This window comes from Dipodomys merriami, unplaced genomic scaffold, assembly GCF_024711535.1.
Source record: "Dipodomys merriami isolate MVZ:Mamm:240054 unplaced genomic scaffold, mDipMer1.0.p SCAF_4, whole genome shotgun sequence".
NCBI classification, from domain to species: Eukaryota; Metazoa; Chordata; class Mammalia; order Rodentia; family Heteromyidae; genus Dipodomys; species Dipodomys merriami.
The window spans coordinates 66,663,737-66,735,825 of NW_027205603.1; the positions used below are offsets into that span (position 1 = coordinate 66,663,737).

A 72,089-nucleotide genomic window follows, 5' to 3' on the forward strand; every position below is an offset into this window, starting at 1 on the left:
AAACTGGGGATGGGGGGGGGGTAAAGGAGGATGTGGAGCAGCTCTCATTAGCCAGAACAATAACTGAACTCTGGGAACTGATCAAGGATATCTTAAAGAAACTCATTTTGGGCTGGGAAGGTGGCTCAGTGGTAGTATTCACCTAGCATGCATGAAGCACTGGGTTTGATTCCTCAGCACCACATAAGCAGAAAAAGCTGGAAGTCGTCTGTGGCTCAAGTGGTAAAATGCTAGCCTTGAGCTGAAGAGCTGAGGGGCAGTACCCAGGCCCAGAGTTCAAACCCCATGACAAAAAAAAAAAAAAAAAGCCCCCAAAAAACTCATCCTGAGGTGGTAGAGGGTTGGAAAATCCTTGAAAAAAATGCAAAGGATGGACACTCACCTTGAAGGGAGCATCTGGCAGAACCCATCCTTGTTTAGAGAGATGTTCAGACGTTTATGTCATAATGACCCAAATGTAATGAATGGACCAGCCTTGACATGGGCTCAGTAGAACAGCACACATGATGAAATATATGAGCTGTGATTATAGGGAGCACTTATCCTAAGGCAAATTTTAACCAAACCCAAATTTACTTTTTCACCATAAATATCCAAGATGTTAGAGCACTCACTATACTTGTTATTGTTAGTTAAATTGGCAGCAGAGGAAAGATCGCAGCACGTGCTATTCAGGCAAGGGAAAAGGTTTATTTGCAGGCTGCCTCTGGTTAAGTTGGAGCCCACTCAACAGGAATAAAAAAGGGTCCAACCGCAGCCTGGCCACGACTTATCAAGGCTAGGGGGTGGAGGTGTGCCACACCACATGAGGATGTGATCTGGAGGCGGGGAGGAGATAGCTGCCTCCAAGTGTGCAAGTTACCTAGGTGACGCAGGTACTGGGCGGAGACTTAAGAGGAGGGAAGAGTCCGCCACCAGGTGGACCTTACAGTTATCAGATGTGCCTAGCCCCATGTCTGCATCACGTACTATCTATAAACTTTCGTGATATGATAAGCTTGATACCCCCAGGACCAGGCAAAGGTCTTCCCTCTTTAGAACCTCAATGGTTCCAGTAAATTTAAATCAGAGAAAAGGAAGGACTGCCTCACCTAGATTCACAAAATAGAGACCTAGGGGGTTGGGGGTATAGCTCAGTGGTAGAGCACTTGACTAGCAAGAGCAAGGCTCATGGGCCAATCCTGGCACCACAAAACACATAAAGCAGAGCATGGTGGTGCAAGGTTCTAGTCCCAGCTATTCACTAAGGTAAGAGGATTGATCACTTGAGCCTAGGAATTGGAGGTCAGCCAGCCTGGGTACTGTACAGCCCTCACTGTCAAAACAAAACCAATCAATGGAGGACTGCAAAGGATTAAACCTAATAAGAACATTCAATTGGAAATGTGGAGGGTGAATGGGGGGGGGGGGAGAGAGAGAGAGAGAGAGAGAGAGAGCAATCACACATGCATATGCCAAGGCATTCTGGGAGGTGGAGGACAAGGGGTAATGCTCACTCTGGTAAATCTATTTTAGGTATAAATCAGGATGCTGTTTGGAAGGAAAAGCACACATTATTTAAGACATATTCTTTGACTCTGATAGAACTATAAAAAAAAAAAAGAGCTTGGGACTGGGAATGTGGCTTAGTGGTACAGTACTTCCTGGCATGCATGAAGCCTGGGTTCAATTCCTCAGTACCACATAATGGTAGAGTGCTAGCTTTGAGTAAAAGCTCAGGGACAGTGCCCAGGCCCTAAGTTCAAGCTCCAGGACTGGCAAAAGAAAAAAAAATGTTTGGTACTTACACAAAAATGAGCCCTAAGATCAATGGAAGACTAGAAGACCCAGAAATAAAGCCATATACCTCATTGGACATTTGACAAGGGAGCCGAATAAAAGATAGCTTTTTTAATCATTGGTGTTGGGGAAACTGGATATCCATATGTAGAAAACTAAAATCAGATCCCCATTTGTCACCATGTACCACTATCAACTCACTAGCACACCTGAAACTTTGAAATACTGCAAGATGGAGTAGGAGAAGCATTAGCAATTATAGGCATAGGCAGGAATTTTCTGAAGAGACCCAGGGGGGCACAGCAAATGAGACTTGACAAATTGGGATTACATCAAAATAAGAAGTTCTGTACAGCAAAGGTATAGTTCCTAAACTAGAAAGACAGACAATAGACTGGGAGTGCTTTACCAGCAATACATCATACAAAGGCCTAATATCTAAAATACACAAGGAGCTCAAGAAATGACCTACCCTCAAAATTAATAAACCTGTCAAATAAATGGGCAAAGGAACTAAATAGAGACATCTTAGAAGAAGAATGCAAATAAAGACATGAGAAAATGCTCAACATCTCTGGCCATAAGGAAATGCAAATCAATACTGAGATTCCATCTCACCCTAATTAAATTGGCTAACACTAAGAATTCAAATAACAACAAATGCAGGCAGGGACTTGGGGAAAAAGGAACCATATATTGGACTGTTGGTGGGAATGTAAACTAGTACAATCACTCTGGATGGTGGTTTAGATATTTCTCAAAAAACTAAACATAAGCCAGGTGTTAATGGCTCACGCTTGTAACCCTAGTTACTCAGGAGGCTGCCAGCCTGGGCAGGAAAATTATTGAGACTCTTATCTCCAATTAATCACAGAAAAAGCTGGAATTGGCGCTGTGGCTCAAAGTGTGCTAGCCTTGAGCAAAAGGAGCTCAGGGAAAGTATCCATGGCTAGATTTCAAGGCCCAAAACTCGCAAAAAAATAGAAAAAAGAAAAAAAAAAGACATGGTAGATATGATGACAGCTATCTTCAAGATCTTAAGTTTTGAACCACAAAAAGTCCCACTGATACCAGAAAACTGCTATACCTGGATTGAATCCTGTCTATATGGTCTCAAAAAATTAGTCCATAGATACGGAAGATGCCAAGATCTACTGATAAAAAAGCAGAGCTCTCACTAGGTGGTTAGGAGTCCCAGGGAAGGGCACTGACTGGGAGTTGCAGAAGGGTCAATAAGGTGTCTTAAGATCATTGGACAGCCCAAGGGTCGTATCAATTCCCAGACCCAAACAGAGGCTCCACACTGCCTGCACAAACTCTCCATGGATCATTTAGCTCCTCTGAGCTGAGTTCCTTCTGGGTTAAATGATCCAATGATCTGGATCTAATGTTGGTTGTTCACAGGCAAGTCTTCCAGGATGAACAAGGGCCTTGCTTGTTGCATGTACAACTACTCAAAAGGCCACGGTAAGAGATGCAGGAACTCTATGGGAGATATCCTTTGCCTTGATTGCTTGGTCAGGGTAACTTTCTCTGCTCTCAGAATTACTTCTAACAACCATACAAGATCAAGTGGTCCCTGCTTTAAGCCTGAAATGAGTCAAAGCCCCCTTGCTTCCCACTGAGCAATGCCAATCATTATGTCATGGCACCTCAACCACTGGGCCCCACTCCCAATTAAAGTCCTTCTTACTTAACCTTTTGAATTGCTTTGAAGGCATCAAACTGCCACTACAAAAAGCTGGTGCGCCAATTGAACATTTAATCACCACATACTCATTTATTTTTCCTTCCTCCTTCTCTGCTGTTGCTGTTGCTTCTTAGTGCTGGTGATGGAATCCAGAGCCTTGTCCATGCTAGGCAAGAATTCTACTATTGAGCTACACCCTGCAGGCTCCCACACCCCCAGTCCCCCCTCTTCTATTGGGGATTGAATTCAAGGACATGCCATATCACTGAGCTACATCCAAGGCATATATCCTGGGTTTTTCTAGCTTGACTTTCTAGTCTTTGATGACACTGCTTGAGACCTGAACCCCTCTACAGTCTCCATTCCTCACCTCATCACATTCTGCTACGTTGTTCCCTTGGTAGCTGGAAACTAGTATTTTGGGTTTGGATTGCAATAGCATAAGCTAGTAATGTGCAGGAATCTGGGATGAAGGGAGGAAGCCAGGCAGGAATCCTGGCTCCTTCCCATCTCAAAAAGCATGTAGTGATTCAAGGCCTGGGAGACAGGGATACTGGGGAAGTTCAGAGGTGAAATCAGCTCTGAATACCAAGATAGTTGCTCTAACAGCCCAGTTATGATCAAAGTTGATCCGTGAGCACCATCTAGTGGCACCACCTGCCACAGCTGCCCAAACCAAGAGTTCATTGCATTGTTATAAAGGCAGCCAGCTGTTAGGCAGAAACTAAATTACTGTGGGGAACTCTGCTTTACACTGTAGAAATGAAAATAAGCCTCAATTTGGATCCTATGGATTCTGAACTTTGAGACCATTTTTTTGAATTTTTTTGGGGGGGGAGGTCCGGTCGTGGGGCCTAAACTCTGGGCCTGGGCGCTGTCCCTCAGCTCTTCAGCTCAAGGCTAGCGCTCTACCACTTGAGCCACAGGCCGGGGAATCGAACCCAGGGCCTCAGGCATGCAAGGCAAGTGCTCTACCACTGAGCCACCTTCCCAGCCCAAAATTTGAATTCTTATAATCCGTCTCTAGGAATTTCAAAGCTGAATATGGTCATCCTTAGGACTTTAGCACCGTTTACTAACTTGTACTTGTTTTATATCCAATTCCTAAAGTTGCCCTCCCCCCACTCCACTGTCTTCCTTACCTAGTTTCTACCTTATATAAGTCAAAGAACACTTCTAATATCTGCCAGTGACACTTGGGCTCACATGTATCACCAGCCAAATCCATCCACACTTAGCATATTCCAATGTCATGTTTATTGCAACTTGACAATAACTAAAAAACTGCCTTTCGTTTTCGGTGTAAGGTGCTCCAGTCCCTAGTCTGTATTTTTATTTATTAGTTTCCTGATGTTGTTATACTGAATATTGTGTGTCCAACCCCTTTCCATGGTCAAATTTGCATGACTTTTAGGAGTTATGCCAAGTTATAGCACTCGTCCTTGGTTTATGTGCTCAAGTGCACTTACTACTTGAGTCATATCTCCAGTTCACCTTTTTGCCTGTTATTTTGGATATAAAAATCTCAAGACTCTTCAGTCCAGGGTGGTCTCAAACTGCCATTCCCTGAATCTTATATTCTTAGTTAAGTTAGGATTACAGATATAAGTCACAAGTGCCCAAATATGAAGTTCTTTTAAAATAATTTTAGATAGCAGAATACCTTTAAAATTCTTCATAAAGTTAAATCTAAGAAGTAGTTTAGTCTCCTTGTAGTCTTTTTGTACTGTATTTTGAACCTACTCGTTATGGGTTTCTTAGCCTTTCTTTTAACGGGTTTCACTGTTTTCATACATGTTCAGAATAACATACTTCAATCACTGCCCCCTCCATTTTCCTATCAATGAGCAATTTCCTTCTCTATGGCTGAATAATCCTCTACAGTGTGTATATTATGTAATACATATACATATACATCCACCACATACATACTTTACCCACTTTCAGTTGACAAGACATTGTACTGATTCCATAGTCTGGCTATTCAAAGAGCAAGGATAGCATTTTACCACTTGAGCCAGAGCACCACTTCTGGCCTTTTCTGTTTATGTGGTACTAAAGAACTGAACCCAGGGCTTCATGCATGGTAGGCAAGCACTCTACCACTAAGCCACATTCCCAGCCCCTGGCCAAATTTATTATATTATGAAAATCTGCATCTGCAAACACTTGCAAAATGCTTTGTAGAAATGGATTCATTACCTTGCTTGTGTAACTGTAACCCCTCTGAAAACCTGCATCTGCAAACACTTGCAAAATGCTTTGTAGAAATGGACTCATTACCTTGCTTGTATAACTGTAACCCCTCTATACAGTATCTTTACAATAAAAATATTTTAAAAATGCTTTGTATACCTTGATGGATGGATGAGAAAATGGAATTTCCCAAAACTTGAATGTGGAAGACTAATATTTTTTCATGTTTTAAGTGGTTCTCAAATTACTATAATTTTAAGATAATAATGAAAGATATAGTTATTATGTCACTCACTGCCAGGCGCTGGTAGCTCATGCTTATAATCCTAGCTACACAAGAGGCTGAGATTTGAAGATCATGATTAGAAGCCAGCTTGGGTAGGAAAGTCCATGAGATCTTATCACCAATTGACCACCAGCAAACTGCAAGTGGAGCTGTGGCTCAAAGTGGTACAGTGCTAGTCTTCAGCGAAAGAGCTCAGGAATAGCACCCAGGCCCTAAGTTCAAGCCCCATGACATACAAAAAAATAAAAAATAAATTCACCAATTTAAATGCTAGGCATCAGTGCTGGCATTGCTTGCCTCTACCATCCACCAACCTCAAACTCAAGCAGAAGGCAGAAGTAGTAGAATGAGTATCTGCTAGAAGCATCTTTTTTTTTTTTTTTTTGGGGGGGGGTCCAGTTGTGGGGCCTGAACTCTGGGCCTGGGCGCTGTCCCTCAGCTCTTCAGCTCAAGGCTAGCGCTCTACCACTTGAGCCACAGCGCCACTTCCGGCTTTTTTCTTTTTGCTTATGTGGTGCTGAGGAATCAAACCCAGGGCCTCATGCATGCAAGGCAAGAGCTCTACCACTGAGCCACCTTCCCAGCCCCTGCTAGAAGCGTCTCAAAATATCAACGACAGCTGAATCAATCTATCAAGTTACCCAGTTGATCAAAGTATTTCAAAACACTCTGAAACAGAGTTTCAGAAAACTTCTTAAGAGGCTGGGCACCAATGGCTCACGTCTATAATCCTAGCAACTCAGGAGGCTGAGATCTGAAGATCGTAGTTCAAAGCTAGCCTGGGCAGGAAAGTCCATGAGACTCATCCCCAATAAAAAACACCAGAAAATGGGAAGCTGCTCTGTGGCTCAAGTGGCAGAGCACTAGCCTTGAACTAAAGAGCTCAGGGACAGCACTCAGGCCCAGCATTCAAGCCCCATGGCTAACAAAACAAACAAAAAAAACCCCAAAACTTCTTAGAGCCAAGCCAAGTTTAGTAAGTAACTAGGGCCTTCCTAACCCAGATATCTACTAAATGGTGTCAGTAGCTATTGTGTGGAATTCTGTATTTCCTAGCTTAATTTATACGTGTATACTGACTTCATCACTGCTCCATATGTAACTCCCAGTATCACTTCACTAGAGTCAATCTCCTTTAGAACAAAGATTCTGAAAGACTGTTTCTAATATACACAACTGATGTTAAAACTTCATCTCTATTTCATGATAGAAGCCAAAAACGATGAGGAATAAAAACATTTTATCTGTGTATTCAGAATCACACACAAGTTGCCTTTACATTTCAATTTACTATATATAGAAATCATTTGGGTTTCATATTGTCAGTTGTTTTGAACTGAGATTACAATATTATATAAAAAAGATTTTACATTAATTCAGTATTTTTTAGCATACCAAATTGGAATACATAGGTTCAAACTTCCGATTTATGGCAGTCTCCAAATACAACAGACATTTCTTAGTTACCATATCATTCCCATGTAATATTTGCAACTCTGAGCTGCTTCACATAGAACAGCTCTCCTAAGAAAATGGCAAAATTGATATTGCCAGGAAATTCAAGCCTGTATAGTCAAGCCAAGGGCTCAAAATTGTACCATCTTTGAAAAGGTTTGGCATTTATGGACCACAACAGTGCACAATATATGAAGAGGATAGGGAACATTTCCTCCTCCTTGTTAAGGTTAAAAAAAAGTTACATGGTAGCTTGGAATTTTGCATAAAACCCCATACTATTCCTTGGGAAAGTCCAAGGACAATTAGATGGCAATGGATTGGGGTCCTGAATTCTTTATTTCAACTAGAAGAACCCATGATATTCAAATGGGCTTTAATCAAATCAAAAATATTAAGCACCTACTGGTTTGAGATTTAAATTAGAGATTCATGATCAATTTCTCTCCACCTTGAAATCAAGGTGTAAAAACCAGATATTTAAGTGCATTCCAAAGTTCTATGTAGCACAGGTAGAATTTTCTGTCCATTGGCACCAAAGTGAAGTCACATTTCCTCTTGGAAGACAGAAATTCCACTTGTGAACACAGAGTAAATTAGTTAACAATGACCCCTGTAGTTTATTATTATTACTATTGTGATTCTGAGATCTAGGATTACTAATATACTAGCAGTGAACAAAGCAAATTCCTGACAAAACTGTCAGGTTAGTTATGCTAACTCCCTTCCCCCCAACCACCACTAAAGTCTAATACGAAAAGAATTAAAAGTAATTGCTAAGCTGAACAAATGGGTAATAACAAGAAACTAATAGGATAGTTCAAACCAACAAAGAAAATCCTAACCTTGAAATCATTGCAACTGAGAAACTGAAGAAAAATAAGTGTGCTTCAACCCACCCCCACCACATTCTGAATTTAAATATTCTGTGCAAAAGAGCATCAGATTTCAGAATATAGATGTAGCCCTTCTTTAAGTTTTAGTGCTCTGCAGTTTTCTGCAATTTTATTTCCCTCCCCCCAAGGTAAGTATTTAATAGAGTCTTCCGTGTCAGCCAGAGACTTGTGATTTAAAGATTTACTAAGGTAAGTACTCTATGCATTCTATCTATACAGAAACACCTATTAATTATTACAATTGGCTTATACAGGATTAACATTTTTTGGTGTTAAAATTGTTTAAACATCATGCTTACTGCACATCAACTCTCCATAATAAATCTGAACTTCACAATGATTTACCAAACACTTTACTTAAATTACTAATTAAATAACTGAAAAATATACCGAGCCAAACTAAACTTAAGTGGACTATAAGGAAAACTAACCCTCAAAACAGACCATATACACATCTATTTCAAAACTATCTTTGCTAGCTAGCCCCTTTCCCATGTTTTAGCCTGAAAAAAACAGTAAAACCTACACAAAATTTATTGCAATCATACAAGGGTTACATCAGGTCAAATACAACAAATACTATGATGCAATTTTACATTTATTAAACTACAGTTCAAAGCACAAATTTACACATTCTAAATACACTAAACGTATCTAATGAAGTCACACTGGTCTTCCACTGACATTTGATATATCTGGGTGAAAGACATTAACTTTACAAGACTTTATAACACGAATCCTTAGTATAAAAACTGTGTACTTGTATGTAAACGGTTTAATGGGGAACCCAATTAGTGGGCTTCCATCTCCACTAAGTCATCCATTTTGTTGCATATTTTATTTTAAATGCTTAAGGGGTAGGACAAACTGGTTAAGTTTAAAATCTGGATACATTATCTAATCCCCCATTTTGCCCCCAATGAATTATAGATGAAGCTGATTTTGTCTGGTCCCAAATAGCGATTACTATTAAATTTTGTTTCCAAGAGAATAATAGAATAGATTTAATTTTTTCCCCCCAAACTGGAATGTAGACCAGACAAGCTTAACCTGAAATTTCAGATCTAAAGAAGCATTAATGCCTGTTTAAGCTTCAGTGGAAAAGCTGTCTTCTTGGCTTAGCTGAATACAAGATGGTGCAAAGAAGAAGTTCTTCATCATTGTGTCTGAAGTAATTCCAGCATCTTGCATCTCATACCTAAATGTAAGAAAAAAATAGGCCAGTCTGAAGTTGATTGTTTGCAAAGACCATACAATCACAGAAGACAATGAAATAGAGCAATAACCAGCCTTGCAATAACCCTTAAAGATGATCATTTTTACTACCTTAAATCACATATATTAAGAAGTTATGAACTTATGAAAGAGAATGAGTATAGCAGAAGTGGCTTGTATGTGTGTGTAGAGAAGCCATAGTGAAATCCTTCTCATGCAACTAATATATGCTAATTTTATTTATTTTTTGGGTCCAGTCGTGGGGCCTGAACTCTGGGCCTGGGTGCTGTCCCTCAGCTCTTCAGCTCAAGGCTAGCGCTCTACCACTTGAGCCACAGCGCCACTTCCAGCTTTTTTCTTTTTTGCTTATGTGGTACTGGGGAATCGAACCCAGGGCCTCGCATGCAAGGCAAGCGCTCGACCACTGAGCCACCTCCCCAGCCTTATATGCTAATTTTAAAAGTGACTTCAAATATTCTTCTTTTTAAAAAAAATCACCTTACCAATCACTGAATGACATCATGTAATAAATAGCTGGCCTCGGAAAATCATTAAAAGCAGATGGTTCGTGGAAGGAATCTGCTCCCATGTTATCAAAGATAAGCCAATCTCCCACATTCAGCTCAGGAAGAAGACAGCTTTCCACAATTTGATCAAGCTCATCACAGGATGGACCCCAAAGGCTGCTTGTAAACAGAGGCTCATCTTCCTTGTACTTCTAAGAAAAAAATTTATGTGTTTTTAAAAAACTTTACTCAGTTGCAGGCATTGAATTGTGGGTGTATAAAGAGTAACTTTTGGTATTTAGATCTCATGTGTTCATGGGCACAAGGGAAACAGTACTATTAAAGCATCAATGGTGCCATTATCTCTATATGAAGGCAACAAATTGCAGGGATACAGGCAGAAAAGTATATACATTTAAAGGAATCTTCCCATCTTAAAAAAGTTCTCAAAAAAGTGGGGCACTTGTAGGGTTGTAGTCCTTCCTTCCTCTTCCCTTCCTCCTCCCCTCTCAGTCCTAGGGCTTGATCTCAGGGCCTAGGCACTGTCCCTGAGCCTCTTTGTGCTCAAGGCTAGTGCTCTTTGAACTGTGATCCTTAGATCTCAGCCTCCTGAGTAGCTAGGATTACAGGTATGAGCCACTGGCAACTTGCTTTATTCTTGAGTTAAAGGGTCTGCTTGGGATTGAAGTCAGGGTCTTACACAGAAAGCAAAAGACCCTCCCACTGAATTATATACTTAGTTCTTACAAACTGTCAAATAAACTTGGTATTACTGATTGTTAAACTTGCCTTGTGAACCTCTGGAATGGTATTTAAGTCCTCAGACAGTTTACTTGCAAAGGAACCATAAACACCATCATTCATATAATACATGAAGGCTGGTTCATCACTCCTGGTTTCTTCTACTGAAAACAGGAAATAAGATGAGGTTGCAATAAAATGTCTAATATATGGGTAGTCTTTAAAATAGACTAAGAATCTGTAAAACTAATTAGCATAATTTTCACATTTCTCAAAATATTATAAAAACTCACATACTAAAATGGCTGATATAAATAATTTTAGTAAATAATTTTAAAACCACAATGTGATGTACCATATCAAACACAAAATATACACTAATAATACAAAAGTGATGATATAAATCAGTGAAGGTGAGGAATATATGTAAACTGCCAGTGGGAGATATATTCGTCTCCAGTTGGAGAGTTAAAATAGTACAATCAAGCACAGCAAAACCTTTGAATTGCCTGTTGTTCCAGTTATTCTATGCTCATTCAGCATTAACTGAAAGGCATTTTTCTTCTCTCCTTCTTCCCACTCTTTTCTTTCCACCAAGGTTTTAGTGCTTGCTATGCAGGTACTCTACACTCCAGCCAAGCACCCAGCCCTTGGTATGGAGTTTCCATGTGCATTTATATATATACATGTGGATATACATGAGAAGAAAGAATGATGGGAGAGTGAATTGAAATCCATGGTCTATGTATAAAGATGTCATAAGACATCTCACTGAAAGATGTTAAATAATAAGAGGTGAGAGGACTGGATTTAATTCAGGAAAAATTGCAGTATTATGAGGGAGGGAAATAATTTTCCTATACACTGGGATTAGTCCACAGACCTGCAGTGGTTTTGGCCAATGAAAAATTTTTTGTTGGAGGACAGATTCTCTACATCAGTAGCAGCTAGATTTATGAAGTCTTATTGAATGAAACCTTGATATGGGTCTTTTGAAAAGCTACCTTTATCCCCTAGAGCTGGTTGAAAATGACTTACTTTATGATCACCTATTCATTTTTTGACTAATTACAATTATCTAACAGAAATAAAAACTTTGTAACTTACCTCCAGAGGAAAATTTATCATTTTCAACAACTTTCTTAGCAATGATATTAACTGCAAGTGTAAATGCAGAAGACACATAGTAGCTCCCAGGTTCAGAAATTATCTTAATGCCAGAGCCTTCGGGAAAGTAGATATCCAATAGAGGGCTGATAACATGATTAACCTATGGTTTAAAATTTTATATTGTGGTTTCAATGTGGGATTATAGAATTCTCAGCATAAGAGATAGCTATTAATGAAATTTCTCAGGAAAACTAAGTGGCACAATGCCTACCTGTTTTAGTAGGTGTCTACAATTAATTACTGAGGTAGGATTTCAAGTCAAAGCTTTATTTTGGAACGAACTATCACAATGACAGACAAACACATCACATAACTCAACACTGTTCTTGATTGCTTAACAATGGAGGACCAAACTTCATCCCCCTCCCCTTTTTTTGGGTCAGTTTTGAGGCTTGAAAACTTAGGGCCTGGGGTGCTATCCCTGAGCTTTTTTTTGCTCAAGGTTAGCACTCTTACAACTTTGAGCTACAGTTCCACTTCCAGTTTTTAGGTGGTTAACTGGAGTTATAAGTATTTCACACACTTTGCTGTCCAGGCTGACTTATACCTTAGCCTTCAGAGTAACTAGGATTACAGGTGTGAGCTACCAGTGCCTAGCTCCATTTCTTTTCTTTCCCCACTTGTGCCAGAGGGACTTGAACTCAGGGCCTCACCATCTTGCTTAACTTTTCTGCTCAAGGCTGGTGCTTTAACCACTGAAGCCACACCTCTACTTCTGGCTTTTTAGTGGTTAAATGAAGATAAGTCTCTTGGATCTATCTGCCTGGGCTAGCTCAAACCTCAGATCTTAGGGCTCCTAAGTAACCAGGATTATAGGTACAGGCCACTGGAGCCTGGCCAAGTTCTTAAATATTAAAGAATGTATATAAACATAACTGAAGTGGAACTGTTTTTTGTGAAGTTAGGGATTATTTCAGTGATAGAGCACTTGGCTGGCCAAGTGTAATGTTCTGAGTTTATGTTCAGCACAACACAACCACAAAAAGTCTTGTGATAATTTGACAGAGATCAAAGAATTTAAAGCCTTTCAGTTATTACATCTTAATTTCCTTAGAAATTTTTAGATGTGACAGGTTTTTGTTTTCTGCTTTTGCAAAGTCCTGATCTAAATGATCAGGAAGTAGTAATGAAAGCATAGTCCACTAAAAAAAAGTTTTACCTCTTCCAACTGAAATTCAGTTCCCGTGAAGCCTCCACCAATATCTAACATGTTCATTGTAAAGCCAAGTTCTCCCTAGAAGTGAAAAAAATACTGAATTGTTTCCAAACCATTCTGGATAAGAGACTATTAAAACAAAACCCCTCCTAAGAAGGATCTTTTTTGACCTTTAATATATCAGATATTTTGGATTTTTTTTTTTGGGGGGTCAGTTGTGGGGTTTGAATTCAGGTGCTGTTCCTGAGCTTTTTGTGTTCAAGGCTAGTGCTCTACCACTTTGAGCCACAGTGCCATTTCTGGTTTTCTGGTAGTTAACTGGAGGTAAGAGTCTCACAGACTTTCCTGCCCAGGCTGGCTTTGAACGATCCTCAGATCTTAAGTCTCCTGAGTAGCTATGATTATAGGCTTGAGCCAATGCATCTGGCTTTTTTTTTTTTTTTTGGTCGGTCGTGGGGCTTTAACTCCAGGCTTGGGCACTGTCCCTGGGCTCTTCAGCTCAAGGCAAGCACTCTATCGCTTGAGCCACAGTGACACTTCCAGTTTTCTAATGGTTTATTGGAGATAAAAGTCTCACAGATTTTCCTGCCTGGGCTGGCTGTGAGCTATCCTCAGATCTCAGCCTCCTGAGCAGCTAGGATTACAGGCATGAGCCACCAGTGCCCAGCTGTACTTAGTTTTTTTAAAAGGGTCTCAACCATGTAGTCCAGGCTGGCCTCAAACTCATGAACTTCCTCTACTGGGATTGTGTGTGTGTCACCATACCAATTTTATAAAAAAATAATAGTACATTAATTCAATGCTATATTATAATTTTTCTCACCTTTCTAGGCTCTCTTTTACATATATATAAGTAAATTCCTTTACCTACCTAAAAAAAGGTAATAAAAGTATGACAGTATGAGCTCTGAATCATTCAATTACTAAAAATGAGCTATGTGTCATATTAGGCGTGGTAAAAGTATTAACACTGGTAGAATATTAGTCATAGTCTTAAACAGCATCCTGGCTTAAAACATCAAAATGATTTAAGGAAAGCACTTACAGCCATATCAAACACACATCGAGCATCAGACAGAGCATGTACATATACTTGAGATTCTTTGCAAGCACTTGAAACATGAAATCTGAAATAGAATAAACAGTACATAAGGTACTTCCTGTAATTTTTTAAAAATTATTTGCTTTACTAACAAAGCTAAATATCACCAAATATTTAACAGTACTACTTATTAAGTTACAATATCAGCTTTATTATAAATGGCAATATTTAATACTGCAATGCTAGAAAGAGTTATGCTTCATGGTTATAAAATAGGACATGAAAATCTTAATTTTTTTTTCTCAGCAGTTCTGGGATTGATTGATTGATTGGTCAGTTGTGGGCCTTGAACTCTGGGCTTGGGCGCTGTTGCTGAGCTCTTCAGCTCAAGGCAAGCGCTCTACCACTTGAGCCACAGCGCCACTTCCCGTTTTCTAGTGGTTCATTGAGGTAAGAGTCTCACAGACTTTCCTGCCTGGGCTGGCTTTGAATTGTGATCCTCAGATCTCAGCCTCCTGAGTAGCTAGGATTACAGGCTTCAGCCACTAGCGCCCAGCTAGTTCTGGGTTTTATAACTCAGGGCCTCATGCTTGCTTAGACAGGTGTTCTATCACTAAGCCATGACTCCAGCCCAAAATCTTTTAATTTGAACACTGAATTCTATCTGACCAAATACAATAATGTATCTATTGAACAAGTATACATTAAAATTCAACTGGATAGTATCCATGGATTTGTTGTTCCTCAAAATCGGTACCTGACACCTTTGCTCACTGGTTAGAACTGTACTAAGTGGGCCATGCCTCCAACTACTCTACTAATTTTTTGTCCATCATGGGGCTTGAACTCAGCTCAAGGCTAGTGCTCTACCTCTTTGAGCCACAGTATCACTTCCAGTTTTCTGGTGGTTACTTGGAAATAACAATCTCACAAACTTTCCTGCCTGGGTTGGCTTTGAACTGTGATCCTCAGATCTGAGCTTCCGGAGTAGCCAGGATTGCAGGTATCAGCCACTGGTACCCAGCTTCCATTAAATTTTTAGTGATGTAATCTGGAGGATCTGGGTGTGGTAATAATGTGTCCTATATTAGTTGAGACCATGATCAAATCATTAAACCTCTTTGGGTACTGGTTTCCTTACATTTAAAAGAAAAAAACATAAAACAAAGTCTGATCTATTGAAAATTCAGAAATTAATGGAGAGGGAAAAATTAGCAAAACAAAAATGATGCCTATAACCTAGATCTTGAATGCCATTTTAATTTTTTTTTTTTTTGGGTCCAGTTGCAGGCCTGAACTCTGGACCTGGGTGCTGTCCCTAGCTCTTCAGCTCAAGGCTAGCGCCCTACCACTTGAGCCACAGGGCCACTTCCGGCTTTTTTCTTATGTGGTGCTGGGGATCGAACCCAGGGCCTCATGCATACAAGGCAAGCACTTTTACCATTAAGCCACCTTCCCAGCCCCAAATTTTAATTAGAATTCTGACAAATCATCCCTGTTCAAACTAAAAGGTAATTTAGCCTTAGGTATGGTGGTGATGTATACTACCATATGCTGGTATAATCTTGGCACTTAGGAGGTGGATGCAGAAGAATCAAGAATTTGTGCTCAGCCTGGACTATGAGTTTGAAGCCAACGTGGGTTAGACAGAGCTATTCTGCCTCAAGTAACAGAGAAAATATAAGAGGGTTTTTAGGAATGGTTCAGTGGTAGGAAGCTTGCCTAGCATATGTGAAATTCCAGTGACCTCCCCTCGCCAAAAGGAATGTAGATTATTCTGCATTTAGTATTTTGTCTATTAGGAGGGAATACACATTTAATTTACTGATCAGTATGAAAAAGAAGAAAGTATAGGAAGTTGGCTGTGGCTCAAGTGGTACAAGTGCTAGCCTTGAGCCCAGAGACAGTGCAGAGACAGTGCCCAGGCCCAGAGTTCAAGCCCCATGACGGACAAAAAAAAAAAAAAAGGAGAAAGTATAATTTGTCTATTTTAAACAAACATGTATGTGCATAAAAACCAAAAGAAGCCAGGCACTAGTAATGCTAGCTAGGAGGCTGTTATCTCAGGAGCATGGCTGGAAGCTAATCCCAGGCAGGAAAGCTCCTGAGACTCTTAAACACACACACACAAAAACCAGAAATGGGGCTGTAGCTCAAGTGGTACAGCACTAGCCCTTGAGCACAAAAGCTCAGCATCCAGGCCCTGAGTTCAAGCCCAACGACTGGCAACAACAACAAAAAGATGTTACCTTTTTTTTTTTTTGGTCGTGGGGGCTGAACTCTGGGCCTGGGTGCCGTGCCTCAGCTCTTCAGTTCAAGGCTAGTGCCCTACCACTTGAGCCACAGCATCACTTTGGGCTTTTTTCAGCATATGTAGTGTTGAGAAATTGAACCCAGGGCCTCATGCATGTGAGGCAAGCATTCTACCACTGAGCCAACCTCCCAGCCCCAAAGAAGTTACCTTTTATATTTCATGCAAATCAAGTATTAGATTTATCACTGTATAATTTAAAAATTAAAATACTCACTTAACCCCAATTATTTGGACAGCAAGTTCTTTAGCACATTCCAAAAGATGCCTACAGTTCTTCAATGTAGTGCCAAACTTCATGTTACCCTCTTCACCTCCAATATTTTCTTCTGTTGCAATATGTAGTAAGACCCTAAGAGAAGGGGAAGATGATTGGGGCAGAGTTGGTTTACATCATCATCAGCACATGTGAAGCCTGAAGATTGTAGAAGTGTGTTGATTATGTTGCCAGTGCTCCAAATCCAGCGATGGATGAATCAAGTGAACCTAATGAAAAACAATCCTGTATAGAGAAAAAACTAGCAATTAGGGCCTAAGGCATGAAGCTTACAAGGATGGGATTTTGGAAAATGCAGCAAGTTAAGACTCTGTTGTAGCTGGAAGAGTCAGTTGGGCTCTGTAATGAAAGACGACATTACTTTCAAATGAAGTCCATCAGTCCATAAATCCACCTAGAAAGACTAAATTGAATAGCAATGTCATTGATGTCTTTCAATAAAAAAATCCCAGGGCTTTTTCCTAGATTTTTTTCCAGACAGCTAACCTTTAATCATACTCTGAATATTCTTTTATTATTTGCTCTTATTAGTATCATCATCCTTTTTTTGGTGTGTGCACCAGTTGTGAATTAGCTTTATACAAGTTTCCAGTAATCTATGCTGTAAGGGCAAGTTAAGAACACCATTCAAGTCAGTAAGAAATGATAGATATGGGGGCTGGGAAGGTAGCTCAGTGGTAGAGTGCTTGCCTTGCATACATGAAGCCCTGGGTTCAATTCCTCAGTACCACATAAATAGAAAATACCAAAAGTGGCGCTAGCCTGGGGCTGAAGAGCTGAGGGACAGCCCCACGACCACCAAAAAAAAAAAAAAAAAGAAGATAGATATGGGGAATAAATACATATATTTGTCAGAACATGTAACTCATAATATAGCTATGTCCTTAATTTGGTGATCACAGCAAGTTCTTTCAAGTTAGATTACAAGGTAATATCAAACTGCCCTTACTTTTACCTGGCTTCCATATAAAGGAGTAGAAGTGGGCAATCAATAAAATACAGTTAATATTTTCCATATAGTAACTCTAGATAAGATTAAGTTATACTTACAATATATACCACTGTTATTCCATAAACCCACCTCCATTTACTTATTTATTTTAAGCCACAGTGCCACTTCCGGCTTTCTCTGAGTAGTTTACTGGAAATAAGAGTCTCATGGACTTTTCCTGCCAAGGCTGGCTTCAAACCTTGATCCTAAGAGATCTGTCTCCTGAGTATCTAGCATTATAGGCAGAGCCACCAGTGCCTGGCTTATAAACCCACCTTTTTGAGATTAAAACTAAACTGAACCTCTAAGTAGTAGTGGTAATATTTTGAAATACTTAAAACTTACTTGGCATTTGGGTGATTACGTGCAATTTTCTTCAATTCAATTTCATTGTCACATGTCATGATATTCACTCCAACTTTTGCTGCATACTTTATCTGAGAGATTTGCTTGCAAGGACTTATGTAAATGATGTTTTCTGGAGATACACCCAATTCTTGTACTAAAGCCATTTCATTCTGTTATAAAAGGATTTTGAATATTGTGATATAAAAGGTAAAATTTCATTACTACTTTATACCTCCCACCCCTCAGTGCTGAGGCCTGAAGACAGGGGCTCTTTCACTGAATTATCTTGAACCCTGCAAATCATCTTTGATTAGACTAAAACTATACTAACTTGATGAGGTTCATAGTCTAGTAATGATGTTTCCCCACTTTGCTCATAAATATCTGTTAACAGCTAGAAGGAGCATGGTCTATAGCTAGCTTAAGCTAAGAAGAAAAAGAAATTCTAGTTTTCAATTAATAAAGAGAAAGAAAGCTCTCTAAATTGTTGTCTTGTTATTTCAGGGTAGTGCTTGGGTTTGAACTCAGGCCCTGTGCTTGCTAGGCAGGTGCTCTAACCTCTTGTGTAGCATTACTTTCTTCTTCTTGTTTTGATTTTTCTGGTGTTTATAACTAGGAGGGCCCACACGGATCCATCTACTTAGGCTTCTGGTGCAGCTAATGACAAGTGTGAATTACCATATCTGGCATTTAATTGGTTGAGATGGGGATCTCATCATTTTGGAAGGACTGGCCTCAAACTTATCTTCCCTCTCTAGGATTATAGGTATAAGCCACTGTGCATGGCTTCAAGTTTTTGTTTGGTAAATAGCTTCTCAAAGGCAGGTCACATTGAAATTTAAAAACAAGCTTTCAATAATAATAATAGATCAAGCTTCTTGCACTTACTCTACTTGTGGGAGTAGCTATGTTACCACTGGAGAAAAAATAATGAAAAGTACTTACTTTGCTAGAACAAGCAAATCCAGTTCCAAGAGCTGCCAAAATCTCAAGTACAGCTGGAGTAGAGTTGCACTTCACTGTGTAAAATGGCTTTATCTGAGCCACCACATTCTGCCACTGACTGTGTTTCTTCACAATCTTTCCAAGATCCCCCACAAAAAATGCATTTTTCCCTGTCTGTTGGAGGGGGGTGAACACAAAGAAACATTGAAAACAGATTACCATAAGTAGGAAAAATGCCAATCCCTTCCTTTTTACACTAACTTAAAGCTTAAGAGTAATTAAAGTGATTGCAACTGAAGGCATGGCTCGGCAGGTAGCTCGATAGTGAATGTGAGAAACAATCAGGTACTGAGTTTGAGTCCTGGTCTCAAACCCCACTCCCCAACAAAAAAGAAGAAATTAAAACAATTAAAGACCTAGTAAAGAAATATAGATTATCTGTGTGTTTGTATGCATCAGTGTTGAGGCTTGAACTCAAGAGCCTGGATACTGTCCCTTAGCTTTTTTTCCCCTCAAGGATAGTGCTCTACCATTTGAGCCACAGCTCAGATTTCAGTTTTTTTGGTGGTTAATTGTAGTCTCCCGGACTTTTCTGCTTAGGCTAGCTCTGAATGGAGATCCTTAGCTCTTAAGCCTCTTGAGTAGCAAGGACTACAGGACTGAGACATCAGCACCTGGCTATGTCTAACGTTTTATCTGACCCAGGAAGAATTAAGAGAGAAAACAAATGATTAAGAGAAATGCTACCAAAATTTGACCAGGAGCTTCCTAACACTATATTCTGCTATGCTGAAAAAAGAAATGTACTTTTTCCTTTTTGCCTGTCAGGTACTGGGCACTGTCCCCAGGAAATGTACTCTTTACTTGACCCTTCTGTATATCACCTGTATATCACCTTTATAGTAACAATTGAATGCGATTTCAAAAGAAAAACACGCACATTTAAAGGAATAGGGATTCACGCTTTGGTGTTAAGACAATTTGAAAAGGTTAACTGAAGTGAAATACTTTCATCAGATTAACATCTTAGAAATTAACCACAAACTGATGTTTTCATTTTGTAATGTATGAGGTGGCACACTTACCAGGGTATGTTCATAAACATAGTTATCAATAACATTTCCAAGGTTTGTTCCTTCATCCAACAGGCCAACGGAGTAGTTTGCATCGTCAATAAATCCTTTCATCTCAGCCGTATTCCACAAAGCCGAAAGTCATAAACCAGGAAAAACAAGAGACGGGCCACCAAGCCTATGTCTGGGTCCTTAGAATATGCAACAAACTGTCAAAATAGAAATGATATTAAAGTCTGTATTAAATCAATAGTTAAAATTCAGGACTTTGAACTTGCTCAGCTTGTGTTTTACACAATTGAGCCATGCCTCCATGCTTTTGCTGATTCTACTGATGGATTCCCTCCTCCACCGATGGGCTGTTCTCAAACTTCAGTCTTCTGATCTCAGCTTTCTGGGTAGCTAGGCTGATAGGTATAAGCTACCCATATCCACCAAAAGCCTATTTCTGAATATTGTTTTAAAAGCTCAGGGCTGGGAATGTGGCTTAGTGGTAGAGTGTTTGCCTTGCATGCATGAAGCCCTGGGTTTGATTCCTCAGTACCACATAAGCAGAAAAGACTGGAAGTGATGCTGTAGCTCAAATGGTAGAGTGCTATAGCCTTGAGCAAAAGCAGCAGAAGAACAGCTCCCAGGCCCTGAATTCAAGCCTCAGGACTGGCCAAAAAAAAAAAAAAAGGCTCAATGTAATTACTGAAAAGGTAATCTACATGTGTTGACACAGCACTGTAGACAAATGTCTTATAAATTTACAAATCAAAGTAGTAGAAATGGGTGGGGATGGAGAGGAACTTTAGGGGGAAATCTGTAGCTTTATTATTATTGGAACTGAAACCATGAGACAAGGGCTATTCTCTCTAGTATTAGAGTACAAATCTTTCATCTCTACCCCCACCTTAAGTCCTCAAACTGCTGTTGGGTGAATGCTTGTAATGTTTACCTGCAGTCCTAGTAGTCAGGAAGATGAGCCAGGAGATCACTTCAACCCAGAAGTTTGGGACCAGCCCCAGCTATATAGTGAAACCCATCTCCAACAACCGATTGTTTATTAAAACTGTTCTACCAATTGCCAGAAATGCAAAAAATGTCATACTTGGAAACTAGGTATAAGCTAGGTACTGTACATCCAGAACTAGTTACTATATTAAAAAAATTAGCTTATAAGCACGCTAGCCTTGAGCTAAAGAGCAAGGGACAGTGCCCAGGCCCAGAGTTCAGGCCCCCCAAAAAAGAAAAAAAATTAGCTTATATTAATTAGCTGTGTAAGGGAGAAGTTTCATTGTAACATTTCCATAATGCATACAATGTATCCCAATCAAACTTCAAACTTACTTGTCCCTCTCCCTTATTTCCTCTTCTTAGAAGTGGGGAATTCATTGTCATTTATACTTTCCTTTTGCTACCTCCTTCCACTGATACCATGCCCCCCATCCCCAAACAGAGCCCGTTTTTACTTTCCTGTCATTCTTTTATCTTTAGTGTGTACTAAATGCACCAAGGGATTTCACTATGGTTTTCAGACTTGTATATATTTGAAAAATAATTCTATTGCTTTCTCTCTCTACTCACCTAAGCTTCCTATTGATCCAACAGTTTTGAGATTCCTTATGCCATCATTATATACATTTCCAATGCATTTCAATATTATTCTGCAATGTTCTCTCCCTTCCCCCATCCCCTTAAAAAGTTCAATAATTTGAATCTTGTTTTATGTTTATATATCTTTATAGTATTTAGATTCCTTCAGATATATGCACAATAGTGATATAGCAGCATAATATGGTAGTCTATTTTAGTGAGACATAATGTATGTAGCATGTTCTTGAACTTTTTTTTTTGCCGGTCCTGGGGCTTGAACTCTGGGCCTAGGTGCTGTCCTTAAGCTTCTCTTGCTCAAGGCAAGTGCTCTACCACTTGAGCCACATTGCCACTTCCAGCTTTCTCTGAGTAGTTTATTGGAGATAAGAGTCTCTCAGAGTTTCCTGCCCCAGCTGGCTTCAAACCAACGATCCTCAGATCTTAGACACCTGAGTAGCTAGGATTACAGGCATAAGCCTCTGGCACCTGGCTTCTTGAACTCTTGACCTCATTACAGCAATAAACTACTCTTAGCTAGAACCTATGATTTTTATTTATTTATTTTTTAAAGCTTCAGGCTAATTCCTGCCAATCAATCAACCAAACAAATCTTCCCCTCCTTCAGAACACCCATTCTACTCTGGGCCAGCAAATCCTGATACAATAGGTGTATCTTCTTTGCTGAATAACACTGCTCCTTACATTAAAGAAATGACTGACATCAAGATAAAAAAAACCTTCCAAATAGGATACAAGGAAGTTGGCACTGTAGCTCAAATGGTAGAACGCTAGCCTTGGGCTGAGGGACAGTGCTCAGGCCCAGATTTCAGCCCCATGACCAACAAAAAAGAATTTGCAAATAGGATACAATTCACCCACAGTACTGATTTCTGGCTGTACATTAATAATGGGCATAGACTAGCTGTCTTGGCAATCTATTTTAAAATTTGCACAGCCTTTATGTCTTTGATTCCTCCTACCACTTCTTCAGCTCTAATTGCTCCAAGTTACATACAGTTCACCTTGGGTGATGGTCCTCATCTTGAAAGCAAGCTCCATTAGATGTCCCCCAAAATGTTAGCTTTGTGGTTGCATCAAAATGAATAAACTACAGTATTAGTCAAATTTCACAAAAATGTACTAGTGTTTTAAAGTTAAAATTTTAAAAACTAAACTTAAATAAGTTTAATTCCCAAGAAACCAAATATATTCTGTTCAACTCACCAAATCTATTTCATGCTAAAATGTTGAAGGCATTTATTTTACTGGGGGTGGGGAGTATTTTAGCTACAACTGCATGAGACCTAATACACAGAGAAGTGGAATCACTGCTTAAATATTCTTGAATGCAATACCCAGACTGTTAAATCTGTGCCCCCAAAGTACATTTTAGGGTAAGGATACAGATTTATTTCAAGCAGTGTGAGCATCATTTTTGACACTGATCAAGGCACTTAGAAGATCATTTGAAGCTGGTGCTGGTGGCTCACGCCTGTAATCCTAGTTATTGGGAGGCTGAGATCTGAGGATCGCGGTTCAAAGCCAGCCTGGGCAGCAAAAGCCATGAAACTCTTATCTCCAATAAAACCACTAGAAAACTGGAAGTGGCACTGTGGCTCAAGCGGTAGAGTGCTTGCCTTGAGCTGAAGAGTACAGGGACAGCGCCCAAGCCCAGAGTTCAAGCCCCACGACGGACCAAAAAAAAAAAAAAAAAAAAAAAAGAAAATCATTCTATTACCTATGCAGCACTTACTTAAGCTTAAGGACCTTGGATACTGATTGTAAACTACCACAGTTAACTGCTGCTAAATGCAAAAGGTCTGCTTTTAAGACAAGACAAAATAACTTGAGCATCTTGTAGCTAAGGAAAGGTAGTTTTCCTGTAACAGTCAGTAGTTACAAAAACATCAGGACCACTGGATAAATCTTACCCAATGAATGCCTACACTTTACTTTTTTTGGTGTGCCGGTACTAGGGCTTGAACTCACAGACTTGTGTTACTGCTTGGCTTTTTCACTCAAATGCCCACACTTCTCTACAATACTATCATAGGGGAAAATATACTCTTTCCAAGTATTTTCAGAATATATAATCTAGTAGGTTCAATTCTCACTGTCTGCTTACATTAGCTTAAATCTGAAAGCCCTTTATAGTGAGGAGTATGCCAGGAATTGCTTAAAAACTCTGTTATCAAAGTTCAAAACAAAACATAAAGCCTGCCCCCGCACCCTGTACTTCATCTCTATAAAACAATATTCTATTTGTGGAAATCCAATGTGGATCTCTTTAACAGGACTTTATCTCCACAGTCAAATAATGATTCTCAGACATACATAAACTCCTCTAGTTATTATTTACAAGTTTATTCTCGTAGACCCCAATTTTCTATTTTTTTCATTTGTATCTACCTAAACAGCTTCACATGCTCCTTCTCAGCCTCCTGAGTAGCAAGGATAACAAAGCCTGATCCATGAGAACCCAGCTATATACCACATTCTTAAAAGCAGCTCAAAGAAGCCAGGTGCCAGTGACTCACAGCTATAAATCCTAGCTACTCAGGAGGCTGAGATCTAAGGATTGCAGTTTGATGTCAATATGGGCAGGAAAGTCTGTGAAGACTCTTATCTCTATACTACCAAAAAAGCCAGAAGTGGAACTGTGGCTCAAGTGGTAGAGCACTAGCCTTAAGCACAAAGTTCAGGGACAGTGCCCAGGTCTGAGTTCAAGCCCCAGGACTAGCATGTGTACGCACACAAGCGAGCGCGCACACACGTTACAAAGGGTGGCATTGATTGATCAAGATGCATTCTACTGAACACCTGACTTATGGAACTGAAACTTTTTTTTTTGCGGGGGGGGGGGGTGGGGGAGAGAGGGGGGTGGAGAGGTGGGGGGGTGTGTTTGGTCGTGGGCTTGAACTGTGGGGCTTGGGCACTGTCCCTGTGCTCTTCAGCTCAAGGTAAGCGCTCTACCCCTTGAGCCACAGCGCCACTTTGGGTTTTCTAGTGGTTTACTGGAGATAAGAGTCTCATGGACTTTCCTGCCCCTGCCTGCTTTGGACTGCGATCCTCAGATCTCAGCCTCCTGAGTAGCTTGGATTACAGGCGAGAGCTACCGGTGCCTGGCTGAAACTTTTTACTACTTAATTTTTAAAAAAAGATAGCTCAACTAGGATTATAGATATGACCCACTGGCATGCAATGGCACTTTTTGTCTTTAGTATATTGTGTCTATCAGGGTTTTGGATTGACATGGTTTGAGTTTTTCTTTTTAAAATTTTGTTCTTTTTAAATTTTGGGTTGTTTGCAAGGTATTTGCTATATTCCTGTTTCTTCTTATTCCTTTCTTTTGTAATTGTTTTTCTGTTTTTGGATCCTGACTTCTTTTTTTGGAAACCAATCCCACTTCACAGTTCCTTATCCTAGAACCCTCCTCTTTCACACATATATCTAATGCCTGATATCACCACTTCTCTCTCAAGTGAACTGTATACCTACATGGAACATATTCGGATCCATATGACACCATTATACTCATTCCATATTTCTTTCATCATACCTTTTACCTGAAATAGCTTAGATCTAACACTTACATTATCATACAAAAACCCAGCTCCACTACCTACAGTAAGACTGGGTGTACAGATAACGCTATCAAAGGTCTTACTCTACCAAAATATTTAACTCTACCAAAATATTTAACTCAATTTTTATTTGCCAATATATGAAAGCTAAGATATTCTCCATACGCAGTGGTGGGAAATATTGCACAAACCACTGAACACCTAGTTCACTGACAATACTGACACTTCAGCCTCTAAAAGCCCTTAATATGACGATATAAGATGATGTTAAGTGAAATGAACCCCAAGATAGAGGCACAAGTGGGTTTTTTTCTTTCTTGCTATTGTTTTTAACATATTGTAATATACTATGTGATTTTCTTTTGTTTCTTTGGTATGTTCTTCCCCCAGGGTATAACCCCTGTTTTCACTGTATTTGTTTCCAGTGCCCGGCATCTTGTATATACATTTTTCTAATTTGGAGGGGAAGGGAAATAATAAAATGCTGAAATAAGGAAAAAAAAAAAGATAGCTAAAGGGCTGGGAAGGTGGCTCAGTGGTAGAGCACTTGCCTTGCATGCATGAGGCCCTGGGTTCGATTCCTCAGCACCACATAAGCAGAAAGAAAAAAGCTGGAAGTGGTACTGTGGCTTAAGTGGTAGAGCGCTAGCCTTGAGCTGAAGAGCTGAGGGACAGCGCCCAGGCCCAGAGTTCAGGCCTCACGACCGGACCTCCCCCCCAAAAAAAGATAGCTAAAAACCTTCCCACTCAAGTACTCTATATGTAAATGCAAAACTCAACTACTAGTTAAATTAAGAGCTAAAATCTAGGTCCCCAAAATTCTATGAAACACAAAAAACTTCAAAAGAAGTTTTCTAAGACATTCTGAGTAGCAAATTCAGATGAAATGCCATGTGGAAATCTAGTATTTCCAATTATCAAAGAGAGACAAGTAAAAGCAAAGGTAGGCTTATCTGAAATCTTTCCCATTCTTCAATATTTTATGCCCATCTCACTGAAGTAGTGCTAAAAGGGGATTAAAAAACAGAAGCCAGGCACCAGTGGCTCATACCTGTAATCCTAGCTACTCAGGAGGCTGAGATATGAGGAGCATGGTTCAAAGCCAGCCCGGGCAGGAAAGTATGTGAAAATCTTATCTCCAATAAACCACCAAAAAAACCGGAAGTGACACTGTGTGTGGCTAAAGTGGTAGAGCACTAGCCTTGAGCTGAAGAATTGAGGGACAATGCCCCAAGCCCTGAGTTCAAGCCCCACAACTGACCAAAAAAAAAAAAGAAAGAAACAAACAAACAAACAAAACAAAAATCCCACCTCCAGAAATCTTTGCTTGCATTTCCTTAATGTTAACAAAAACACACTATAGCGGTCACAAAAGACTTATGATACATATTTGCCTTAAAGCAAAGGAAGTATTAGTTATTATTTATCAGTGGTAAATGAAAAGTCACAGCACCGTCTTGACTACATTATGTAAATCTTAAGACTATAACAAAATGCTTTTGCTTAATAGCATATTATTTTTAATAAAAGCCTCAATGTTTATTATCAATCATTACTAAGAAGCTGTGTCTACTCACAAACACTTTTAAAGCTACTTAAACAACCAAACACCTCATTGATATATAGCTGAGAGAAAACTTGGGTTTATTTAACACTAGTAGAGTTTCTGTGATCACGATACTACTTTTGTCAATAATTTCTTGGACTCAGAGCTGTTAAGAAATGTGTAGCATTCTTCATTTTATACTTTTATATTGGTGTTTTTGATAATACATTTTCCATGAAGAGCTGCCAAAAGAAACAAAGATTCCCAAGAACCACAATGCTCCCTGGAGCCCTTTCATGAGGCAGTGGAGTCCTCATGTTCACTGGGAAGGTAGCTCCAAGAGTAGTGGCTGCAGCAGCTGGGCACTTGCCTTGTTACACACCTGCTACAAAGGCTTCTACAGTTGACTGTACTTCAGAAGAAACTGACACATCTCTCAAATAATCACAAGATAATTCTGGCAGCAACAGCCCACTTGACACCAAGCTGGATGAATATGAGTCTTGGATTTCTGAAGTGAAGACCTCCCTGGAAGTAGAACAGGGAGAGCTGAAAGGTTGAGAGTATTGTTTCAGAAACACCTAAGCAGGAAATGCAACCTCAATAAACCATACCTTGTTTCTAACAGGACTTTTACTCACTAGAAATGAAAAATATTTTGAAATGTACAGTTATTTTGAAGATGCATTTCTACCTTTACTTTTATATAAGCACAGGATGACTCAGCACTTAACTCAAAACTTTAAAAAAAGAAAATGATTTCTAAGCCCTCTTTACATTCTACCTTCAACAACAAAAAAAGTTACTTACCACACAGAGTAACTTTAGAATTGGCCAGAAGACCTCTTCTAGAAGAGGCTTCCAAAGGATGATCTCTGGCACTATAGATGAAGCCTAAAGGTGTTATAAACCACAAAAAAAAAAAAGGGGGTGGGGGGGACCGGGAAGCTGCATATTCAAAGTAGTATGTTGCTAGGTGTTGTAATAAACTTCTGGCTTTTTTGGGAGAGTGGCTAATTGGAGATAAGTCTCCTGGATTTTTTCTGCCCTGGCTAGTTTTGAATGGAGATCCTTAGCTCTTAAGCCTTCTAAGTAGCTAGGATAACCTGTATGAGCCATGGGCACCTAGCAAGCACTGAATTTTAAAAAGCAAAATAATAAATTTTATCCAGGAAATATTTATAATCCCAGCTACTCAGAAAGCTGAGATTGGGAAGATCTCCATAAGACTAGCTCAAATAAGACCCTATCTCAAAAGTAATGAGAGCAAAAAGGGCAGAAAGCATGGCTTAAACAGAATAGCAACTGCTTAGCAAGTGTGAAACACTGAATTCAAATCCCAATATGACTAAAATGACAACTTTCCCCCCCTAGAACTGGGGAATCTAACTCAGAGCAGCTTCACCTAGGCAAGGCAAGCACTCTACTATTAGTAAACTACAACTCTAGCCCCTAATATTAGTTCTAATTTATTGAACTTAAATAGCCACCTATCAAATGGCTACTACTCTGAACAGAGCAGATCTAGAGGTTAGTTTTCCACACACCTCAGATTAAAATATAATAAAAATCCCTCAAATTTCTGCTCAAGGTAACAAAGAATAACAAAGGTAACAAAGAGCAGCTCATAAGCTGACAAAGCTAGATAGTAAATGATCAAAAAGTAACAAAATTCCACAGCAAATAAAGTAATAAAGATTTGAAGTACAGGATTCTATATATAAGGCACCAAAAAAAATGGTTAGAGAACAAGTCCTTGGAGTTTGTTCTGACTCCTACTCCAAGTCATTTATCACAGGCATTTTAAACTTCATAGAAGCTGGTACAGTTTGGGCATCTTTAAGCTGAACAGTCTAATACTGGATACAAACACTTTCTATTCATGCCATGAAGAGAACAATAGATCAGAGAAAAACATAGTTATGTCGGCTTCAGTTAGCAGACATTTGTCTTAAACTTGCAAGATGACTCTGAATGAAGTAGGACAAAATACCTGTGTTTCCTGAGCTTTACCTGCGAATACTTTACCAAGAGCCTCCTTAGGCTTATCTGAATAGTGGCAAGCCTAGAATAGCAGCCAACAAAATTTACCATTTTTACAAACCTTTCTTATAAATCATTTGCTGTAATAGGAGTTAAATGTTCCACAATGGTATTTTTCTTCAGGGAGTGGGGAGGAATAGAGAAAAACTTCAAATTAAAAATACTGAACAAGACCAAACTGGATGAAGTGTGATTACACCCAAATTGGTAGTTACCATCAGTTCTCTCAGCCCAACTCTCCTCCGTAATAAATCCAAGAACCATCCTAAAAACTGACCTACACTACTTTTTGTAACTTTTCTGGCCATCCTAGAGGGGGGAAAATCTGCTCAAGGAAAGATTCTCCTGCTGTTTTGGCTCTCTGAATATCACCATGTGGTTGGCAAGAGTAAGTGCCTTACAAAAGGCAGGAGCCAAGAAGAAAGTAGTTTTTTAAGGAAGATTGTGTACAATGTGAAAGCAATGACCAGTCATGAGGACTCAAGAAACCAAAATCACATCTGAAGCCCGCAAGGGTTAGATGCCTGAAGTGAGCCTACCTGATCTGCAGAATTATGAGGTTGCATTTAGAAAATTTAAGCTAAATACTGAGGCTGTTCAGGGCAAGAACTGCCTGACATTCATGGCATAGGATATCACCTGAGACAAAATGTGCTCATGGTCAAAAAGTGGCGGACCATGATTGAAGCTCTTGTGTGTTTGTGTTGGTTAAAAAAAAACAAACCAGATATGCAAGACCTCCTATACTCAACATCAACAAATCTATAGCATGATGAAAACCATGACCAGCGAAACGTAAATTGGTGTCTTTATTATGAAAGTAAAAAATGATGGAGAAGCCCAAATTTGAATCAGAAAAAATTAGAGAGCTTTATGGTGAAGGTGGTAGCTCTGGAAAAGCTACTGGGGACAAGAGGGTGCTAAAGTCAAACAAACGGACCCAAGAATCCATTTAAAACTAAAATAGCGGCAAATAAAAGGCTTTTTTTTTGCATGTGGGGGAGAGGGGGGCCCGGAAAGGGGGAATATCATGTCTTAAAAACCTTGTTATATATTAGAATGCTATCAAGTCACTTTATGCTTGTAGTTTTCTATACACTTTATACAAGTAGAAAGGCACCATTAAATCGCTTTATGCATATGAAGAGGATATATGTACTTTTTGCCAGTACTGGGGCTTGAACTCATGACCCGGACACTCTCTCAGCTTTTTCTTTCAAGGTTGGAGTTCTATCTCTTGAGCCACGGCTCCAGTTCAGGCTTTTTGGTGGTTAATTGGAAATAAGAGCCTCACAGACTTTTTTTGTCTGGGTTGACTTCAAACCTTAGATCTCAAGCCTCCTGAATAGATAGATTCCAGGTGTGAGCCACCAGGTCCTGACTCATAGTTTTAATCCTATTTTTTGTCAAAGAGAACCAATCACCATTAATTTATGTTGTTTAACTTGCTTATGTCACAGTATTTTGAATTACCAAACCATATTTCCCTGTCCATTATTGGTCAACACTTCCCTTTTCTGACAATGTGAGGAAATCATATTAGCAAATTCATAAAGAACATTTCTTAGTTAATATTAGATAGGGCAAGTCCTATTAGAATCATGTGTAAGCTGTGACATATTTAAAATGCTTTTTGTCTTGACATGAACATAATGTCAGCTGATGACAACTAGGTGTTTTGTTTGTTCAACCCACCTGCAAAGAAATTCTACTAGGGTACTAGAATATTATCTAGTTCAAACAGAGTCCCTATAGCTATATGCTTTGTTAATATATGTATGTATGTGTACACACACACACACAACATACACACATATTTGTCAATTTTTGTTGTTAGTTATGGGGCTTGAACACAGGTTATGAGGCCTGGGTGATGTCCCTCAGCTCTTCAGCTCAAGTCTAGCACTCTACCACTGGAGCCACAGCCCCACTTCTGGTTTTGTGAGTGGTTTATTAGAGATAAGGGTTTCATGGCTTTTCCTGCCCAGACTGGCTTTGAAGTGTGACTGTGGTCTTCAGATCTCAGCCTCCCTAATAGCTAGGATTACAGGTGTGAGCCACCAGCACTCAGCATATTTGTCAATTCTTAAAGCAATACACACACACACACACACTTTGTGTACATATTATTTTAACATTCTCCAAGAAAATGTGAGTTAGCTCTCTATAATCACAATATTTTATAGAAAAATTTAGGAACATTAACTATAAGTGGAATAGAACAAAAATAACCTAAAGGAGAACAGATTTAGGTCAAGTTTTTCTCCTAATTAGTTTAGGTCATTATTGAGGAAGGAATAAAAAAAAAATTCAAGGGCTTTTGGATTTCAGAATTATATGAATAAGGATTGTAGAACTGTAATTTTAGAGCAAAGCATCAAGTAATGAGCTCTTTTTAACATAATGTAAATTGTACCTGGACATAGTAAACTTATAAAAGCTAGTCACTATGGCTGTCAGAATAATAATAATAATAGATGTCTTTTGCATGTCATCTGTTCCCATTCTCCCCTTCACGCCCTAAAGGAGGAGTCACATGGACTTTCTGAGTTCTACAATTATCGTGTGTGTGTACTGTTCCTGGGACTTAAACTCAGGCCAGGTGCTGTCCTTAAACTTTCTTTGATCAAGGTTAGTGCTCTACCACTCCAGCCACAGCAACACTTTCAGTTTTTTCTGAGTAATTTGTTGGAGGTAAGTCTCACAGCTCGGGGCCCATGGCTTAAGCCTGTTATCCTAGCTACTCAAGAGGCTGAGTTCTGAGGATGGAGGTTCAAAGCCCACCAGCCAGGGCAGGGAAGACTCTTACTTCCAATAAACAACCTGGGAAAAGCTGGTAATAGCACTGCAGCTCAAGTGGTAGAGTGCTAGTCTTAAGCCAAAGAAGCTCAAAGACAGTGCCCAGGCCTAGTCAAAAAAAAAAAAAAAAAAGGAAGTCTCATGGTCTTTTCTGGTTTCAAACCACTATCTTCAGATCTTAGCCTATGTAGCAGCTAGGATTACAAGCATGAGCCACCAGCACCCGACACAGTATTATCATGAGGACACTTTTCCCAAATTTGGTTGAAATCACTCATAAACATATCATGTTACCAATTTCAAATGTCTAAGAACAAAACCACTAGAAATATTAAATACAAAAGATTTGAACTAAAAAGCTTATCCTTTACTATGGTCTGTCTGACTAAAAGATCAAACATTCTTTTTTTTTTTTTTTTTTTTGTCGGTCGTGGGGCTTGAACTCTGGGCCTGGGCGTTGTCCCTCAGCTCTTCAGCTCAAGGCGAGCGCTCTACACTTGAGCTACAGCGCCACTTCCGGTTTTCTGGTGGTTTACTGGAGATAGGAGTCTCACAGTCTTTCTTGCCCGGGCTGGTTTTGAACCGCGATCCTCAGATCTCAGCCTCCTGAGTAGCTAGGATTACAGGCGTGAGCCACCAGCGCCCGGCTGATCAAACTTATTCTTATTTCTACCTTAGACTCTATACTCTACTAATGACCGTCAACCAAACCCTACCTCAAAACATTTTGAATCTTCAAGCTAAAATGGAAGAAAAAACTGGTTATGTTAGAAGTACAAGAAATAACGAAAAGAGAATAGTTAATCTGACTAAACTATAATGTACAAACCGTGTGAATTACAATGGTAGAATCCTTTGTAATGTTACTACATACAATAGATGAAGAATAACGAAAAGAATCATTGTAAAGTAAAACAAACAAGTGCTAAAGGAAGCAGAGTGGCCAACAGAAGGTGAATACTTTATACTCGTATATGAAGGGGAGAGGGGAGATGAGATAAAAGGTGAACTTGAATGGGTACATCCTATGCATATATGGAAATGTCACAATGAAAACTCCCTTGAAAAACTAATAGATGCTACTTAATAAAAAGGAAAAGAAACAGACAAACAAAAAATAACTAGTGGTTCTAAGATGGTGGCAAACCTACTTTAATATGCATACAAGCCAGCTGGTTAAATAATGCAGATTCTGATTCAGGTTGATGGGTAAGATTCACATTCCTCATCCAAAACTACAATGCATGTCAAGCAAAAGTACACCCAGAAAAGAAAAATCACTGTGCCTCTTTAGGACTAAAAGAACTGGTGGAATACAGCTTTATGTTGTAATTGTGATTCAAATAAGCTATTTGCTCAAATCTATACAGGTAAGAAAACACTGTTACAAGGCCCACAATATGAAAGCCTCCCATCAACATTCTAGGTTGTAGAACTTCCAAGAAATCCTGTTTAAATTGTTTTTTTTTCTTCTTTTACACCTTAAAAATGTGAGTCAAACATCAAATGCATTTTAAAGATTTGCTTTGACATAAGACTAAGCAAATACTCAGTTTTCCTAAAAATTTCTAATGCTATTCCCTCAGTCTCTAATCAACTGAAAAACACCTAAGTTTCAGCACAATAAAACAAACACTAAGAAGTTTCTATGCAATGCGTTTTTTAAAAAATGAGTCAATCACAAAACCTAGCAATGCAAGCAGTTTATTGACAAATTACTTTTGCACAATTCTGAAGTCAATCCATACGTGAGTATCAAGTATTTAAAAACTGCCTTGAAAATCTTGTTTGGACAGTGGCTTTTTGGAGGCATAGGAAGGATTTTTCAGCCAGTCTTATAAAAACAACCAGTTCTTCCCGCTAGCAAAGGATCATTTTACAGAAAGAAAACTCCTGAAAATCACATTTAGTCTGGCAAGATGTTCATAACTATAGGGGGAAAACCCTAGGACTTAGCCATTCTTATGTACAGTTTCACTGAGGGAAATGACAGCAGACTTTTTTGCTCTATTAAGAATGTCTTTGGGGGGGCTGGGAAGGTGGCTCAGTGGTAGAGCACTTGCCTTGCATGCTCCAGGCCCTGGGTTCGATTCCTCAGCACCACATAAGAAAAAAGCCGGAAGTGGCGCTGTGGCTCAAGTGGTAGAGTGCTAGCCTTGAGCTGAAGAGCTGAGGGACAGCGCCCAGGCCCAGAGTTCAGGCCCCACAACTGGACCCCCCCCCCAAAAAAAATGTCTTTGGGGGCTGGGAAGGTGGCTCAGTGGTAGAGCACTTGCCTTGCATGCATGAGGCCCTGGGTTCGATTCCTTAGCACCACATAAGCAAAAAGCCAGAAGTGGCCCTGTGGCTCAAGTGATAGAGCGCTAGCCTTAAGCTGAAGAGCTGAGGGACAGCGCCCAGGCCCAGAGTTCAGGCCCCATGACCAGACCCCCCCCCCCAAAAAAAGAATGTCTTTGGGGGCTGGGAAGGTGGCTCAGTGGTAGAGTGCTTGCCTTGCATGCATGAGGCCCTGGGTTCGATTCCTCAGCACCACATAAGCAGAAAAAGCTGGAAGTGGCGCTTTGGCTCAAGTGGTAGGGCGCTAGCCTTGAGCTGAAGAGCTGAGGGACAGTGCTCAGGCCCAGAGTTCAGGCCCCATGACTGACCCCCCCCCAAAAAAAAGAATGTCTTTGGGGGCTGGGAATCTAGCTTAGTGTTACAGTGCTTTGCCTAGCATGCATGAAGCCCTGGGTTCAATTCCTCAGTACCACATAAACAGAAAAGCCAGAGGTGGCGCTGTGGCTCAAGTGACAGAGTACATGAGCAAAAAGAGCTCAGGGACAGTGCCCAGGCCCCTGAGGTTCAAGCCCCAGGACTGGCAAGGCTGAAGTTGCAGTAATAGAGCACTGCTTAGCATGCAAGAATTCCTAGGTTCAATCTCTAGGAGTAATCAATAATGAAATTGTTTACTTTTTTTCAGATTGAGCCCCAATACTTGTAATTAGTATATTAAATGGCTTAACAATAAATTACATCTTAAATACCAGTATAATTTCCTAAAATTTGCACTGTAGGGCTGGGAAGGTGGCTCAGTGGTAGAGAGCTTGCCTTGCAATGCATGAGGCCCTGGGTTCGATTCCTCAGCACCAGATAAGCAGAAAAATCCGGAAGTGGCCCTGTGACTAAAGTGGTAGAGCGCTTGCCTTGAGCTGAAGAGCTGAGGGACAGTGCCCAGGCCCAGAGTTCAGGCCCCACAACCGGCAGAAAAAAAAAAAAAAAAACTAAAATTTATACTGTAAAATGTACTAAAATACTGGCATTTATTATTTATTTAAACATGTTAAATTGCAAATGTCCCATCCAATGCATAAAACAACCAAGTCTAAAGCTTGTAACTAGCAAGACTCTTTTACTTATTTTTTGCAGTCCTGCAGTCTAAACTCAGGCCTTGTATTTGTCAGGCAGGCACTTTACCACTTAAACCACACCTTTGGGCTGAAGGCTATTTTAGAGGTGTAAAGACATAAACATACAATTTCAAGTTTTGAAAAACACTATCAATCACACAGAATTTGTTTACTTCAATTTTATTAAGATCTCCTCAAATATGAATATACTTACATGGACAAGTTAGGAGATGGAACCCCCCTATCATCAGCTAGGTTCCCAAGGTGGCTCAGCGTTGAAGTCGAACTGCTCTCTATACAGCACTTCTCCTAGGCCCTCTGGGTAGTTGTATACTTGGTCAGAAAGTTCGCCCTAAAAGGAAATCAAAGTAGATACTTCTTTATTTAAAAAATCAGGTTGTGATTTACTTAGGCTGACTTAAAGATGAACTTATACAAAATAAGTTTTAGTAGAAATATTTTCTTTCATGGTTACATTACACTAAATGTTTTCAAAGGGTTTGCTACTACTAAAATACCAACTACCTCCCCACCCTATTGCTTCTTTTTTGTTATTGGTTGTGGGGCTTGAACGCAGGGCCTCGGCACTGTCCCAGAGCTCTCTGGCTCAAGGCTAGTACTCTACCACTCTGGGCCAATGAGCCACTTCAATTTTTTTTGTAGATAATTGGAGATTAAGAGTCTCACAGATTTTCCTGCCCTGGCTGGATATCAGATCTCAGATCCTCAGATCAGATCAGATCCTCAGATCTCAGCTTCCCGAGTAGCTAGGGTTACAGGTGTGAGCCACCAGCACCCAGCTCTCATTACCTTTTTAATGTACGTAATATTTCGAACTGCTGTGCCACAAAGCAAGAGGCAACAATGCTCAATAGGAAATGTACTTATTATCTTGTTCATGTAACTGTAACCCCTCTGTACAGCATTTTTACAATAATAATGTACAAAAAAACTACACACACACACACAAAAAAACCTCACAGGGGCTGGGAAGGTGGCTCAGTGGTAGAGCACTTGCCTTGCATGCTTGAGGCTCTGGGTTCGATTCCTCAGCACCACATAAGCAAAAAGAAAAAAAGCCGGAAGTGGCGCTGTGGCTCAACTGGTAGAGCGCTAGCCTTGAGCTGAAGAGCTGAGGGACAGCACCCAGGCCCAGAGTTCAGGCCCCACGACCAGACCCAAAAAACAACAACAACAAAAAAAAACCTTCACAGAATTATGATCCAGTCATCTAATCAAGTTGCTTTATCTATCCATTTATGGGTTTTTGAGCTTTCATCCAATTCTATTTTTTGCCATCTAAAACTGAAATTTGTTGTTAAAATTTGAAACTTTCTAAGTACCTTCCACAACTTTATATACAAAATATTTTTAATGGAAGATTAAAAAGGCTTAGTAAGCTGGGGGCCAGTGGCTCATTCCTGTAATCCTAGCTACTCCGGAAGCTGAGATCTGAAGATTGCCAGCCGAGGCAGAGCAGGGCAGGAAAGTTCATGAGACTCTTATCTCCAATAAACCACTCAGAAAACAGGAAGTAGCAAGCACTGTGGCTCAAGTGGTAGAACACTAGCCTTGAGCAGAACCGAGGGACAGCATCCAGTCCCACAGTTCAAGCCTCACAACTGACAAAAAAAATGCTTGGTGTACTAAGTAAACAAACACTTAATCCAGTGTGATCTTGGAGTAAACACAAATTTCTACTATAACACTAAAAAAAAGTTCTAGGATTTAGCTATACCTACATTTCTATTTTCAATTCAATGATTACTGCCTTCCAGTATTATAATCAGAATATTTGCTAGAATTCTGAGTGGTGAGAAATATAAAACTAGAAATAGTAAAGGAGAGTTTGAAGGATTTAGAAGCACTCTAGACCTAAATCCTATGTTTTCCTCAACCAGAACCAAGGCACCACCCTTAAGGGAAATAAAATGTTTCATCTAGGAGACACTTATAATTAATTCTACTCAGGAGGATAAGACCTGAGAATCCAGGTTCAAAGCCAGTGTGGGCAGACAAATCCCAAACCCATGAGACTCCTTTCTTCAACTAATCAGCAAAAGGTGGGAAATGGATCCATGGCAGACCACCAGGCATGAATGGAAAAAGCCAAAGGACAACACTGGAGGCACTGAGTTCAAGGCCTAGTCCCCCACACAAGACCAGTTGTGTGTTGTGTGCACAAACAAAAAAGAACTTATAACAACGTTCAATAGTGATCCTAGATTCCAAACAACACAACACTCTATAAACATTCTAATTGTTCCCTTATCTAGCTGATTTAAGAAACAGACAAAAAACTACTTGTGTTGGGGACAATTCATTCTTGATTATCCTAAGTAGGATAATTATCCTGCTCTGAAGTTTTGCTGCTTTAAATAACCCAAGACTCAAACTAAAAGTGGATCCAAGCCTGTCACCATTCACTAACATCAACTCAAAATGGATTAAAGACCTTAACATCAACTCTGAAACTGTGAAACTACTGCAGAACTACTATTTACAGGCCCAGAGGAACTTTCTGAATAGAGTCCCAGGGTTACAACAAATTGGAGAGAGACTCAACAAATGGGACTACCTTAAAAATAAAGTTTCTGCACAGCTAAAGAAATAGCTACCAAACTAGAAAGACAGCCAACTAATTGGGAAAAAAAAAATTACCAGCAATATCAGACAAGGGCTTAATACCCATTATATACAGGGAACTTAAACTAACCCCTCCCAAATCTAATAAACCAATCATTAAATGGATAAGCTAAAGAGAGACTTCTCAGAAGAGACAAAAACGGCAAACAAACTGATGAGGAAATGTTCATCATCCCTGGCTGCAAAGGAACTGCAAATAAAAACAACCCTGAGATACTGCCTTACCCCAGTCAGAATGGCCCACATCCTAAATTCAGCCAACGACAAACACTGGGGAGGATGCAGAGAAAGAGGAATCCTATTGCATTGCTGGTGGGAATGTACACTAATACAACCACTTTGGAAAGCAGTCCGGAGCAGCCTGAAAGCTAAATATAGACCTCCCCTATGACCCAGCCATGCCACTCCTAGGCATCTATTCTGAACAACAGGAACCAGGATACAAGGACACATGCACCGCCATGTTCATTGCAGCACTGTTCACAATAGCCAAGATATGGAAACAATCCAAATGCCCCACTACAGATGAATGGATCAAAAAATTGTGGTACCTATATACAATAGAATATTATGCAGCCATTGGAAAGAACAAAATAACGGCATTCACAGGGAAATGGATGGAGTCAGAAAAAAATCATTTTGAGCAAGGTAAGCCAAGAGCAAAGACAAACCATACATGGGTCTCCCTGATATCTGGATGTTAAATGCAAAATGCAAGGAGATATGACAAAGTAAACACGACTCAAGAAACAAAGGACCTCCACTCAATTTGGGGTATCATTTCTAAAGGACTCCATGTTCCTGACGACGTGTGTGTGTGTGTGTGTGTGTGTGTGTAAATATGTGCACATCTGAGGGAAGCTAGGAGTAGGACACGGAATCAGAGGGAAACAGGGGAAAACATATACAACAGAGGGCCCCATCAGCTGCACTTGACATTGATGAAAATGAATTAAGCAACGCAAGGGCAGTGATGGGAGAGAGGGAAAGAAGGAACAGCTAACACTAAACAAAAGGAAAGAAATGTACATATCACCCGATGTGGAAAAAATAATTTTATCATCAAAACTCATAGAATTCACAAACATTAGACTATGATAATGACAATTTGCTTCCTGAAGGTTAAAATGTGTTTGTGACTTTATAAGTATCACTATCTCACATTTATGTAATCACTTAATCTCAATACTAATAAAAAATAACCCAAGACTCAGGGTTGTGAAACATTAAGTGAAGACGTTCATTCTTAAAGTATTAAGGCTTTCCCCAAATGTGAAAGAAACAATGTCATAGAGATACTAATAGTAGCATAAGAGCCATTTACATACAAGATAGATAAAAAGTTTATCTTTGTTTTTGCCAGTCCGGGGTTTGAACTCTGGGCCTGGGTGTGGGTGCTGTCTCTGGGCTCCATTTGCTCAAAGCTAACACTACCACTTGAGCTACTTCAGGTTTGTGTGTGTGTGTGTGTGTGTGTGTGTGTTTTGTGTGATTAGTTGGAGAAGAGTCTCATGGACTTTCTGGCCTTGGCTGGCTGCCTTTAAATCACCATCCTCAAATCACAGCCTCTTGAGCAGGTAGGCCTATTACAGGCATGAGCCACCAGCACTTTAAAATGTTTATCTTTAAGTAAAAAAGCATGAAGGCTGGCACCAGTGGCTCACACATGCAATCCTATCTACTCAGGAGGCTAAGCTCTGAGGATCGATGTTCAAAACCAGACAGGTAAGAAAAATGCATGACTTATCTCTAATTAACCACCAAAAAAGCTGCAAATAGACCTGTGGCTCAAGTGGTAGAGCACACTGGCCTTGAGCAAAAAACGTTCAAACAGCACCCAGGCCAGACCCTGAATTCAAGCCCCAGGAAAAGCAAAAAAAAAAAAAAAAAAAAAAAAAAAAAAAAAAAAAGGGCGGGGGAGGAAAGGAGAGAAAAGCATGAAGATGAAATTGAAATGTGGTTAAGATAAATTATTCTCACTTAGAATGGTTTGTGTAAATCACTTGGATAAGGAACAACACTGCAACAAAATTCCTTCATATAATCATTTCGAGAGAATAGGAAAGAACAGGACTGAAAGTGTTTATTACCAGTCAGACACAGGAAACTTTTATAGTCACGCTTGACAGTAATTGAAAATTGTTTTTTGTTTGAACATAGAATCTTTATTCTAATTATTCTAAAGTTGCTCCATGATACTCTTCCTAAAAATTAAAAACCTCAATATGGTGATTAGAACTCAACTGAAGGGTAGTCTACCCAGCCAATCCTTCTAAGACTATGAAGGTCATGCAAAGCAAGGGAAAGACTGGGAAAAACTTCTGTCACAAGCCAGAGAAGGCTGTGGGAGACACTACAACTAAATACAATGTGGCACCATGAGTCAAATTCTGGAATAAAAAAAGAGATTAAAGAGAAATTGATAAAATTCAAAATATTATTAGCAAGATGCTAATAAGGTCAAACTGGTTAAGTATGTTTTCACAGAAATCACAATATCTAACTAAAGCTCATTAATAAAATTTAGGGAAGGTATTCATACAACAGACTACTATTCAGCACTAAAAGAAATATCCGGGTTGGGAAGGTGGCCCAGTGGTAGTGCTGGCCTTACATGCATGAGGCCCTGGGTTTGATTCCTCAGCACCACATAAACAGAAAAAGCCGGAAGTGGCCTTGTAGCTCAAATGGTAGAGCACTAGCCTTGAGCTGAGGGACAGTGCCCAGGCCGAGTCAGGCCTCATGACCGACAAAAAAAAAAAAAAAAGGAATATCCTATTGATTAATTCAGTATTATATATAAAAAGATTTATTCCATTTATAAGGAAATTGTAGAACAATTGTTTAAAAAACAACCAGAAAAGTAGAGCTATCTGGGGTGTTAGCAATAATCACTATCTTCATAGAGGCTTAGGTTACACAGCTGTTAGTTGTGTTTTTGTCTTGTCTGTTCTGGTTTTTTGACAGGGTCTTGCTATATTAGCCCAGCCTAGCTTCCAATTCTCTCTTGCCTCACCTTCCCAAGTGCAAGGATTACAGGTATGTGACAACAGGAACAGTTCTAATTTTTGTCAAAGCGGTATTCTTAAGATCTGCAATGTAAATTTTATTTCTAATTTAAAAAACTGGTAAACATAGCGAGTGCTTTAATGACATATACAGAGGTAAAGCATTGTGGTGCCTCAAGTTCACATGTTCCATGTAAATTTGAGAGACAATAAGGAAAATGCAGAAAAGCTGTGTTGATTTCAAGCAGTTAATCTTTCCGACTTAAACTCCTTGGGGCTTGTTTTCATATTAGCACCTTCATGTTCTCATATGTATAAAAAATTAAGACACCATGAAAGCGATTATAATCAAAGCACATTATACGCATGTATGAAAATATCCCCTACAATGTACAATTTAGTGTGTGTGTGTGTGTGTGAAAGAGAGACAGACAAGACAAATCGAGACAGATACAGGGAGAGGGCCTCACCAGCTAACAACCAGCCACAATTCTGCCAGGTTAGTCCCTTCAGTGCCCTAAGATTCGCAGCCTAGCTGGGATTCAATGGTGAAGCTCGAGCAGGACGCAGAGCTTAATGGATCCACCGAGAAGCTATCACAAAATTCAGTTAAATCTGCTGAAACATCAAGGGGCTGGGAGCTGGGTCTCAAGTGTTTCCTGACCAGTAGTTCTATGAACACGCGTCTAGGATAAACACACTGCTTCAGGGTTAAAAGTGGTGACCCCTACTAACTGTTGACAACCAAGACAGTTCTTGGTAACTAAGTCCCTCTGGCCCATCCTACTCCCACTTTAGGCCCCGGAGTCTCGGTGCGAAGCCATGGTGACTAATCCTCAGACTTCAGGAGGTGACTGGGGTGAGTGAAGGCGACTTGGTCCAATCAGGAGCGCCGCAGGGGCGGAGCACCAGCCCCGAGGCTTCCAGAAGGGGCCAAAGGCCTCCAAGCTCGCTACTTTGACACCGGGGCTTCCCCGCCACCTGGCCCCAAGTGAGGTCAACTTTCCTCCGCCAGAGGGGGACCGCGCTCCCCGCGGCCCCAAGAATCCGGCTTCCTCCCAGCTGTCACCCGAGGCCGGCGCGAGGTCCGCCCCGCTCCATTCATCCCCAGCGCACCCGCAGCTGCAGCCCGTCTCGCAGCGTGGCCGCCCGCCGGCTCCCGTGCCCAGAGCGGCGGCGGCGCGCGTGCCGGGGCTTGCGGGACCCCAGCCCCTCGGGGCTTGCGGCCGGGCCCCCTCCCTGGAAACAGCAATGCACCACGGGAGAGGGGTGGGGGCCGCACGCCGCCACGAGAGGCGAAGACCCCTCCCCGCCCCCGGCGACGAGACCCCCGCGCGCGCCCCAGCCCTCTCGCCGACTCCGCGGCGGCTCGGGCTCGGCCCAGCCGACGCCTGCGGGCCCGGAGGCACGGCCCGCCGCCCCAGCCCATCGCCCGAGGCACCGACAGCCGCCACACACGCCGCCGGCCGCCATGTTCGCGGCGGCCGGCCGCTGCGGGGAGCTCCGAGGACGGCGCGGCCCAGCCGAGGCTCCCGGCCGCCCCGGGTCGACCCCTCCCGCGTCCCCCGGCCCGGTACTCACGTGAGATAACGGCCCAAAGAGTCGGGTAAAGCGTCTTCTCTTTTTCGGCGGAATTTTTAAAGAGGGATGTGGTTACCTTGAGCAGAAATACCCAAGGCGGCCTGGGCCATAGGCTGCGGGGACGACGTGGGAGGAAAAGCGCGGCACCGACACCAGCTGAGCAACAGTGGCGGCGGCGGCCGGAGAGAAATGGAGCTACGTGAGGGAGAGAGCGGCGCGGGCTGGGCGGGAAGAGGGTTCGGCCTCGTACCACCGCAAAGCAGCAGAGCGAGAAGGGATGAGAAGAGGCAGAGAAACCGAGAAGGGCGGAAGAAAAAAAGGGAAACGTTAGAACCGAGAGACGAGCCAGAGAGTGTGGGAAGGCGGCGCCGGAGATGCCAGTATTTATACCAAGGGGGCGTGGCCTGTCTGCGTCACAGCCGGCCCGGCAGCCGCGCGAGCGGGGCGGGGCCCGCTGCCGCTCCGGGAGATGGGAGGGGCGGAAGAGGAAGGGGCGCCGCGCGGCGGGCTGGAGGGGGCAGAGGCCGGTGTGGCCTCGCAGGTGCGGGCCTGCGGGTGGCTTCCCGCCCTCCAGCGCTTCTCAGTTTGACGGCGGGAGGACGTTCCCTCGCGCGGATCTGGGCTAGGGGGAGGGCTGGCGTCTGGGCGGCCGCGCGGCTCGCGTCCTGCGCTCGCGCCTCTGAGCGCCTGCGCTCAACGCCCACGGCGGACCAAGCTTCCTGAGTGCTGAGCACCGCTCATTCCACTGCAGTCGCCGCACTGATGACGGCCCGGGGCCGGGGGACACCTGTTCGGCCGGGGAGGTCCGTGGCGCCTCCGCCGGATTTTCTCTTGGAGCTCCCTCCGCTTTGTGAGGACTGGGTGGACCACGCCTGGGAACTGCTGTCCCCGAGCGAGGCCAACCCCAGAGAGGCTGCCGCGAAAAGAAAGTGAATTCCTAGTGGCCCGGAAGGACCGATCCGGTGTTCATCTGGCTACGGAGGCTGGGACCGCCTTAGAAGGCCTCGGGACTCCTATATGTGGCAATATGGTAAAACAGGAAAAATTTTTTAAGGAATGGCGATTTTATATCTTTTTAAAAAGCGCTGCTGCCATCAGACCTCTTCCTATTGATGCAGGATCAGTATTCACCATGTCTCACTTTCCTAGTCATTTTAATTTTTCTACTCCGCAGCAAACTTTCACTAGCTTGTAATATATGTATATATGTATATATATATATATACACATATATATCTTACACACCCATAATACATAGTATATATTATAAGCATTATAGATATCTATATCTATGATATGTATTATGTGTTATATTTAAATAAGCAATCAGAGATCCAGTCTTCTCCGACTAATGCTTTACAAATTGGATTGAGCAGCACAAGTGGAATTACCATTTTATTATTAATAATTATTATAATAATTTTGACAAAGGGTTTCAGTCCAAGTTGACTGGAACTCCATATCTGAGCCAGGCTGGCCTGGAGCTTTGCCATCCTCCTGCTGGCAGCCTCCCAAGGGCTGAGATTATAAGCCCAGCGAAAGGTAGGTTTTTAAAAGATTACTCACTCATCAGTGGATAGGATTGAAAGAGGGAAGATTCTTAGAACGATTTTAAAAGTGCCAAGGTTTTCAGAAAGCATAATGGGGAAGAGGCATAGAAAGACCAATTACTGTTGACTATTCAAAGGAGATGAGACAGTGCCAAAAGATTCGGGGCTGTTACCAAGGAAGAATTCTGGAGCCTTGAACAGAAGTAGAAATATCTAGTTGGAAGCTTCTTCATCTGAGTGATTGATGAAATCAGGTAAAGCCCCTCCCCCAGGAGATGGGGAGATCTAGGACCCTTTGGGAGTGAGTTTAGGACCCTTTCTGGAAGACAATAAGGAATTGTTGAAGTGTACAGGGGGAGGGGGAGGGAATGTAAGCATAGGTCCTAGAGAAATGAGAGGGATAAGAGGCTGGCAGAGAAGACCAAGAGGACTGACCAATGTCCTAAGGAAGTCAAGTAACACAAATAGCTCAAAGATAGAATCAGCAAGCAAGCTGTCATATCCTTCACACAAGATGAAAAAGGGATTTTCATTTTTAGCTAGTGAAAAAAGTCATCAGTAAACTCCAATCTTATGTTTGGACTTTTAACCTGAAGTTATTGGGGAAAGTGATGGAATGATTTTCATTTTAGAAAAAGGGGAGAATATGGAGTTGGGAAGAGAAAGGAGTCTTTAAGTTTGGGTAAGTGCATTTGAGAAGCAATTATAGTCATTCAGGGAGAATGATAAAGGCCAGAGAAGAAGTTATCTGTGACCATTAAACAATTTCAGTGGAGTAGAAGGAATTAGGTGGTAGAGGTCAAGTGAGGAGCAGGGAAGTGAAGTCAGCAATGTTGACTTCCCTTCAAGTGGAGGGTACTGGACTAGGGCCTAATCCAACATCATTTACACCATGAGGCAGTTTAGCAACTTAATGAGTATTCTTTTCATGTATTCAAAAGGAAAGAATAATGCTAGCTTTTAATAAATACAACAGAACCTTGAAACCTGTACTACATTGGAACAGACAACATAGTAATAACTTTAACAGAGTGATAGCTACCTAATGAGAACAGCATATTTAATTATGTTTGAGGTTTGGGGTTTTGGTTATTTTGCCAAGTCAAGTTACTCATACACAAATACATAGCTACTGCCAGCAAAAATATTATCATTAAAATAGAGCCCAAAGATTAAATGATATAATAACATTCACCTTTAGCTCATCCTGGTTCATTTTAAACTATCTGCTTTTATGCCAATAGAGATAAGATTGAATCAATTAAGTTATTGATAAAGGTAGGTCATTCAGAATAACAGAAATCACTATCCTCTAAAAGAAATTTCATATAGTCATGGATATAAATGTAATAAGTGAACTGATGGTATAGAATAAAATATCCCAATGTAATGAGAGTTATGGTTTCTGCTAAAAAGCTCTTCCAACACAGTGCAACAGTGTTAGGAGGTGAGGCTTAATGGGAGGTCATTAGGTCATGAGGGCAGAGTGTATGGATGAATGCCATTGTGGAGGGAGAGAGTTCCTTACAAAAGGGCAAGTTTAGTTTGCACGTCTGACCCTCTTCTCTTGCCCTCTCTTTGCCCTTCATCATGAGATGACAGGACAAGAATGTCCTCATCAGATCCTAACCTCTTCATGTTGGTCTTCTAGACTAGACCGTGAGCCAATAAATTTCTTTTTCTATGTGTGTGCACATGCATGTGCATGTTGAACTCAGAGCTTTCATGCTGCTTAGCTTTTTAACTCAAGGCTGCTGCTCTACCATGCTGCTCCAGCCACACCTCCACTTCTGGCTTTTTGCTGCTTAATCAGAGATGAGTCTCAAGTTGTTTTCTCCCTGGGCAGTCTTCAAACCTCTGATCTTCAGATCTCTGCCTTATAAGCACAATAAACTTTTTTATTATAAATTATACAATCTGTGTTATTCTGTTGCAACACAAAACAGATGGACTAGGACAATGGAGAGATTGTTTTGTTTCCTTTTTGGAGCTGGTATTGGGGTGTGATCTCAGAACAGGGCTCTCTTGCTTAGCTTTTTCTTTGTTTAAGGCTGGCTTTCTACCTTTTAAGCCACACCTCCCTCCACTTCCAGCTTTTTGCTGGTTAATTGGAGATAAAGGTATCCTGCTTTGGCTGACTTTGAACCAGAGTCTTCAGATCTCAACTTCCTGAGTAGCTATGATTACAGGCTTGAGCCACTAGTACCTGGTTAACAATGGAAATGTTAAAGAGGGCTTAATGTGAATTTTTATTGCTAAAAATAATCTCCTAGAGTACTCATTATATAGAAAACTAAATTTTTGTTTTAAATAGTTCATATTTTGAAACATTTTGAGGACTTGGGGTCTAACTCGGTAGTTTGCTTGCCTAGCCATGTGACAAGCCCTGGGTTTGATTGGCAGCAGCCCCCAAACAAAACAAAACAAAACAACAAACAAAACTATGACATTTAAGATTACCACATTTTGGGGGTATGTGATAATATCTCAAAAAGAAACCTGACTCCCTTATCAAGAAGTTGGTGCAATGGTATTAGACCTGGTAAAAATGGGTGAAATGTTTGCAAATTTGCCAAATATAGAGTTCCTATCATTGACTATAGTCTCTGAACTGAATAAGTATAAGGAATGTAACAGATACTCCTTTATTAGCTGTGATGTGTTATAAGGACAGTTCCTTTACCTGGGTTTTTATTAACGTCACATAAAAATTATGTTTAATTTTTCTATAAATTATAAAGCTGGAACAAGAGGATTATTTGGCATTCTAATCCAGAAATGCCCTGCATTCTAGCGTGGGCCCATACATATGACCTTTACAATTTTTTTTAAATTTTATTTTATGCTGGTCCTGGGGCTTAAATTCAGGGTCTAGGCACTGTCCCTGAGCTTTTTTGCTCAAGGCTACGGCTAGCCATAGCTCCACTTCTGGCTTTTTTGGTGGTTAATTAGAGATAAGAGTCTCAAGCTTTCCTGTCAGCTCAAGGTGGCCATGATCTTCAGATCTTGGTCTCTGGAATAGGATTACAGATGTGAGCCACCAGCACCCAGGGAAGCACTGTGTATGTAATTAGATATGGATTAGCATTTTAGCTTTTCTGAGTGACCTGGACAATTTCTATGATAAACCATAAGCAATACACTGACTTTTGTTACTTCAAGAAACAACAAATTACTCACTGTGCATTTAAGAGGACTGATTTAGAAACCCACGTAAGAGGCCAAAGCAATAATCGAGTTTAACAAATTAACTGGAACTTAACCTGACTAGAATCATTAGTGACATGACCTATGACTTTGCTCTCTATGTCTTATGTCTCTTACATATTCGTTGGAAGTCAGAACATCTTAGAAATTTAATTTCACTTGTACTGTGCTGCTAGACTTTGTCTGATACGTAAATTGTTTATTGGATAGTACAATCTATAGAGATAGGTTTGCAACACTCATCTCAAAACAGCTACCTGGAAGATAGCCAAAAATTTGCAACACTCATCTCAAAACAGCTACCTGGAAGATAACCAAAAAATTTTGTCTAAGTGTTTAAAAAACAGGAGCTCTGAAGTCATCTGCTTGAAGTGTGATTCTATATTGTTTAATAAGCTAACCTGCATGCTGTCACATGAGCTAATTCTGCCTCCTAAATGAGCATTAATAATAGTAACTGCAAGCTGACAGTTTATTTAGCAGGACTTTAAAAAATTACTTCATCATTTAGTGGGGCACTGGTGGCTCACACATGTAATCCTAGCTGCTCAGGAGGCTGAGATCTGAGGATCATAGTTCAAAGCCAGCCCAGGCAAGAAAGTCCATGAGACCCTTATCTCCAATAAACCACTAGAAAACCAGAAGTGGCACTGTGGCTCAAGCCGTAGAACACGCTTGCCTTGAGCTGAAGAGCACAGGGACAGGGCCTAGGCCCAGAGTTCAAGCCTCACGGACCGACAAAAAAAAAACTTTATTATTTAATTCAAAGTTTACCAAGTTCTCATATAAACATTTGTATCAGTCTAGGGTTAGAGGCATGGCTCCAGTGGTAGAGTGTCTTATCTAGCAAGTTCAAACTTTATTTCCACTCCAGGATTACTAGAAACAAAAACCACCAAGATAACCACATATCAGTCAAAATTTGCTTTAACTGATTTTAAATGGAGGGAGAAAAAAGTTATGCAATAAAAATGATAAATCATTGGTTCTTGGAGTCAGGCATGATGATGTATACCTGTAATTTTAGCACTAGGGAGGCTGAAGCAGGAAGATTGTAGATTCACGGCCAAACTGGATTACACAATTAAAGTCTTCTTAATTAACATTAAGAATTAAGTAACATAGTTAACATGTTCTTAACATCAATTAAGAACATAACAATTAACAGTTAAGTAAAATGTCTTATTATCAAAATAGAAGATCCAGCACCTGTGGTTCACGTCTGTAATCCTAGCCACTCATGGGGCTGAGATCTGAGGATGGCAGGTTTGAAGCCAGCCTAGGCAGGAAAGTCCATGAAATTCTTATCTCCATCTAATTACCAGGTGGAAGTAGAGTTGTGGCCTAGTGGTAGGACACTAGCATTGAGAAGAAGAAACAAATGATTTATTCTCACCAAATAACTTTGTTTTGTTTTGTTTTTGGTGGGTCGCGGGGCTTGAACTCTGGGCGTGGGCGCTGTCCCTGTGCTCTTCAGCTCAAGGGAGCACTCTACCACTTGAGCCACCACATCACTTCCAGTTTTCTAGTGGTTTATTGGAAATAAGAGTTTCATGGAGTTTCCTGCCCGGGCTGTCTTTGAACCATGATCCTCAGATCTCAGCCTCCTCAGTAGCTAGAATTATAGGCATGAGCTACCAGTGCTTGGCACCAAATAACTTTTTTTTATGTATTATTCAAAAGGATTATTCAGCCAGGCTCATACCTATAATCTTAGCTACTCAGGAGGCTAGATCTGAGGATCACAATTCTAAGCCAGCCCTGGTGAAAAGTCCATGAGACTCTTATCTCCAATAAACCACTCAGAAAAAGTGGGAAGTGGAGCCATGGCGAAAGTGGTAGAGTGTTAGCCTGGAGCTAAAAGAAGCTCAGGGACAGCACCTAGGCCATCAGTTCAAAGCCCCAAGACCAGCAAATAATAACATGGTCAAGGCTGGAAATGTAGTTCAGTAGTTAAGTGCTTGTTTCATATGCTCTACTTAGTTAGCTAAGTGTCTTAATTCTTAACTACCTCCATTTGCTTTACAGAACTTCTTCCCCATTGCTTTAGAAGAACTTTTCCCTAGCCAACCCTCAAATCTGTTGAGAGTTACTATTTTCTTTAACCTCTCCAGTCACAAGAATTGATATAAATGTTGATAACCTTTCACTCAATCCAGGGACTGGGGCAATTTGATATTGTTTGTGTTGAGTCAAAACTATTCTTTGCCTGGAGTTTTTGCTGTTGTGAATCAAAGATTACATGAGGGAAGACTTGAAGTTAGGACAATATGGTCTAGGAGCTGCCAGTAACCATTTTCTCAGAAGAAACCTATGTGCAGCAATGAAGCCAATGCTTGTGATGAAGAGACAGTCAGTGGGCTGGGAAGGTGGCTCAGTGGTAGAGCGCTTGCCTTGCATGCCTGAGGCCCTGGGTTCAATTCCTCAGCACCACATAAGCAAAAAAGAAAAAAAAAAAAAAGGGACAGTCAGTATACCAGTTGTCCTACTCTTCTTGTTCATCAGTTATACTTCTTTTTCTTTGAAATTGTATGTTTTTCTCTTTTGGTACTGAGGATTAAACCCAGGATGCTGCACTTGACAAGCAAGTGCTTTGCCACTGAGCAAAGAGCTGGAATATATTCCAGCCCAGTTATACTTCTTACTGAAGGTAGTATCAGCTAGCTTTCTGTTACTTGTAAGTAAGAATTCAGGCTTACACAAAGAAAAAAATCTTTCCTTTAGGTTCAAAAGATCAGTTATACAAGTACAAGAGAGAGACAGAGGAGATAGAAACAACTGGCCTGCCGGACATAGAAGGCCCTAGAAATCATTGGTACATGACAGGACAGACTTGTAGGTTTCCCTTATATGTTTCCAGTTGGCTGCCCTGCACTACCTGCCTATATTGATAATTATGATGGTACAGATACCCAAATGACCATTGGCAGGGAAAAAAAAAACACAAAAATCTTGCTCATTCATAAGTACCTAGAGATGCTAGAGATGTTGATCACCAATTTGCTGTGAACTAACCATAACATGAAATTGTTGAGGTAGGGGGAGAGAAACACTTTAATAATATTGAAATTGCATTAGTAAACATATAAGTTAGAAGAGAGGTAGAGGTGTCAGTTTACTGTGTTTGGCCAGGCTCCAACAGTAGCTTTTCTGTTTAGGGTAAAGTTTTGCTATAAAGTTGTAGATAACACATGGTTCGGGATTAGTTTTGAGGATAGCCATAAGGTGTGGAGATCTGGAGAAAACAACGTATTTGGAATGACAAAAGTGATAATGTTACATTAGTGTGTTGTCAGAGACTACAATCCCAGCTACTAGGGAGGCTGAGGTGGGAGGATTGGAATTTGAGGGCATTGTAGAAAACATAGTGAGACCTGAATCAAGAAAGAATAAGGAGACCTGGGACGGTGGCTCAGTGGTAGAGTGCTTGCCTTGCATGCATGAGGCCCTGGGTTTGATTCCTAAGCACCACAGAAGCAGAAAAAACTGGAAGTGGTACTGTGGCTCAAGTGGTAGAGCGCTAGCCTTGAGCTGCAGAGCTGAGGGACAGCGCCCAGGCCCAGAGTTCAGTCCTCACGACCAACCAAAAAAACCAAATCAAAACAAAAAAAAAAGAGTGAAGAAGGGAATAGAAAGGAGGGAGAGAGACGGGGTGGGTGGGGGAGGGAAGAGAGAGGAGAAAGGAAGGAAGGGAAAGAAGAGAAGAAAGAGAACATGCCTATAATCCTAACTACTTGGGAGACTTGGGAGACTGAGGCAAGAGACTGCAAGCAAGTTTGTAGGGCAGCCTGAGTGACCTCATTAGAAAGAATTTTTAGAAGCTGGGTTCTGGCGGCTCAAGACTGTAATCCTAGCTACTTAGGAGGCTGAGATCTGAGATCTGAGATTGCATTTCAAAGTCAGCCGTGGCAGGAAGCCCATAGACTCTTATCTCCAATAATTACTAAAAAAGCCAGAAGTGGAGGTGTGGCTCAAGTGTGTAGAGTTCTAGCCTTGAACAAAAGAAGCTCACAGACAGCACTGAGTCCAAGAGTTCAAGTCCTAGGACTGGGGGAAAAAAAGATTAAAAAAAAATCAAAAAGGAAAATAGGGAACAAAGGAAACAGTAGTAGTACCAGGCACTATGCTAAAGCAGTTTGTTGTTATTAACATAATTAGGTAGGTCTTATACCATTATGCACATGGAAAAACAGGAGTACGAGGAGGTTGTATAACTTGCTTAAGGTCAGCTTGCTGAACAGAGAGAATCTAAGTCCAGATTTTTTTTTTTTAATGCATATACCTGTAGTCCCACCTCCCTGGGAGGCAGAGACAAGAGGATCTCAAGTTCAAGATCAGCCTGGACAAAGTCAGTGGCACCCTATTTCAAAAACAAAAGGCCTGAAGCCCTGCCTCAAGTGGTAGAGATTCGCCAAGCAAACCGGAAGTTCTGGATTCAGTCTTTAGTACCATAAACCAAGTGTCTGTTGGGGCATGGTGGCACACACTTGTAACCTATAATTCCAGCACTCGAGAGGCTGAGTCAGGAACATTAAGAGAAGAAGGCTATAAAGTGAGAACCTATCTCAAAACACAAAACAGAACAATTCACTATCACCCCAAAACAAGAAAAAAAAAGCTAATGCCCTAAGCTCCGATCCTCTCAGCTATATTTGGATAGCTTTCATTCACAGGCTATCTGTAAGCTTTGGCAAAAATATGAGAGAAAATATAGTGTCAGATATAGCCAGGACACAGGTTGGCTCCCCGAGACCCTGGTGATCTGATCTTCCTCGATTTTTTTTTTCTTTTTTTTTGCCAGTCCTGGGTCTTGAACTCAGGGCCTGGGCAATGTTCCTGAGCTACTTTTGCTCAAGGCTAGCACTCTAGCACTTGAGTCACAGTACCATTTCTGGCTTTTTCTGTGTGTGTGGTACTGAGGAATCTAACCCAGGGCTTCATGCATGCTAGCAAGCACTCTACCAGTAAGCCACGTTCCCAGCTTCCCCGCCCCTCTTCTTTACCAGGTTTGGTTTCTGTGGCCCATTTAGTTCTAAAAATTTTGTCTGAACTTTGTGAACAAGATATTAGGATCGTTAAACAAGGACTTTGGTTCCTTTTTTAAAAAAAAATTTAATCACACAGAACACTCACTACAGTGGTCTGAACATAGACCTCTAGTGTGTATGTATATGTATGTATACAATTGTGTGTATGTGTACACATGCGCTCACTGGTACTAGAGCTTGAACTCAGGGCCTGGGCACTATCCCTTAGCTTTTCACTCAAGACTTGTGCTCTACCACTTTGATCTGATTAATAGGAGATAAGAGTCTCGCAGACTTTTCTGCTCATGATAGCTTCTAGCCATGACCCTCAGATCTCAGCCTCCTGAGTAGCTAGGATTATAGGTATGAGGCTCTGGTACCCAATTAATAATATATTTTTTAAAAAGAATTTAAACATTATTTTAACTTTAAATGTGATTACTGGATCCTAACATGCCAACAAGTTGTAATTTTAAATAATTCTTAATTTATGAATACATTTTAAAATTAGTATGCTTTTAATCTGTGATTGGCTCCTTCCTAGATAAATCAACTGCGTATACTAGGAAAAAAATACCTGGCCTAATTTGAGAAGAATGAGTAACATTATTTTAATAAGTTTGCAATTTTGATCATGCAATGAGAATGTACTGTCAAACAAAAAAAATCTGAGGTGTTTCATGGCTGAGGGTATGGCTTGGTGGCAAAACAGATGCTTAGAAAGTACAGAGCCCTGCACTTGATCCCCAGCACCAAAAGCAAACAACAACAGCAAAAAACCCACTGGGTTTTTCGCATTTATTTTTGTTCCTAATTACCAAGAAAAGAGTGTTTGCTATTCAAAGAAAGTGAATGAATAGAAAATGAGGGACACTATAATAGTATAACATCAAGAATGCTTAAGGATAAAAACAGTCTTTGTCATTGTTCTCTGTACACAAAAACAATGGGGCTTAACAGTACATTAGTTCCTAAATGAAATTTTCAGCTGCCAGCAGACGCCCTGGAGTGAGTGCTGATTTAACCCGGGAAGATCTGTGTTGAAGCAAGCCTTCTGCTTTGTGGGCACCATAAACACACTGGCGGCAGAGTTACAGGACTATTTGAGCACTAAGACCCAATATAAAAGAGTGAACTGATCCTTTGAATTGTTAGAGAACAATGGTCAGAAAAGCAAAGCCAATATTCTTGCAAACACTATAAGCTGGCTTTTCTTAGGGTCTCCTGATCCTTGGTATTGCTTCTTCGTTCTTTAGATCTTGGGGAGCCCAGTTAAATTGGGTCAAAGCTTGGACAATCTGACAGCTTCAGAGAGAGCGTCAGATATGCAGTGAAGGTTATGAGACAATTATTCTACAGTGATGGGGGGCGGGGAGAAGCCCTTAGAAAACCTACAGATTTCTGTCTTTGTTGTCACTTTGGGAAACTGCTTACTGGAAGTTCATTCATATTCTTTATCCTACGCATCCAGATTACCAAATGTATAGGTGAAGAAAGCAATAAAAATAGAACTAGGCGAGGCATTGGTGGCACATACCCATAAAACCCAGCACTTGGGAGGCACAGGCAGGAGGACTGCAAATCTGAGGCTAGTCTGGGATACTTAGTGAGCTCCAGGCCAATGTCTGCTATGCAGTAAGATACTGACTCAAACAATTTTTTTTTGTTTTTGTCAGTTGTGGGGCTTGAACTCTGGGCCTGAGCGCTGTCCCTCAGCTCTTCAGCTCAAGGCTAGTGCTCAACCATTTGAACCATAGCACCACTTCCAGTTTCTGGTATTTTATATTAGAGATAAGAGTCTCACAAAAAAAAAGAAAAAGAAAAAGAAAGAGGGCTGGGAAGGTGGCTCAGTGGTAGAGCGCTTGCCTTGCATGCTTGAGGCCCTGGGTTCGATTCCTCAGCACCACATAAGCAAAAAAGAAAGAAGCCGGAAGTGGCACTGTGACTCAAGTGGTAGAGCGCTAGCTAGCCTTGAGCTGAAGAGCTGAGGGACAGCGCCCAGGTCCAGAGTTCAGGCCCCACGACCGGACCCAAAAACAAAAAAAAAAAGAAGAAAAAAAGAGTCTCACAGATTTTCCTGCCCAGGTTGGCTTTGAACCATTATCCTCAGATCTCAGCCTCCTGAGTAGCTAGGATTATAGGCATGAGCCACCGGTGCTCGGCTCAAACAATTTTTTGTCACATTTAAAATAGATTGGGAAAATTTCAAATTATGAAAAAATTCCAAGCCTGTCATATTTTCTCGCAGCCTTAACAGCATTATAAACTCCAAGTTACAATCATTTGACAAACTTTAAATGTCTATATCTTGTCTCTGGATAGATTCCTGTTTATCTCTTAAGAATCAGTACAGGGGCTGGGAAGGTGGCTCAGTGGTAGAGTGCTTGCCTTGCATACATGAGGCCCTGGGTTCAGTTCCTCAGCACCACATAAGCAGAAAAAGCCAGAAGTGGCACTGTGGCTCAAGTGGTAGAGTGCTAGCCTTGAGCTGAAGAGCTGAGGGACAGCACTCAGGCCCAGAGTTCAAGCCCCACAACTGACCAAAAAAAAAAAAAAAAATTGTTTGAGTTCAGGCCCATGACTTACCAAAAAAAAAAAAAAAAAAGAATCAGTACAAGCATAATTTTCTTCTGGAAATTTCCATGAATTTTTCTTGTAGGTAAAATTATTTTTGGCCTTGTTGTGCCCAATTGTTTGTCTACCTTAATGAACTCTTTTTAATTACTCAATTAGGTGTGTTAGTTGCAACATTAAATAGCCATCAGATACTATATGAGAAGTTGCTTTAAAAATTGTATCCAGTGATTCTGCCATTTGGCATTTACACCCCTGTGTGGTTACTTCCCCTTAATTGTGGGTTGGATTTACTGACTTGTTTCTTTTTCTTTTTCCTTTTTGGTTGTGGGCTTGAACTTAGGCCCTGGGCACTATCTCTGAGCTTTATCCCTCAAGGCTGGCACTCTGCCACTTTTTATTATTTTATTTTATTTTATTTTGTCGGTCATGGGCCTGAACTTGGCCTGGGTACAGTCCCTCAGCAATTCAGCTCAAGGCTAGCACTCTACCACTTGAGCCACAGTGCCACTTCGGCTTTTTCTGTTTATATGGTGTAGAGCAATCGAACCTAGGGCCTCATTCATGCAAGGCAAGCGCTCTACCACTGAGCCACTTTCCAGCCCCTGACTTGTTTCTAATGAGTAACATTTGGTAAAGGTGATGGGATGACACTTTCAGAGATCAAGCTATAGAAACACTAGGACTTTTATTATGGCCACCTTCTCCCCTCTATTCTCTCACTCTGAGGGAAGCTGGCAGCCATATTATGAATGTCCTCTGTAGAGGTCTCCATGACAAGAAACCAAAATCTCCAGGTTACACCTGGCAAGGGTAAAAGGCCATGAGAATAAGCTTAGGAGCAGATTGTTCCACAGTCAAACCTTGATATGATGGCAATCTGAAGCCTACAGGTCAATACATTGTTTAGTTCACAGAGCCAGCAAACAGCAAAGCCCAAATTCTGGTATGTCTTCTGCCTTGTTATCTGTAAGAATCTAAGTGATCAGCACCATCCATCCCATCCCCGTCGCTCAAGGTGAGTGCTCTACCACTTGAGCCACAGGGCCACTTGCGGTTTTCTGGTGGTTTATTGGAGATAAGAGTCTCACGGATGGGCTGGGAAGGTGGCTCAGTGGTAAAGCACTTGCCTTGCATGCCTGAGGCCCTGGGTTCGATTCCTCAGCACCATATAAGCAAAAAGAAAAAAAGCCAGAAGTGGCGCTGTGGCTCAAGTGATAGAGCGCTAGCCTTGAGCTGAAGACCTGAGGGACAGCACCCAGGCCCAGAGTTCAAGCCCCATGACCAGACCCCCCCCCCCCAAAAAAAAAAAAAAGTCTCACGGACTTTTCCTGCTCAGGCTGGCTTTGAACCGTGATCCTCCGATCTCAGCCTCCTGAGTAGCTAGGATTATAGGTGTGAGCCACCGGCTCTTGATACAGCTTTCTAATCAGTCAGGATCACAACTTTGAAAAATGTTAGCACCCTCTTTTCTTCCCCTCTCCCTTTATAAAACAAGTTCTTTTTATTTTTATTTTGAAATTACCTTTTTCTTCATCATCATCCAAACCTGAACCATACCATATTGGTACAGCTGCAAAATCTGAAGGAAGCCTGATTTTTTCCAATCCAATTTTCATGGCTATTTCTTACACCAATCTTCTTTAAATGCTATTTTCATCTGTCCTTCTACTAGTAAGAAACCATAATGAGCCCCTGTTTCTTATGTCATGTCTCAACTCCTCTGCTGGCATTGAAGATTCCCCAAACCCCAGTCCCACCCTTTGGAGCCAGACTTTCTAATCTTCAATGCAAACCTCCTCCATCCTATCTGGTTTGTTTATGGGCCCATGAGTTATTCACACTAATGTCTGCCTCTGGGACCCTGTGTTGTCTACCCCCATTCTACCATCTGTAGTATTCCAGCCCAAATCCACCATTCTGCACAGACCCCAGAAGCCTATTTCTCTGTAGTTCAACTACTCCAATATAGGCCATCTCTCTTGATCTATGGGGGACATCTCCCTTACATCTGCTCTTTTCCACCACCTGCCCTACTCAGTCATGGGGATTGAGCCTAGGGCCTCATGCCAAGCAAGGAATCTACCACTTGAGCCTCATCCCTAGCTCTTTATTTGTATTTTGTTTTTTGAGACAAGATCTCCTTAACTTTCCTCAGACAAAGATAGAACTCGTTATCTTCTTACCTCTGTTTCCTGAGTAACTGGGATTACAGATATGTACCACCACCTGACTCCCATTCTTTTTTTTTTTTTTTGCTGCAAAAAGCTTTGTTTTCATTTGGTCCAAGGCTTGGGAAGGGCTCCAGGACGGTTAGTTAGGAAGTTTCCCAATGGCTAGAGGCAGAAGCTCGGGCAGAAACCCTGATATGAGCAGAGATGGCCCCTCAAAGGCTGCTGGACGCTGGAGTTTTCTAGTCGTGTTTGAGGGTGAGGCGTTCGAAGAGATCCTCGCCCCGCTGGGCCTGAGGGGCCGCCCCCAGCCTGCGGAGGTTGGTTCAGTGGTCGCCCATCTTCTTGATGAGCTTCACCTCTTCATCCAGGAAGTGGTTCTCTAGGAAGTCACAGAGATGGGGGTCTGTGCGAGCAGAATCCAAGGCATGAAGATCCACAATGGCTTGGATCAGGCTCTTCTCCAGGGCCGGGGCGGCTTCCATGGCTTCCACGGTTTTACCCCACTCATCCCGAGAAGGTCTCTGCACATCCTGGTTCTGCATCTTCAGGAGGCGCTGGGCGCCCTCGCAGTCCAAAGCCACATGGTCGCCATCGAAATAGGAGCCCAGAGAGAGTCAGGTGTAGGAGGCCCGCAGATGCAAGTTGACCAGGCGGTTGACGGCAGCCTCCACCTCGGTGGAGTAATTCTGACGAATCTGGGAGGTCATGGCTGGTCGTGGATACAGAGCTAACCACAGAAAAACACGGCGTTGGTTGGTCCTGGAAGCAGGTGATGGGCGACAAGATAAGGGTCAGAGGCGGTGAGTGGAGAGGCAGTTGGTGGTGGGAAGGAGGAGTCCCCGAGTCTGTTCCGTCCAAACACTGTTGAAGCAAGACAGATCCGCGGGACTGCGCACGCTTCTCACTCCCATTCTTCATAAGCACCCCTTACCCTGTATCCTGGTCCCTGACCTCTGTGCTTTCTCACACTCATTCCCCCCCCTCCCCGCCCCCAGCTCCCTCCCACTTACCCATTCACAGCAAACCTGCCTAATCTCTAGCCCATCTTCTTATTTGAAAGAATATAGCTTCCCCTGCTACTAGAGGAGTGTTTGCTGCAAAGTTAGGAAGCAGGGTTGGCCTTGCCTGGGGTCCATATCATTACTCTAAAAATTAATAAATAAGCCAGGTGCAGGTGATAATCATAGCTACTCAGGAGGCTGAGAAGCCAGCCCAGGGAGAAGTGTCCATGAGACGCATCTCCAGTTAATCACCAAAAAGCCAGAAGTTATGCCAGGTACCAGTGGCTCATGCCTGTAATCCTAGCTACTCAGAAGGCTGAGATCTGAGGATCATGGTTCAAAGCCAGCCCGGGCAGGAAAGTCTGTGAAACTCTTATCTCCAATTAACTACCCAAAAGCAGGAAGTGTCACTTTGGCTCAAGTGGTTGAGTGCTGGCATTGAGCTGAAGAGCTCAGGGACAGTGCCCAGGCCCAGAGTTCAAGCCCCATGATTGAAAAACCAAAACAAAACAAAAAAAACCCAAAAGCCAGAAGTGAAGTTGTGGCTCAAGTGATAGGGAGTAATGAGTCAAGCCCCAGGACCAGCATACAAACAAGCAAAAAAAAAAAAAGGAAGAAAAAGGGAAGGAAGGAAAGAAGGACTTGCCATCTGGCTGCCAACTCCAGTACATCTATGCCTGTGTCAACCAACCCAGCCTTCATGCCATTGCCATGAGCATTATGGACACCTAGTTTATAATCTTTTTCTCCCAAATTATTGAGTTAAAACAATACTTTTATCTTCCTTTCTCCTTTAAATATAATAAAATATAATAAAAGCTATAATAAAAGCCTATCTATCACCACCATTCCAGTGATGTCACCATCCACAGCTCAGGGTGTGTTCTTCCTGAACTGCAGTCTTTGAGTCTTTGGGTCACTGGAAACACCTACGTGACTTCGTGCTTTTATATGCTTACTGCAGGGACCTTCTCTCTATTCTGGTTTAGAGGGCCAAACCCCCACATCACTCCCTCTAACTACAGCCTCCTAGAGAAGTCCCTTTCAAAATCCCTGTAATGGTTTGGTTTGGTTTTAGAAATAGGAAAGCCTATTTTAGAATGTATTTACAATCTCAAGGGACCCTGTATAGCCAAAACAACTTAGAATAAGGACAGAGTTGAGATGCTTAAACAATTTCTGATTGAAATAATTTTTTCAGAGGTAATACTGCCAGGCACCGGTGGCTTATGCCTGTAATCCTAGCTACTCAGGAGGCTGAAATCTGAGGATTGTGGTTCAAAGCCAGCCTGGGCAAGAAAATCCACGAGACTCTTTAGCTCCAGTTAACTACCAGAAAACTGGAAGTGGCACTGTGGCTTAAGTGGCAGAGTGCTTGCTTGAGCTGAAGAGCTGAGTGACAGCACCAGGTCCAGAGTTCAAACCGTGGACCAAACCGCTGACCAAAAAAAGTAATACTAAGGTTTGAACTCAGGGAGTTGCACTTCCCAGGCAGACTCTGTGCTTGAGACATGCCTTCAGTCCTTTCTTTGCTTTGTTATTGGTGGTTATTTTTCTTGGTCAAGTTTTTGTCCTGGTGCCACCTCAAGCCAAGAGCCTCCTAACTATGGCCTCCCATAGTAGCTGAGACCCCCTCATATATGTATTGCCACCATGCTATTGATTTGAGATGGTGGGGTCTTATTAACTTTTTGCTGACATTGCCTTGAACTGTGTTCTTCCTGATTTCCCCCTCCTGAGGAGCTGATATGACAGACATGAGTCACTGTGCTCAGTTTGTTTTGTCAGTCATGGGGCTTGAACTCAGGGCCTGGGCACTCTCTCTGAGCTTTTTTGCTCAAGGCTAGCACTCTACCACTTTGAGGCACAACAGTTTTTAGGTGGCTAATTGGAGATAAGAGTCTCAATTCCTTTCTTGCCCCAGCTGGTTCCGAACCGTGATCCTCAAATCTTAACCTCCTGAATGGATTACAGGCCACCAGCCACCTGGTTTATTTATTTTTGAGAGAGGTGCTCACTGTATATTAAGATCCTCCTGTCTTAGTCTTCCAAGTGTTGGGATTATAGGTATATGCCACATGTCTGACTTGCACTGGACTTTAAAACTTACTACACATTTTCAGCAGTTAAAAATGGTACCAGTGTGTGGACAGACATAGACCAATTGAATAGTAGTCTAGAAAGAAACCATCAATTGGTTTTCTTTCCTTTTTTTTTTTTTTTGTCAGTTGTGGGGCTTGAACTTGGGGCCTAGGTGGTGTCCCTGAGCTCTTTTGCTCAAGGCTAGCACTCTACCACTTTGTACCACAACACCACTTCCAGTTTTCTGATGGTTAATTGCAGATGAGTCTCACAGCCATGGCAAGGCCATGGCTGGCTTTGAACCACGATCCTTAGATCTCAGCCTTCTCAGTAGCTAGGATTACATGTGTGAATCACTAGTGCCTGGCATCAATTGCTTTTCATGAAGAGTATAAAGACCATTTGATAGAGATTAAAAAAAAAAAAAGGCTCAGAAACAGAGGAAAGAGAGATTGAAGAGCCATTCTGTTCACCAGGACTCCCCAGTTCTCTAGTCAATTTGAAGAAGCCTAGGCTCCATTTTGTTTCCATTGCTAGACCCTGTGAGTTCTCTTTACCCTTTCTATAAATATCCCCCTTTTACTTCAGTGGACTAACGTTTCTGCCAGTCATATGCGGCCTCACTGCAGAGATGATTGTTTTACTGTATCACGTCCACTCACCTGATTGATAGCTCGTTTCTGATTTCCTTTATTAGCTAATTATGACTTTTTTGTTGTTGTTGTTGTTGGTCGTGGGGCTTGAACTCTGGGCCTGGGCGCTGTCCCTCAGCTCTTCAGCTCAAGGCGAGCGCTCTACCACTTGAGCTACAGCGCCACTTCCGGTTTTCTGGTGGTTTATTGGAGATAGGAGTCTCACGGTTTCTCCTGCCCGGGCTGGCTTTGAACCGCGATCCTCAGATCTCAGCCTCCTGAGTATCTAGGATTACAGGCGTGAGCCACCAGCGCCCGGCTTAATTATAACTTTTGAGCAAATTTTTGTTCATTCCAATGCCTCAGTCTCTTTGCTTTATAAAAACAAACTAGTTTCATAAACTACTTTCCATACAGTCTTTCATGTCCATTTTTGTAAAGTTCTTTACATGCAGGCTAAGAATTTTTTTCAAATTTTACAAAGGAACTTTCTTAAAATCTTATAATTAAGTACCAATGAAAAGGGAACTCATACAACAGTCTTTTGATTCCCATCAGCTTAACTCAGAGAATACAGACTAATAATAAAAATGGTAACTATTTGCAGATCAGCTGAATGAGGGCATAGATAAAAAGATGAATGAATAAACTCTACAATCACTTAAGAATTTTTGTTATCAAAGATAACAATGATTTCATATTCTATTTTCAAAAACATTTAAAATTTCTTTTGAAAATGTATGTATACACAATGGAATTTTACTCATCCATTAGGAAGAATATGTCATTTGCAAGGAAATGGATGGACCTAGAACAAATCATGTTAAGAGAGGTAAGCAAACTCAGAGAAACAAATGGCACATGATTTCTCTCATATGCAGAAGCTAGACCTAAAACTAAAACGAGGCATGGATAACATATATAGGGCTTTGGGCATTCACACACAATCAGAGTAAAGAAAAGGATACTTTTAGGAAAGGAACCCAAAGGCATAACTCCATCTAAAATACTATTTATCAAAAATGTGGCTTAGTGGAGTGCTTGCCTCGCATGCATGAAGCCCTGGGTTCAATTCTTCAGTACCACATACACAGAAAAAGCCGGAAGTGGCTCTGTTGCTCAAGTGCTAGAGTGCTAGCCTTGAGAGAAAGAAGCTCAGGGACAGTGCCCAGCCCAGGCCCAGAGTTCAAGCCCCAGGACTGGCAAAAAACAAAAACACCCCCCCCCCCCCAGGAAATGGAAACATGTTTTATTTTTGTTATTGTTTTGTTTTGTTATTTGTTATTGCCCTTGGGTAGGGCAGAAAGGGGGCACAGAAATGGAAGAAGGATGGGTGAACAAATGTAGTCATGATATTTAATATATACTATGTGAAATTTAATATATACTATGTGGGGCTGGGAAGGTGGCTCAGTGGTAGAGCGTTTGCCTTGCATGCATGAGGCCCTGGGTTCGATTCCTCAGCACCACATAAGCAGAAAAAAAAAGCCGGAAGTGGCACTGTGGCTCAAGTGGTAGAGTGCTAGCCTTGAGCTGAAGAGCTGAGGGACAGCGCCCAGGCCCAGAGTTCAGGCCCCACGACCGGACACAAAAATCAAAAAACAAAAATGAACTATGTGGCCGGGTGCTAGTGGCACATGCTTGTAATCCTAGCTCTTGAACTGAGATCTAAGGATTACAGTTTGAAGACAGCCCAGGAAGGAAAATCTGTGAGACTTATTTTTCCCCCCTAGGGCTTGGATTTAGGTCCTAGGCAATGTCCCTGAGCTGCTTTTGCTCAAGGCTAGCACTCTACCACTGAGCCACAGCACCACTTCCGGCTTTTTCTGTTTATGTGGGGCTAAGGAACTCAGGGCTTTATGCATGCTAGGCAAGCACTCTACTACTAAGTGACATTCCCAGCCAGTTTGTGAAAAAAAATTTTTTTGGGGGGTCCGGTCATGGGGCTTGAACTCTGGGCCTGGGCACTGTCCCTCAGCTCTTCAGCTCAAGGCTAGTGCTCTACCACTTGAGCCACAGCGCCACTTCCAGCTTTTTTTCTTTTAGCTTATGTGGTGCTAAGGAACCCAGGGCCTCATGCATGCAAGGCAAATGCTCTACCACTGAGCCACCTTCCCAGCCCAATTTGTGAAATTTTTATCTCCAATAAACTATTCAGAAAAATCCAGAAATGGCACTGTCATTCAAGAGGTAGAGTGTTAGCCTTGATAAAAAGAATCTCAGAGACAGTACCCAGGACTGGCACAAAAAGAAGTGCAACTTGTAGACAGAGACAGAAAGGAGAAACGGGAAAAGCGAAGGAAGGGATATGATGCTGTTCAAAAAGAATTGTACTTGTTACTGACATATGGAATTGTAACCCCTCTGTACAATACTTTAATAATCACAATAAATTATATATTTAAAAAACCATATATTTATGTTAACTTGAGAGAAGATATTTAGAAATCAAAGGGAAATTTTAAAAAATGTTTTGAGACAGTTTTACTATATAACCCAGGCTAGCCTGACTTCACAATCCTCCTGCCTCAGTCTCCTAAGTGTGTAACCTGTAAGTGTGGCTTGCCACAGTTAGCCTGTTTAGAAAATATATTGATACTTAGTTCAATGGTAGGACCATTGGATTGAAGATCTGCAGTTGTAATAAAGTGCTGTCTTTCTAAAAAATATGGGGGCTCAGGGCATAGTCCCATGTAGAACACATACCTAAAAAAATGCACCCTACTCCTGCCTGCAGCATGGACTTTGTGAAAAATTCTAGGTCTGGGAAATTTAATTTCAAGACTTTGAGCTTAAGGTCTTCCCTATCTATACCCATGGACAATATGGTGCTCTATCGCTAAAGTATACTGTACCAAATGGCCCGGTCTTCCCAGTGTCCCCAAGCCTCATCATGTCCCACCATGGGTTCCCTGCTGCACTTCCTTCCTCTAGACCTTACAGCTTCCTCATGGCTTCTCTGGGGGAACTGACCTTTGCTAGCCACCAGAACAGTTCTGCACTGTTCCCATAGAACCCTGCTGAATCATGGCTCCCTCCTCCAGCTGCTGCCACAACACGTGTCTCCTTTCTCAATCTACTCTGAAAGAGAAGAGTGTGTTATGCAAACTAAGTGCCAGCTCAAGAATGCCACCTCCTTCCTCCCTCCCACCAAAAAGTACATTGGGGGTTCCTTATGTAATGTAGAGATTAAACAACACAGCACATTGCTTCTGTGAAAGGGAGATGGAAGGAGGCACCAGCTTTGAAGCTGGTTTACTGCTGAAGGGGCTATTCAGTTTGGCCTGTTCAGTAAGTCTCAAAAGTACTAATGCATCAGAAGAAATCATTTCATTAAGCTCTTTTTATTATAAGGATGATAGTTACCATTACAGTGATAGGTAACAGTAGTGGTAACACTGAAGTCTTTTTATTGCCATATCTGGTATTAAATCTTTGTGTGTCTGGAAGATAATATATGTAAAGCCTTTAATATAATAACTGGTACTAAGAGAGTACTCACTAAATTGGAGAAAATTGTAGTGCTATTATCTTTTATCTTTACAACCTTCCAGTGGCCTTTGCTAAGCCTTCACTTTTCAGTTATGCTGCAAAAGTGGCTAGGTACCCGGGATTTATAGAGCCTGCAATAGATAACCAGCAGCACTATGCCAGGTTTTGGGGACACAAGGAAGAATACACCAGCGCCCTTTTAGATATGAATTTCAATCTGGTGTAACTATGATCTTGCTGAATAATTGGCTTTTCTGGTTTCTGAACAGAAAATTTCTAAATTTATTCATCTGTTAAATGGGTACAATGATTGTATGCCATGGAATTCCTGATAGGATTCAAAACATGTGCGTAGGACGCAGTACATTGTTCAAAGAGAACTCCTAATACTGATCTTAAATTGACATACACATTTTCTATATCATTCTTGGAAAGGGGTACAAAGAAAGAATCTCTTTCCAGGGTCTAAAAATGGTCAGCAGTACAACTGGGAATCCAATACCTGGAGAAATCATCAGAGCAGATTGTCATTAAGAATGGCCAATGAGATCCATAGCTTGAAGTCAGGATTTTTCTGAACAGTGTATAGCTAGAGTTCACATCTATCCTGGATTAGTGAGGCCCTGCTGTATACAAAAGAGGGATTTTAAAAACTTGAGGAATATAACAAGAATAAATTAAAATCGTTCAGAAGGCCTCAGATATTTGGCATAATGTGAAGTTAAATACAATAGCATCCTTCTTAGCTCCATGACATTTCAGATGAAAAAGTAAGAAATAAGAAGTCATAGACCAAGCAGATCTCAAAAAAAAATCCCTCTTGAAAATAAATGTTTCTTTGTTGATTACCATCCAGAGACAACATTTTTGGAAATTCTGAACAGACTCAGTATAAGGATGAAACCCTCACTACTCCTCCTCCACCCACCGCAAACTTTTCATATCTTGTACTGTGAGACCTTTAAAGGAGGCTTTGAGTGCTTTGGTTTACAGGACCAACAAAGAAGCTAAAATCAAAATTGATTTTGGGGAGGAAAAAAACTCCATTAACTTTCTAACCTTCTTCTCACTCCAGATAATTGTTGTGGGTTTATTTATTCAGTGTCTCTTGGTTATGTTTTTTTTTTTTCTTATTTTGGTTTCATATGTGAAGTGTTACATCTGTGTGTTCATTTTCTGGATTTTCTAAAATTGTAAAAAAAAGTGTCAAACTTTGTTTTATTCCAACAATAAGATAAATACACATTATATATTGTTCTAACTATACATATAGCTTTAAATTTATATGTCTTTAAAAATTCACACATACCTTTAAAGCAAAGTCTCATGAAATAATACCCTTGCTATGAGTTATATGTGGTTTTTTTTGGAGGGGGGAGTCTGGTCGTGGGGCCTGAACTCTGGGCCTGGGCGCTGTCCCTCAGCTTTTCAGCCCAAGGCTAGTGCTCTACCACTTGAGTCACAGTGCCACTTCCGGCTTTTTTCTTTTTGCTGAGGAATCGAACCCAGGGCCTCATGCATGCAAGGCAAGTGCCCTACCACTGAGCCACCTTCCCAGCCCCAGTTACATTTTTTTTAAAAAAAAAAACTGTTTTGTACTTTATACATGAAAAATTGTGCCAGAGGTTCAGGAAGAATGGGAAAAATTGACTAGGTGGCACATGTCACTTTTTGAGCAGTGAAGCTGCTCTGTTTGATATAGTCAGGCTGAGTATATGACATTAACATCTGTCAGAGCCCTTAGAGGGAGCACATATGTTCTTCATTTAATATAGTGCATCAATACTAGTCATCACTTATAATATGCTTTCTGTTCAAATTTTGTGTCTGAAAAATAAAGTCTACTAAAATAAATTCATACACATGTATATGTACATACCTACACATATATTTTTTCAATGCTAAAGACTAAACCCAGGGCTTCATGTATGGAAGGCAAACACCTTAACACTGAGCTACATCTGCAACCCCCAAAAGAGTTTTTGAAAGCTACTAAAATTGACTCACCCGCCCACCCATTAATGATTCTTTCTCCACAACCTGAAAACTTGTGTCATAAAGAGAATGCTATGGTCTCCTACCCCTGATCTCCTGTGCCCTACAGCCTGGCTTTAGATAAACTCATAATGGTGTGTGTCAACTTTCCTACCTGAAAATGAGATGAAAATTAATAGCTATTGAGAAAAATATATACATTTATCTGTGGGTTTTGAATCAAGGTCTTTGTAAAAGAAACAAAAAGCACTTGGGGGAGTGAGGGGGAGCACAGAAATAGTGGGACAAAGGGTGTAAAATGCAGTGGTGCTGCCTAGATACTACATGGAAAATGAACTATGCAACTCGTGGGTGGGGATGGGAAGGAAAAACTGGGAGGAAGTGAGGGGAGGGGTGACATTGTCCAAAAAGAAATGTACCCATTGCCTGAATTATGAAATGGTAACCCTCTGTATATCATCTTTATAATAGCAATTTTTAAAAGTCCTTTTACCGAAAAAAAGCACCTAGGAATATGCCAGTGATTCTTTTATGTAGGTATCTGTCTTTCCTGCCACCATGGTGGATGTAACTGAGCTCAGTTGTCATTGGACATTCAGGATTTGCTTGGAGCCAGGTCCCAATGGTGTCCTACCTCTTAAAGTTTGGATCAGGAAATGGAAATCACACTACATCATTGCAGATCTCATTTTCTGCCCCAAGACCACCAGGGGGAAGGCAGCTCTGGTTTGGTAGACTTGGAGGCTGCCATTGCTCAGCAGCTATGTTTCCTAATAACTACCCTTCCAGTGGGATAATAACACCCTACTCAGAGGACTTTCTAAGGATTGCACAGGAAACATACCCATCATCTTCTTTCTGGAATGCTGTATAGTGCATGAACAGAACTCTTGGAACTTCCCACTTTTCCCTGTCCTATATTCTCCAACCAATCATAAATGCTATAGACCCTTCCCCTAACATTTCCTCTCCTTAGACTCCCTCCTATTCAATTTATTTGACCTATTTTCTCCCAGAGAGAGGGAGGGGTGTTTTATTTGCCTTATTTTCCAAGAACTATGACCCTCATGGAATTCTGGGACAAATTATCTTATGTGTTCCCCCTTCCCCCAACAAGCCTGTGGAGAGGAACCCCAGTGACACTGAACTTCAGAGGCAATCTGGAGAAGGAAAAATATACAATATGGGCTGGGAAGGTGGCTCAGTGGTAGAGCGCTTGCCTTGCATGCCTGAGGCCCTGGGTTGGATTCCACAGCACCACATAAGCAAAAAGAAAAAAGCCAGAAGTGGCACTGTGGCTCAAGTGGTAGAGTGCTAGCCTTGAGCTGAAGAGCCTTGAGCTGAAGCTGAGGGACAGTGCCCAGGCCCAGAATTCAGGCCCCACTACCAGACCCCCCCCCCAAAAAAAATATATATATATACAGTATAGTTAACAACACTTTCAGAGAGTGTTGCTTGGTTTTATTAGGCCTTGCTTTAGGATGACCAAATAATGAACAACAGCATTTAAGTTTTTATTTAATGCAAGGAAGCAATTTGCTAATCAAGTACTAAATAGTTTTCACAAATGATCTCCATGCCTCACAACCACCTTAAGAAGGTTAGATTTTCCCTTTTACAGATGAAGAAATTGAGTCTCCAATTTATTTAATCACTCCTTAGGAAAAGATTTTATTTATTTATTTTTTTGGGTCCGGTCGTGGGGCCTGAACCCTGGGCCTGGGCGCTGTCCCTCAGCTCTTCAGCTCAAGGCTAGCGCTCTACCACTTGAGCTACAGCGCCACTTCCGGCTTTTTTCTTTTTTTTGCTTATGTGGTGCTGAGGAATTGAACCCAGGGCCTCATACATGCAAGGCAAGCTCTCTACCACTGAGCCAACTTCTCAGCCCAAGGAAAAGATTTTAATAAGCACTTCTGATGTAACAAACAGAAGTGGATGCTGAAGATAGGAAGTTAAATACTATCCAGTCCTTGCTCTTAGGAAATCTACGGTCTGCTGGGGGAATCTGGCAGATTCACAGACAATTGCAACCCTGGAGGGAAGCCCAGGAAGGTATGAAAACGAAAGACGGCTCCTGATTAGCCTAGGGTTGACACGGGAGACACAGACACAGGTTTCAGCTCATTTTTTTTCTCTCTCTCTCTCTTTCTTTCTTTCCTTCTTTCTTTCTTTCTTTCTTTCTTTCTTTCTGTCTTTCTGTCTTTCCTCTTTTTTTTTTTTTTTTGCCCGTCCTGGGCCTTGAACTCAGGGCCTGGGCTCGGTCCCTGAGCTTCTCTGTGCTCAAGGCTAGAGCTCTACCACTTGAGCCACAGTACCACTTCCAGGCTTTTCTGTTTATGTGGTACTGAGGAATTGAACCCAGGGCTTCATGCATGTTAGGCAAGCACTCTACCACTAAACCACATTCCCAGCCTGCCTGCCTGCTGCCTGCCTGCCTGCCTGCCTGCCTTCTTTCCTTCCTTCCTTCCTTCCTTCCTACTTTCCTTCCTTCCTTCCCTCCCTCCCTCCCTCCTTCCTCTTTCTTTCTTTCTTTCTTTCCTTCCTTCCTTCCTTTCTTTTCTTTCTTTCTTTCCTTTCTTTCTTTCTTTTCTTTCTTTCTTCATTCTCCCCCTCACCCCATCTTTCTTTGTGTGTGCCCGCAAGTCCTGGGGCTTGAACTCAGGGCCTGGGCACTGTCCCTGAGCTTTTGTGCTGAATGCTAGTGCTCTACCACTTGAGCCACAGCTCCACTTCTAGTTTTTTTTTGGTGTTTAATTTTAGATAAAGAATCTCAGCTGGGTGCTGGTGGCTCACACTTGTAATCCTAGCTACTCCGAGATCTGAGGATCATGGTTCAAAGCCAGCCCAGGCAGTAAATGTCATTAGACAATTATCTCCAATAAACACCAGAAAACTGGAAGTGGCACTGTGGTTCAAGTGGTAGAGCTCTAGCCTTGAGCTGAAGAGCTCAGGGACAGTGCCCAGGCCCAGAATTCAAGCCCCACGACTGACAAAAAAAAAAAAAAAAAAAAATCTCATGGACTTTCCTGCCTGAGCCGGCTTTGAACCATGATCCTCATATCTTGGCCTCCTGAGAAGTTAGGATTTTAAGTGTGAGTCACACTGGCACTGTGTATAGCTTTTAAACCCAGCGATCTGATCTCTCCCCTCCACATTCCTTCATTACAACCCCTTTCCCCCATTCAGATCCTCCTCCCATATACACACACTCACACTGGACAAACAGACCTACAGCAGTTTTCCAAGTCCCCAGAAGAACTCTTTTGCCCTCAGTTAAACTAAACTAGTTTCTGTGCCCAGCTACCAAGTACATCTTAGCAGGAATTTCTTGGAGACAAAATGTACTAGAACTAGGAGGATCAGATAGTTTATTTTCCAAACCAATATATTATTTTGAGAAGAAAGGGATCCTGTTCATAGTTATGCCAAGACAATAATTAGAAATTGTGACCTGACAACCTGGCACACAGGTTTCTGCTGTTAATAAAGAGACTCTCAGGCTGAATTCTGGCCAGTGGGGAAAACATTTGGGGCAGTAGTTCCTTGATATTCCCCAAACTTCTCAGCACAACAGTAATGTGGACTTAAATTCAGAGAGGTAGAGCCTAAGGGGCTATTGGAATAAGGGGCGATTGCCTCAGCATGAATCCTAGGAGTCTTTGCAGATTGTTACCAGGGTGAGAGCACCAGCCAGGGGAGCGCCCCAGTGAGGTAGGGGGCCACCCCACTGGTTAGAAATGGGGAGCCAAGCCTATGACATGTTGCACTGATGCATGGCTGCGCCGAAGAAAAAGCTCATTGACTTGTTCAAGGAAAAAAAGTGGTTGGCAGGACAGCAGGGCTGAGAGGGCCAGGGAAGCCTCCCAGAACCACTTCTTGTAGCTGGGTTTTACATCACAAGCTGGCCAGTACAGACACAGATGGGAACTCACTGGTTGAGTCTGTTCAGTTCAGGACTGATGGATGTATCACAAGGTTTGAGAGCTGCAGCCCAGCCTTCAAGTGAGACAGCAACCCAACACTTGAGTGGGTAACTAAGCAAGGCCATACCCCCATGGCTGTTTTAGGGGCTTTTTGCTTCCCACAATTCTTGTTTCCTGTACCACCAAGAGCCAGAGGCCTCAGTGTCCAGATGGGTCTAATCCTGGCTCTGTGGCTTCTCACGTAGATGAATGAGGTCATAATGAAGAAACAGAACACTTGGCACCGTCCTAACATTGTGTCTCTCATTGCACTTAATCTTCACAGAGACTCTTGGTACTATTATTATCTCCAGTTCACAGAGAAGGAAACCTAGGCACAGGACCATTAAGTAGTTTTCCCAGAGTCTGATAGTGGTGGAGCCAGGGTATGAACCTGGCTGAGAGACTCTAGACGGTGATACTGGATTGCTATCCTATAGGACTGTCCTATTTGGTGCTACAGATCGTAAAATGGGATGCTTGAAGCACCTACTTCTCCGGGTGTTGATATTCAAGTGAGATAATCCATTTATGGCCTGGGCACTGTGCCTGCATGCTAAACAGTGTTGGTGGTGTTAGCATGATTAGTTCTGGTCTCTCTGCTGCCATGCTACTATAACTACTACTTCTACTATCTCTCCCTTTTTTTTTTTTTTTTGGCGGAACTGGAGTTTGAACTCAGGGCCTCAGGCTTGTTAAGCAGACACGCAACCACTGAGCCACAGACTCTCTTTCAGTTCCTTCTCATCTTCTCCCTACACATGACTTTTTGATCGAATCAAAACCAAACAAGAGTTCTAGTTTCTTAGGACTCATTATTTAATTGGTGAGTGTGAGTGTGTGTGTGTGTGTGTGTGTGTGTGTGTGTGTGTGTGTGTGTGTGTGTGTGTGTGTGTGTGTGTGTGTGTGTGTGTGTGTAGAGGGTGGGCCACCTGGAAGATAAAAACCCCTAAGGGGAGAGGGCAAGAAAGAAGAATCAGAGTGGGTATTCTCTGCTCACTAAACAGTATTCCAGGAATCCTTTAAGGAAAGTTAGAGAAGCTTCTCTATGCCTTTAACTATAAAATGAATGTCTATTTCAATAGTGGAAAAGTGAACTGTCCTGCTTTGATTTGTATTATTAAACTTATTTTTAAATTATCTTTAAGTAGTTGTGTGATGGGGTTTCAATTCAACACGTCAATTTATGAGTGCAATGTATCTTGATCAAGTTGTCAGTCTGCCTTCTATTTATCCCAACCTAACCTCAAGGTACTTGGTTCCATTTTAACATATTGAATGTTATGACTGCACTCATCTATCCTTCCTCTCTCCCTTCATCCATTTTGTTCTTTTTTTTTTTTTTTTTTTTTGGTCGGTCATGGGGCTTGAACTCTGGGCCTGGGCGCTCTCCCTGTGCTCTTCAGCTCAAGGTGAGCGCTCTACCACTTGAGCCACAGCGCCACTTCCGGTTTTCTAGTGGTTTATTGGAGATAAGAGTCTCACAGACTTTACTCCCCGGGCTGGCTTTGAACCGTGATCCTCAGATCTCAGCCTCCTGAGTAGCTAGGTTTACAGGCGTGAGCCACCAGTGCCCAGCTTGTTCTTTTTTTTTTTTTTAAGGCTTCCACATATACCTCCCAATACACACACACACACACACACACACACACACACACACACACACACACACACACACACACACACACACACACACACACACACACACACACACACACACACACACACACACACACACCTAAACAAAATGAGTTAAGACCATTTCTATGTCCAAGACACTTATGTCTAAAGGAAGAAAAAGTTCTTTTTCCTTGGGCAGATTAGACCATTTCTATGTCCAAGACACTTATGTCTAAAGGAAGAAAAAGTTCTTTTTCCTTGGGCAGCATTAGCTTACGAGGGTGGATAGCGAGAAGACGGGGGAGAGAGGATGGTTTCCACTGCCTGAATCCAAATGCTCCAGTTCCCTTCCAGGTCTAAAGCTAAGTGAAATCAGTGGCCCAAGAGAAGCCCAGGAAAATCCTTATCCCTTACTCCTCCTTTTACCAAGGGAATTCTTGCTCTCCTCTTCAGTTAGGGAGCCCTGTGTTGATGCAGCTTGGGAAAACTCCTACTTACAAGGAAGGTGTATGCCCATTCCAAACA

General features: G+C 41.5%; 1 protein-coding gene and 1 pseudogene across 3 annotated transcripts; both read right to left on the minus strand.

The window, feature by feature from the left end:
* Nucleotides 1-7,560: 7,560 nt before the first annotated feature.
* On the minus strand, nt 7,561-42,613 carry Azin1 (antizyme inhibitor 1). Of its 3 annotated transcripts, XM_069991180.1 has the most exons (13): nt 42,249-42,613; nt 35,228-35,365; nt 27,168-27,313; nt 20,090-20,286; nt 19,005-19,178; nt 18,057-18,229; nt 16,661-16,795; nt 14,136-14,217; nt 13,094-13,168; nt 11,872-12,034; nt 10,813-10,928; nt 10,021-10,235; nt 7,561-9,500 (listed from the first exon to the last, which is right to left on the minus strand). In XM_069991180.1, exons 4-13 carry the CDS (start codon nt 20,189-20,191, stop codon nt 9,389-9,391), a joined length of 1,347 nt encoding a protein of 448 aa, XP_069847281.1. In that variant the 5' UTR covers nt 20,192-20,286; nt 27,168-27,313; nt 35,228-35,365; nt 42,249-42,613; the 3' UTR covers nt 7,561-9,388. The 3 variants fall into 3 exon arrangements, with proteins under 3 accessions (XP_069847281.1, XP_069847282.1, XP_069847280.1); XM_069991181.1 differs by lacking the exon at nt 27,168-27,313 and having other exon boundaries at nt 10,813-10,925; XM_069991179.1 differs by lacking the exon at nt 27,168-27,313.
* A 14,142-nt stretch (nt 42,614-56,755) lies between these two features.
* On the minus strand, nt 56,756-57,507 carry LOC138806307 (ferritin light chain pseudogene; annotated as a pseudogene).
* Between the last annotated feature and the right edge of the window lie 14,582 nt (nt 57,508-72,089).

Excerpts from the sequence above, each read along its gene's own strand:
- Azin1 (XM_069991179.1), bottom strand. The coding sequence starts at position 20,191 with ATGAAAGGATTTATTGACGATGCAAACTACTCCGTTGGCCTGTTGGAT. Across the intron at positions 16,796-18,056 it reads CGTAATCACCCAAATGCCAA|GGTCTTACTACATATTGCAA; the intron begins GTAAGTTTTAAG and ends CCCTTCTCTTAG. Across the intron at positions 12,035-13,093 it reads CTGAATTTCAGTTGGAAGAG|GTTAATCATGTTATCAGCCC; the intron begins GTAAAACTTTTT and ends TTTAAACCATAG.